Genomic DNA, 72,089 nt, shown 5'->3' on the forward strand with positions numbered 1-72,089 from the left:
ACTAGTGAAAAGGGATAGTTGATTTGACAAATACGTTGAATTTTCAAATTTGTAGAAATAAATAGATATTTCAGAATGTTGTGAAGATGGATGAATTAAACCTTTCAAGCATGTCCCGATTCTATGATGAAATTCTCTGAAGGGAACTGATAACACTGTATTCTATCAAAACACCTGCTCTCTGATTTTTGTACAATACACAACATCAGGCTCGAAAGATAGTCTGGAAATATCCCGAATAAGAAAGCAACTAAAAGCTCCATCATGGTTCAAACTCTCTAGAAATATGGAACACAAAATGAAAAGTCTTCAATTTTACATTTCTGTATACATGACAGCAATCAATAAGAGAGACAATAAACAGGTGGCCTCTTTTTAAAATCTTTTTTTAATAGTTAAGCCAGACAGAACACATAAACTCTGCATGCCTTATGTGTTCCCTACTGTGAACTGGTTTCTTAAAGAAACAGTAAGCAAAACCATAAATTGACTAATATATACTGAATGCAAATAATAAAATTGATACTGGATAAATTTTGAGCAAGCTTAAGTGTTCTTGCAGCTTGTATGTGGAGAAAGCGAGAAGTAAGGTTCTTGGAGCAGGTAAAGGAAGAGAGAGAGAGAGAGGGCTTTGGGTCATAGGGTCCTTGAAGTGTGCAGTGTGCTTACAGTCCCAGTAACCTGTCTGGAGTTTCTGCCTTAAGCTTTTGCCACTTTTCTATGTTCTGTTTCATTTTCCTCACTCATAAGGATGTACTTCTACCACAAGCAGCAATGGTTATCAATGAACTGTCCTTGGGCTTTCGACTTTGTTTGAATTTTCAAGGCCTTCACTATTATCCTGCATTTGAACACCATGTCACAGGAAGATGGACCTGGTACCAAGCTTCAGTTTGCACAAGTTCTCATAATAAGTTGGTAACAAGCTTAACAAGCTGTGAAAACACTGCACTCAGTTTCTGTAGAGCATGGCCTGGACACGTAATACTTCAATGTTGAAGTGAAAGTGGTTGAATGAAATTTCACAAAATAAGTTATTTAACATTTATCTCGGATATAGTTCAGGCTGCAGTGCTACCGTAAATGCTGAGACAGCTTATATTTGTATAAACTGTTAAAATACTTTTTATCTATTTACAGCAACTGTGAATATCTGTACAATAAATTATATTGGTAGATTAAATAACTTTCACCAAACATCAAGGGATCCTGACTTTTGAAGTGGCTAATACATTTCTTTACAACTTCTTCTTCTTTTAGTACTAACCAAATTACAACTAGGTGTGTACATGAATGTATATATTATGTATTCTGTTACAGAGATAGTCCAAAAAGATAAATCAATAATATTTATCATATTTTATTGCATTGTATTGCATTGCATTGAAATGTATTGTATTATTTAATTGGTTTGGTTTGATTAAGTTTTATTTTCTTTTGTTTTACTTTGCTTTATTTTATTTGTTGTTCCATTTTGTTTCACTTGTTATTGTTGAACCTTCTTGTTAAGTCATAATCAAAGTATCTTTTGTTCTGTATCATGGGGATGTAGGAACCATGATGTGAGTGTAGAAATCAGGTTAATCAGTGTTGTGAGACTAAATGAGCACAGTTGTCTCTGTTTCTAAGAAAATATGAAGCCTACTCATTTTAAGTTTTAGTTGTATCTTAGGACTTAAAAGTACTATGCGCAGCTTGCTTGGTGCTGTATTCTGCATATGAATAAAGCTAGGTATTTACTAACTGCAGTATTTAAGTGTGCAGCATTGTTCGCTGTGTATCCTGGCTACATGACTCTAAACTCTTCCCCTCCTTCCATGTCTCTGTCTTTCTTCTTTCTCTGCATCTCTGTTGCAGGTGAGTGATTTAGAGTCCTGCTTACCACAAAGTAATTTTAGATCACTTAAATAAAAGTGTGACTTAACTGAGTTTGATGGCAAGGTGCACTTCATTACTTATTGCAACAAGGAAATATGCCAAGGACAATTGGGTAAGACTTGTTTTAGAGTGATTCCTGTGGGTACAGGAGATGTAAAAGGGTAAAGGGTGGTGCTCCCATAGAGTCACCATGCTGAGAATGGACGCTTCCTTCTGAGAGAAGAGTCTAGGTGTATCTGCATCTAAAATTAGCCCCAGACTTGATGAACAGACATAGAGGGTAAGGTAAAACAGGCAAGGGATTATATGCATCTATGACCCAAGGATCTATGACCCAAGGATTACATATGAACACCTGATTCTTCATATTGCTTGGCCGGAACTTCAAGGTTTCATCATTCTGCATCTCAACCTGCTTACCTCCCCTCTGGAAGGCTTTGGTTTTTTTTGTTTGTTTGTTTTGTTTTTGGTTTTGTTTTTTTTTGTTTTGTTTTGTTTTGTTTTAGTTTTGGTTGTTGTTGTTGTTGTGTTTTTGTTTTTGTTTTTGTTTTTTCTTTCTTTTTTTTTCTTTGAAGCAGGAACATACATTCTTTTCTACTTTTACACCTTTCAGAAGATGATAGACAGCTTTTCTTGGCCAGTATAATTTCGCAAAATTCCCTCTTAATTTTGTGTGCAAAACTGCCAATAAAAGCACTAAAAGATCAATTGACAGCTCTTGCTCTTCCTGTTTCGCATTGTAACTCAAATAAATGCACTGGTATAAACATATTCTGAAAGAAACAAGAATGGCCTGATTTTTTCTCAGTTATTTTAAATTGACTACAAGGGAACAGAGTCTTAGGTCATAGTTTCTGTAGCAAAAATATGAGGTCAAATAGATCCAAAGTGTAAGGTATATTTAAATGTAGATGGTTAATATATTTATAGTGCTCTTAACTGTGTTCTTCTATCAGTGGAACTGCATACATGACCTTACTCTGTATTTGCATAATGCATGTTTCATCTCCATGCTTTAGGAGGTGGGCTGGAGTAGATGATCTCCAGAGGTCCCTTCCAACCCCAACCATTCTGTGATTCTCTGATATGTGTGTTCTTGAGATAACTAGTATTCCACTGTAGTCATCTAAAAGCATTTCTTCCCTTGTCTGCATTCCATTTCTTGAAATACAAGAATATCTTGATTTGTCCCTTAAAATAAATCAATGAACAGGGTTTTTTTTATCGTCTACTGTAATTGCTAGGGGAAAGTTTTTGTAGTCCTACTTCTTTGTGCTCCACCTAGTGATATTATTTCATGCTTGAATGTTAAAACAATACTGCTTTCAGGAATACACATTTGCGAATGCTTTCTGTCTTCATAAAGCAAATAATTGGCTTCTGATTCTCTGTGTTATCATTCACTGACTGAATTATTGATTAGGTCCTAATAGAAACAAAAATTACTATGGCAAGGTGACAGCAGTTCCCTGATGTTATTATCTCCTAAACCATTCTGTTGCTCTTTGATATGTAGAATTTTGATGGTCAACTTTTTCATCAACTGTTAAAAAGATGAACCTAGTAGGCTTAAAATAATTAATTCTCCAGAGAAAATTAACAACATCTCAAAGTACACATCTCTGGAAGGCTATAAAGTATCACGTTTGCTCATCTTTGTGTCTGTCAATGATGACAAGAAAAAAGAAATTGTATGAATAAGAGTTGAGAACTGAGTTTTATATGTTTTACATAATTTCTGTCTGCAAATTTAGGAGTACTTACTCAAATTCTGGAAAAAGCAGCTGCCAAGCTTGATCACATTTGGGATTATGATATTCTCTTACATCATTTCTTCTCATTGAGGGAGTAGGAAGTCACTTAGAAAGAATAATCCTGCTGACAACTTGACTGGTGGGAGACTACCTAGGAGAAAGTTTTGCCTCTGATTTCTGCTGTCAGTGGCTAAGATGCGTGCCTACCTTCTGTCAGTTTTGGCATCAGCTGAATGTAGGTGTTAAGTACTGTAGAGCTGCTCCTCATAAAGTGTTTCCTCCTTTCATTTAGCACACCTATCTAGAAATAGGATACAGTTCAGTGTTAAAAGTTCTCAGCTGAAATATGCCTGCATTGAGGCCGATTGGTGTCTCTGAGCAGCCCATCTACCAAAAGCTTATTGGTGATGTCACAGTGACAGAAAGGTTGCAGTGCTTCTGGTTTTATGTGGGCCTTGAAATGATTTATAGACATGGGTTTTATTAGTGACTTTTTATGTTCAGTTTCAATGCTAATCCATTCCAGCTGTTCCTTCCTCTTCCCTATGACTGTGTGTCTTATGCTCTGCTTTTATTTTCCCAGTAGTTGTCATGGCCCCAGATCATGCCTCAACACCGAATATTTGAAGTTGATGAAGAGGAATGTGCCTCTATAATTCTGAAAATTGTGGATGTTCAGATCTTGATTTTGCACCCTGTAAAATTAAAAAAAAAATAAAAATAAAAGAGCAACTTTATTGCTTATAGCATATTTTTCTCCTGTGTGTACCATATGACAAATGGAAATATTTGTTAAAAATGTTCATCTTGTCTTCTGAGAATCTGTAGATGAAACAGTGTTTCAAAAAGGTAGTGACATGATGACACTGCTATTTCAAAGCAATGTTTAATATGTTTGATTTATTTTATAGTCTTTTACCCTTTTATTTATTTCTCAATATGATTTTGTTACTACTTTGGGAGTAATTAATCAGTGAGTGGACAATTCCCCTTTCAGTCTTATAGCGAAGAAGAATTATTTCAATGTCTTCATGCTTCTGAAGCCTCAGGGCCATGCTCTTTTAAAACAAATCTCTCAATTGAAAGTGGCACTGGTACATTAATAGCAAAGTGCAAAGCTGTTATTGTATTTTCAGTGTTTCATTTTAACTTAAATATGGGATTTTGGAAAACAGTGCTATTTAATTTGCTGACACAGTCCAGTAATACACCTCGTTACCATGAAAGCTATGTTATATTAATTACTACTATTTTATTACATCAATCCTCATATCATTTTTATACCTACTATTACTGTTTGTTTATATAGCTTTTATGGCAGACAGTATTTCTTGTTCATAGATACTACACTGGAATTATCTTCTTTGACCCCACTTGTTGCTGTTATATTTGGTGATAGTCTGCACTGAGCAATGAATAATTTCATTATTTGAGAGCTGCAATAAGCCGTACATTAACAATTATCTTCTGTTTTGATCCATGCTTCTCAATTTGCTTTGTGGAGTGCAAAAACTGTAGATGGTGACTTAATGTCATGACTGGAAGCCTATGTAGTAAATTTCTGCTCTTTAGCTTTTCATGGTCAAGTTCTTAAATAATCAAGTTGTGGCCTTAGTGAAAGATCTATGACCATATTTAACTTCTGTTCTTCTCTTCAAATTTTCCTGTCTTCATTTTAATCTCAGAATTTTTGTGTGTATTTCTAGCTCCACTACATGCTTAGGAAATAGTCCTTCTGTAACATACACAGCAGTTCTGAATGTACCAGCACATCTCCGCTGTAAAGTTATCCTGGCACCGGAGACCCTCTCAGTCCATAGGTTTGTAAATACTAAGAATTAGTTGTAAATTTAAAGGCCATGTCAGAGTTTGCCATAGTTCCAAACTGTCCCTGCATATAATATAATACAAACATCTTAAATGTTCACTAATCTTAACATCTTAAATGTTCACTTATGCTCACGAATGAGGATAAATATTTGAAGTGTACACTCTCAAACTTTTATTTCAGGTGAAGAGGTGATTTACAACACAATATGAAAACATTTACCTTTCCTGAATTTGTAATTGGAACTCGCAGTTGACTTTACTTAATGCTGTATAAATATTAATTTGTCCTTCCCATTAGTTATGCAACTAGTGGATGAAATAAAGAATGGTTCTCAAAACAGGGATATCAGATAACTGTCTCACAGCTGCAGGAGTAGAGCTTTAGATTAGATACAAGAAAGAACTGCAAGCTAAACTCCAACAAGTAATCATATTAGTAGAAAACCAGAATTGCAAAAGGTTAGCCCTTAAAATATATATGAGCATAGCATATTTTAAAATAAATGTAAAATAAATGTCAAAAGACAGATGATTTAGTACACATCACAAGATCTTGCATTGTAACCATCACTGCTGGATATCAGTAGAAGGTTAATTGAGCTAAAGAGTGAGAAGCTTAACAAATGTAGGCTCATCCACAAAAAATGGACTGAATATTAGAGAAATTTCACAACTGTGCTGTATTAGATTAAATTGAGTTATTTTTCCATGTAGTTAGAATATTTTATTTTTTGTAGCTATTATGGTCTTTCATTTTGGATTTAGGATGAGAATAATGAGATAACAACCAAGCTTCCCATGGCCTTTCTTTTGGTAGCTAGGCTGTGTTTTTGAGTTGGTATGAAAAGAATATAAGAACTTGCTGATATTTTGTCTATTGCTAGGGGAACAAGGACTTTTTCAACTTTCCAGCTGCAGGTGCAAAACAGCAGCTGGTAGGGAGAATAGTGGGACAGCATCTAGATGGACATCCAGGTTGATCAATGAAATATTCCCCACCACTAGCATCATGCTCAGTATATAGCTGAACCTAGCTCTTTTGGCTAGCTAGTTTGGTTAGTTTCATTCGTGAGTTCTGTTCAGTTTCCTTCTATTTCAAGTTTGGTTTTACTTCAGTCTTTCACTGTTCTGCTGATTTGCAGTTAGCCTTTGGCCTTTCTGCATTTTGCCTTTTTGCTGTATTGTTCCTATCAGCTGTTTGGGACCGGAGTACTCTCTTTTCTGGGACTCGCTGTTTGGCATGACCAGAGTTCAGGAGAGATTGCACTGAGTATCACTTATTTAAATTATTATAATTATTAAAAATAATAACAACAACAGTAATTGTTATTGATATTGGTATTATTATTGATTGTTTCTAATTTCAATTTTATTTTTATTTAACTGTTCTTATCCTGACCTACAAGTTTCTCCTTTCTCTTTTAATTATTTTCCTTATCCCACTAGAGAGGGAGTACCTGTCATGCTCTTGGTTGCTGGCTGGGGTTAAACAACAACAACAACAACAATCAGTGACAAAATCAATACAGTAACACAGTAGGATTTTCCAGCTAAGAAGGGTACTTTTATAATTAAAAATGAAAAAAAAACAAAAGGTGTAGAGTTGTTATTTTGAAACAGGAGGCTTGTGGATAGCATTAGCTGTCCCATCATTTTTCATTGTATGTCTCCACTGTAGAGTGGGTTAAGAAAGGGTGATGGTGCTCTTTCCAGTGGTTTTGATTTCCATCATCAAATTGTGGGTTATTTTGACTCAATTTTTACTGTCACGGAAGCTGAATAAATTTTCACTGCTTTTCCTTCAGTGGGCTTAATAGGCTTTTCAACCTGTTATATTCTTTGCTCTTGATCATAATATGTAGTTCAAAAAACATCAAATCATGACAATGATTTTGCTTCATGACTGAATTTTGCAGTGTTTCAGCAAGTATTTTGCATTAAACAGAAGGATTTATAGAATGAAACAGAGGCCATACTGGCCTCCTCCTGCCAAATACACAATTTTCTGTCAGTGGTTTTCGAATTGGCACCTGACAACTTATTTCATATATCAGACATGAAAAAACCCCAGTCATGGAGTAGGCTAGGGAGAGGAACACTAATTAAGGACAAAAATTATAGAGAAATCAGGATTCTCTGTAGCTAAAAAGTGTGATTGAAAAAGTCACATTGAACAGCAGGGGAGATGGGCTGGAAGCTACCAAGGCAAACCATTTTCCCTGTCCGTACTGCATGGGCAAAGAAAGCACATGTTGCATCGAGGAAAGGGCTTAGTGGCAGTATCAAGAGAATTCCCTTTATAAGAACTGATATAATACAAATCTTTCCCCATTCTTAGAAAAGAAGCATCACTTAAGGAAAACAGGAATGGCATCTACTCTACACAGGAAATAGAACATTAAATAAAATCATGTAATATGAAAAATTAAAATTGTACAGTGAAGTTTGGGCTTTACCTGCTGACTTAGGAAAGAGCTGTTCTCCTTTCAAGATGCTTCCAGGTAGTTTCAGAAACAATAATGTACTCACAGCCTTCAGGAATATCCAGTTAGGCAGTGTGGGAGTCCTGAGGATCCCCACTAGTGGGTATTGCTGCCAAGTCTGCTTTGCCAGCAAAGTAGCAGATACCCAAAATTTTCACTTCTGTCACTCAAGCTTCAAGTGCTTCTCTGTGCTGGTGGTCAGACATGCCAAATGAATGAGTCATAAACACAAAGACCTTGTAGCCAATTTTTCTCACAATTTGTTAGGATTTATTATGTACCTAATATTAGCATTTGAATTCTGTTTTAGGCACATAAGAACAAGGGCTTATTTTCAGTCCTGCTGAGTTCTCATCTGTTCATCTTAAATTCTCTGTGTGTCATGCACCTAAAAGACCAGCCATAACTTATATGTTTAGAGAATAAAATAGAAGCTAATTTATGGAACTTTCTAACTAATATAATTGCATGAATTCTCTTATTTTGCCACTAATTTAAAAAATTGTTTTGCATAACCTGATTGCAGTTGTTTTCCCCTCTGTTTATTACTATACACATCATGGAGATGTCATGACATCAAGATAATCTGTCACTTCATTTATATAGTTCAAAAAGAATTTTGAAATTGCTTAGGATTAGAAAAAAAAAGTTGATAATTTCTAAAGTGCTCTGATCGCTATGAACATGACATCATAAAGCAGTATGAGAGATCTGCTATTAGTTGCCTCTTAAAAGAGCTGCTGCAGTTTGGTACTGTACCACTTTTTCTTCTTTTGTTCATCACCCATTCTTTGTGGGTGACAAAACTAAAATAAAATGAAAGTTCAAATAACTTTTCTTGCTTGTTATTTTACAAGAGCATTTTAAAAGGGTGACAAAACCAAAAGAAAACGAAAGTTCAAATGATTTTTCTTGCATGTTACTTCACAAAAGCTTTTAAAAAACTGACTGTAATGGATTCAGCCTTAAAGTTATGTCAGAAGAAATAAGAAATTTGGCCTCATGAATTACTCATACATAAATAAAGTGAAATCAGAGCTCATGAATTACTTATAAAAGCAAGCTTAAAAATCAATAAATGGCCTGTAATGCATACAGAAGCATTTTCTCCAAGTCTATAATATGCTGACATCATGGGGTTTTTTTGGTAAATGAGAGCTATGCAATACTATTAGCTTGAAATTACAAAAGTTCTTATCCTTGGGGTTTATTTAAAAATGTCATTTAAATCTCTATATTTGGTTGAGAATTAAAAAATGCATTGTGAAATGCAGGTGGTTGTCCATACCAAAAAACTAAGAAAACATCGCAGCGTGTGGTTCATAACACAACTATCTCTGGAGATTCTAATTATTACTAGTATAAAATAAATTATGCAAAATATTCAGTGCTAAGTAAAATTGCAAAATGAGAAAGAGGATAAATGCTAATTTGAATGTTTAGTGTGTTAAAATTGAATTCCAAATTGAGGACTAGACATCATCCATCTGCCAAAGGGATAAGTAATCTTCGTATACAAAAACATTTGCAAATAATGTTGGCTTGATGTACTGAGTCTATCTCCTTTAAGAAGAGAAAGAAGGCCAGTACTTAAAATTCAGTTTCTTTGTGGCTAGACAGCTGCTTTAGTGATATTGTGGGCCAAGGAAAGTTTACATTTTCTGAATTCATCAATATTTATGCACCTAAATAAGCACTTTTACACTGTTATATTTGTGGATAAGTATTAAATAGTGAAACAGATGAAGTTAAGTTAATTAGTGAGAACAACAGTATTCTGTTCGAGTGTAAACTTTGAGCAAGAACTGTCATACTGGCAGAACAGATGATCTTAGTGAGATTTGTAACTATTCCCTTCTGTTTGATTACAACAGGAGAATTTAAGAAAGCTATGTATCTTCAGAAGCATCTGACAGAAGCATTCTTGGATGTGCTTATAGAGAGAACAGAGGTGCAAAACAGGTAAATGTTGAATCATCACCACCCAGATTTTTGCCACAGTGTTCACTGCATTACTCTCCTTGACCATAGTTTGTCTACACTTGGCTTGAATAATGAATGATATTAACATACCCTATATTGTGTCCAGCAGCTTGGTGTGTCTTGGTAAATAAGCAATGAATCTTCCATGCAGTGGTTTGTGAAAATATCCCTTTACATGTGCTTTTGTAGCGTTCATTTTGGAAACTTTACTGCTGCCTTGCCTTAAACCTTGACAGAAGAGTTCTACTGAGTATTGCAAGCACTAACATAATCCAGTTAAATATTGAATTGGACATGAGTATGAGTAAGTAAAAATTAGTAAGAAGTGTATTCCAGCAAAGCCAGGCAAAAAAGTATACAACAGTAAGAGAAGGGCCTGTCTACATTAGAGAAGTTGCAGCAGGGCAGCTGAGAAATTATGTGGGTGCAATTTTCTCTCTTACTCCATTAGATATGCAGCATAATCTTCACAAAACCAAAATAGATAAAACTGGATCCAGTACATTGCAGTTGAACAGCAATCTTTTAGTGGTAAACACTTATTTGCATTTTTAGGAGTGTGGTTTTAGTTCCATTTACAGAAACATCTCAGTCACTAGTGGGCAAAATTATCGACTGTAGACAGGATCATAAATATATTGTGTTTATTTCACATATATTTCATCTAATAATTGGAACAATAGAATTCAGAGCAGCAATTTTTTATAGAGAAAAAGGCAACTTTGAGAAAAACTAAAAGCTCATTGATCAAATTGAATGAGTAATAAATCTACAAAATGACCAACTGTGTAGGTTCTATTATCTTATATACTGCAGCTGTCAAAGTCATCAGGAAACAATTAGCAATTCGTTGCGGCAATATTTTGCAGCATTATTCACTTCCCGCTTCAGAATGCTGCATTCAGCTGCCCACACTTCAACTCACAGCTGGCTTGCAGGCGATGTGTAAGTTTTTAATTTCAGTTAATAAACAGTTTGACCACACAATGAACAAAACAAAAAAGAAGCTATAAATAAATAGCACTAGCTGCCACAGATTGAACACATCATAAGAAAATAGAGTTATGTGATTGTGTTTTTAAACTGTTTCATACATTATATAAACAAGACACGGAGTTTTGATTTTCCAGTAAGCTTGATTAGTATCTTACTTTAAAAATATATATGCTTTTATTATTTGTTCTGTGTGGAAGTCCATTCTTTTGGGTTTCTAAAACAGCCAAGTTGAGCGATTTAAAATTCTAAGAAAAATACAGGCTCAAGAAAAGAAATAAAGAATTCAAAACTTGCAGCTTGAGCAAATGAATTACTTCTAAATTCACAGTACGAAGTAGACGGGCTTCAAGAGGATCATAACTGTGGACAGCAAGAGCTGTAAGATCTGATCCGAAACAGAGGAGACTGCAAGTTATGGCATCAAAGTGATTATATGAAGGCCTTTCAAGCAAGAAGAGAAAGCTGAGAGAATATGATAAATGTTAATATGTAAAAGTTATACAAAAGTGTACAAGAGAAGACATTTTTCAAAAATTAACACATTTCCATGAATTTCACCTTGTTCTCTGTGAGAAAAAAGAATATTAAAAATATTTTTAAAATTCTAGTTGTTGAACTTTAAAAAATATCTACTATACAGCCTGAGGAAAAAAAAAAAGAACACAGCTATATAGTACATTCAGATTTCTGCTACCCAGGTGAATGATACTGTATTTCTGATGTTGTGACAAGTTGGAAGCACTCCCCACATCCCAGTTAAAACAAAGAATGATGTTATGCCTTAAACTTCTAGTCTTGGATACTTTGGGAGGAAAAGATAGAGGGCTGTGGGGTTAGACACCTTGTAATGTAGAGGCAATTAACAGTGTTGTTGTGAAGGCCTCATGGCCTAATTGGGATGATAGAGATGAACCATATGTTGGACGACCAATTACCAGAAGAAACCATGAACCAAAAGCTACCCTGATGGGCAAAACAACTCACTTCTGGTCAGTACGGTGAACTTTTCCCTGGTTTGAAGACCCCAGACCCATTTCCAGAAGAGTCTTCCTAATTAGCATGAAGAATGAACAGAGGGAGGAGATGAACCACCCTCTCCTATCTCGCATGTAAATGAACTGGGCTATAAAATGACCTCACGTATGACGTGAGGTGGAGGTGTGTACCAAAATCTTCAACGGGTCCACCTCCCTCCAGCGGATGTTGTGGGACAGATGTACCTGTGGAGTGGTGATACCTCTCTCTCCCTCTCTGATATCTTAGTTTTTCTTCTCTCTCTTTCCTTTTTCTTGAACATAGAAATATAATATAATTTTGAGTTCTGCTGCTAAAGTCTTGTTAAGTTTTGTGTTATAGTTACTAACTCTTGCCAATCCAAAGTTTTTAGAAATGCTTTTGCTCTTAATATATTGATAAGTTTTGTTCAATATATTGATAAATTTTGTGATATTATAAAATACTTTTTCAAAGTCACTAATAGCTGTAGTGCGTATTCCATCAAGTGCATTTAGTATATTCATAGTTGAATTGGACCATTGGAGTGACGATCTGTCCATTGTTTTAGTCCTACTTATTGCCCTGCTTCCAGCACACAGGATCCTGAACTCCACCATGTCTCAGTTGCTGCAGCCAAGGCTTCACACCAGATTTCACATCCCAAACTAGTCCTTCTTTGTTTGTTAGGACAAGGTACAGCAGCACACCACTCCTCCTTGGCTCCTCCACCACCTGTGTCAAAAATTTGTCATCAATGGTCTGTAGGAACCTCCTGGACTGTGTGTGTTTAGCTATGTTGCCCACCTGGAAGATGTCAGGGTGATTGAAGTCTCCTATGAGAACCAGAGCATGTGATCATGAGGCTACTTCCACCTGTCTGTATAAAGCCTCATTAACTTCCTCTTTCTGATCAGGTAGCCTGTAATAAACACCCACAACAGTGTCCTCCTTTTTAACTTATCCCTTAATTTTTACCCATAAGGACTCAACTCATTCTACATCCCTCCCTAGGCAGAATTCGGTACATTTGAGTTGCTATCTCACATAAAGTGCAACTCCTCCACCTTGCCCTGCTGGCCTGCCTTTCCTAAAAAGTACATAGCCTTCCATGACAATATTCCAGTCATGTGAGCTGTCCTACCATGTCTCCATAATAGCAGTGAGATGATGGCCCTGTGAATGCATGTAGATACCTAATTCTTCCCATTTATTCCCCATGCTATTCGCATTGGTGTACAGACACTTCAGGGAAGTACTCAAGCATGTAGGTTTCTCATGAGGGTGGCAGAAAGACCCACTGCAGCCATGTGTACCCTTGAGATCGTTGGCCTTCTGGTTCTCATTCTGGGAGGCAGCTAAATATTTGTTGCTGCTCTAGTTGTTCTGGCGTGTTCCCCAATTGGACATGATAATGCGAGCATCACTACTTTGGACCCTGCCCCCCAAGCTCATCGAGAGCCTGCTCCACCTCTAACCTCTATGCCCGCTGCCTCCTCTCACAGCATGTCACAGATGAGCTCAATTTCATCTCCCTCCCTGATCATGTCTAGTTTAAATGATTAAAATGATTTAATGATTGTTAGAAGGTGAGACAGACGACAACATAAAATGTAATTTAATCTATGGAATCTGTTCTCTGTCGTGTCTTACCATATGTTCATTAAAATAAAAGGCTATGCTGAGCAATATCAGTTTCTTCCAGTCTAACCTTGGTGATGATTAAGAACCATTAAGTGGCGATTAGTGCACAACTAAAACTGAAATCCTTTTGTACATGGTTGGGAGAGATTTCATGAGCTAGTACTGTTAAAATAAAAAAAAAAACCAACCTTTGAAATATTACCTGATAACAGTGTTGCTAGAGTTTAAATCCATTCTGTGTCCTGATTCAACATGCATGTGCAGTACAAAGTTGGTTCTGTGGAGCATCTAATACACGAGTGTCTTAGCACTATATTCACACATATATAAGATCATCTGCAATGCTGTTATGTGATCGCCACCAGTTGCTGGAAGTTCGTGTACATAACTCATACCCTTAATAATTATAATCTAAATTTCTAAAATCCAAAAAAGTCAGAGGAAACACAGGTAAGAACATTACTGGAAAAATGAATTAATATACCCCTGTTTTAAACACGTAACTCTGCATTGCTACTGAATTGTAACACATGTGAATATAGCACTCTTTAGTGATATTGCACACTGCTGAATAGCAGAACAGAAATTAGAGATGCATTATATATTCTATTTGCATAAATACAAATCGACATTTAAGAAATGACTGTAGAAGGATGTGAAGTGAGCCAAATCATATCTAACTAAATCACATGAAGAAACTTTTAAGAAGCTGTGAACTAAGAAGAAAGTTAAAATACCTCATTTCCCTTAACTAAATACATGGACAATAAGAAACAACGGAACTGGGATATAAAGTGTCTGTTGTGGGATGATATATAAACATTGTGATTACTCTTCCTTAACCTAACAAATGCTGTAGAATTTGCTTCTCAGTGGCTCTTGGGGAATTTGCCCTTTACATGTAAACTGCACCATGTGGTAGCTTGTGGTAGCAAAACCCATCTCGCACTTCCACAAACCCCCTAGACCTACTGTCTACCGACTGAAATTTACTGAGGCTCAGAAAAGAGAATCTGGATTTTTAATCTCTTTTTGGTTGTGGTATTTTATAAATGCAGCTGCTGTGACAGCTCATAATACTATAATATGACCTGTAGTTACTCTGCCCGTAAATTAGACCTGTCAGATGCTTAGTATTAACTTCAGTGAGTAAACAACAGAGTTTATTAAGGAAACTACTCTATATTGTATTTATAAACGAGTGTTGCAGCTTAACTTGAGCTAGCAATATAACTATGATAGCTGCTTGCTCACTCCCCATCCCTACCCCCCAAATAGGGGAGAATCATGGGTTGAGATAAACACAGTTTGATAAAATAACAAAATACTAATATAATACTAGTAAATATATATATATATAATAGAAATAGAATATAAAATAAAAGATACTCAATGCAATTCCTCATGAACTCTGTCAGCACTGAACAGCCAGTCCCAGGAAGCAGCACCTGGTCCCAACAGCTGACCCCAGAGAGAGAAGAAAGGAGAAAAGCAGAAAGGCTCAGAGGCCTCTGCAAAATGGCATGTTGGCAAAAGCTTGAACTAACAAAAGTTCTCAAACAGAACTCCCCTGAATAGGTCTCCAAGAGCAAAGAGAAGAGCTAGAGAGCAACCAGAAGATCCCATCTCTCCTTAAATATGAAGCATGATGCTAATGGGATGGAATACTCTCATTGATCAGTCTGGATGTCAGCCAAGCTCTGCCCCACCCATGCCCCCTGTCCTCGATGCCTCACACCTGTGGGCAGAGCGCTCAGAATGTCCTTGGTTCTCAGACCAGCACAATTAAAACATTAACTCTGTACTGGGGTGTTATCTGCTTGTTCTCAAACTAGGTCCAAATAACTACTGTAACGGCTATGAAAAAGAAAGGTTTCTAACTGCATGAAGAAAATTAACTCATTTTCAGTCAAACCAGCATAGTACCCTTTTTCAAAATTTTTTTATCATATTGGAAAAATATCCTAAACCAAGGGTATTATGGGATACCAAGATCCAAGCATCATTACACAATTCTGAAAGGATTAACAAACTAAGACTTTTGGAGGGCACATGTTGATGATTGGACATTTCTGTAACTTCTTTTCTAACAACAAAATGTCATCTCTTCATCCAGTGTAAGGGTTAATTACATAGAGTACCAATTAGGTTACGTGGCAGGGGAACTTGGATAAGGAATATTTCAAGGAGACAAAACGTAATGGGCTGATATGTGAACTTCTGCTTAGGGTAAAAACATGAGAGTCAGGAGGCCTTGTCTCCCTGCAGACGTTAAAATAGCTTAGTCTTGTCTCTATATCTCCAGTAGATTATTTAAAAAGCAAAACAAAACTTACCGAAATATTGAGGTGAAAAAATTAACAGAATATTATGATCACAGTTTCTAAATTAATTGAAAAAACTACCACTTTTATTGTAATCTTATATACTAGAAATTGATTAAACTGAATTAAGAAATTATATAATTCTAGAGGCAAACTGATGACACTACTCCTACTTTCTGCTCTTTTCCAGAAACAGTACATGATAAGAACACCGACAAAGATCATATCAGATGTTTTGGTACAGCAGTGGAGTGAGCGTTGGTATGCTTGAATTGATTAATTACAGTTAGGAAATGTGTTTTCAGGAATTTTTACTACCATTGGTAGTACCAAGTGGGACAAAGAATAGGAAAAAACAAACAAAGACCACACCCCCCCCCCAACAGCAAAATAAAAAATGCTTTGTCTCAGCCATGTAATTCCTCCAAAATATAGAAGGACTTGTTTTATTAACTTTTTATAGTACAGGTTGTATGTTCCAGAATTAGCCCATTTTTTACCACACATTCTGTTAAAGTAATTCAGAACATTACTGAAATACATTTATAAAATATTTCTGTCTATTACTGATTTCTCTATTTTTAATTGAATAAATAAATTTCAGTGAAGCTCTTGGAAGAAAATTTTTGAAACACATACTTGCACATCTGATAATTTTTTCCCAATTTTTAATACCGGATTAAGTCCACTTTACATTGGACCAGCCTGAATTGATTCATAAGTAGTTCAACAGTCTGGTTTTTATGTGTTGCTTTAGAAAATAGGCACTTGTATCCAAAGAGAAGAAGAACTCCACTTTGTTTGGAAAACTTGTGTATACTTCCTCAATTGAGCAGGTTATTCAGAAAAGTAGTGAAAGAAATGTTCTTTGAGGTAAACTTAATGGCATACTAATTGCCTACTATAAACAATTTTCTATATTGTATCAATATACAATTTGGACTTTGATAGGACCTCTTCAATACTCAACCTTAGTGGCTTCAAAATCACCTGTTCAAGTTCTTATTTGGGGCATGTCTGGACAGAAGATGAATACAAGCAGAACTTCAGTTTTTGGCTAGTTTGAGCTGCCAGAATATGGTGGACCACTAAAAATCTCTTCCAGCTGAAGAAACAGATGTGATTCATTAAAATGATTTTTACTTAGTATCCAAGTACAGGTATATTTTCAGTGAGACCTAAGTTTATAAGTACAAAGTAACTTTCGAAAATGAGATTTGAGATCCAAAGTCACTTAGGAATTTGTAAAAAAAAAATTCTCTACTTCATATGCCCTAAAACTGTGAATATGAATGAAGATGTTAGGAGATGGATGAAAGAGTTACAGTGAAAAAACTTAGATATAATAACATTCACAGGGCTCTGAATCTTACTTATTATTTCCTGTGAAATTACCTAAAAATGTTAAAAAGTAGTTGAAATAGAAAGAAAAAAGAGAACATCTACAAGCTTTTCTTTTTCCTTTATGATCAATCTTAGTGGTATCCAACTACACGGTTCAACATTTTTTAACAGCAGGGTAATCTTTTTAGTTTTTTGTACACTGAGTATATCGGTTTTCAATTCATGCAAAATAATGTTGCAGGTAATAGAGCAGCCCACTGCAAGTGCTTCTGTTACACAGCTGTCAATGCAAAGTTTGATCTTGGAGAAGGCTAAGGGAATAGCCTTCTCCGTACATAGAATCACAGAATCACAGAATGTTAGGGGTTGGAAGGGACCTCGAAAGATCATCTAGTCCAATCCCCCTGCCAGAGCAGCAACACGTGGATCAGGTTGCACAGGAAGGTGTTCAGGTGTGTTTTTGATGTCTCCAGAGAAGGAGACTCCATAACCTTCCCTGGGCAGCCTGTTCCAGTGTTCTGTCACCCTCACTGAAAAGAAGTTTCTTCTCATATTTAAGGGGAACATCCTGTGTTCCAGTTTGCCCCTGTTGCCCCTTGTCCTATCGTTGGTTGCAACTGAGAAGAGCCTGGCTCCATCCTCATGATACTCACCGTTTCCGTAGTTATAAACATTCATGTGGTCACCCCTCAGTCTCCTCTTCTCCAAGCTAAAGAGACCCAGCTCCCTCAGCATTTCCTCATGAGGGAGATCTTCCACTCCCTTCATCATCTTTGTGGCCCTGCACTGGACTCTCTCCTGCAGTTCCCTGTCCTTCTGGAACTGAGGGGCCCAGAACTGGACACAATATTCCAGATGTGGTCTCACCACGGCAGAGTAGAGAGGGAGGAGAACCTCTCTCCACCTACCAACCACCTCCTTCTAATTCACCCCAGGATGCCATTGGCCTTCCTGGCCAAAAGGGCACCGTGCTGACTCATGGTCATCCTGCTGTCCACCAGGACCCCCAGATACTAGTCTCTTCTTTAGGGCTGAGGGCTGACGTGGTGCGACCGTTACCATGGTGACGCGGGAGATTTAAAAGCGGCTGTAACTCGAGACAAGCACTCAGTTCCTCGGATCAGCTGACTGAAGCCAGCTTGGCCGGAGCCGGGAGGGAAATCTCGAAGCTACAGAGGTAAGAGAGGGTAAAGAGAGGGGTTTCTGGTCGCGTTTTCGATTCCGCTACCCGGGAGTCCCCGGCAGCCCTTGCGGAACCGGCTGACGTGGCGCGGCCGTTACCACGGTGACGGGGGTCACACCCCTCCCCCTTGCTTTGAAAAAGCCTCCGGGAGCCCACCAGGCGCTGGAAGGTGAACGTGCTTGTGAGGCAGGTGAGCACCACCCACACGGTGCTGCAGCAGCGACTGGGGCTGCTGGTGCAGTAGGGCTCAGAGGTTCTGTCACTCCTCGCTGTTAGACCTCTCACTTGTTGCTGGTGACACAAACTGGGGTGTGGCAGGGCAAGTAGACTGGGCACAACTAGCTCTTGTAGGTGAGTTTGTCCGGGGTTTCATTTTGTTTTCTTGTCCCCAATTTAACTAAGGGTAGCAATGGTTTCTAGAAAAAGGAAAGCTGTTGCTGCCGTTAATACAAAGATTGTGTCTACACAGACACTACCTGCCAAGAAGGATGCAGCCACCCAGGCTTCTGGCTGCGCAGAGTGTCTGTGCCTGGCATTAGTATCAGAGAATGGTATGGGAGGCACCTGTGTACGATGTGACCAGGTCAATGACTTCCTGTGCCTAGTGGCGGAGCTTAAGGAAGAGGTGGAGAGACTAAGAAGCATTAGGGAGAGTGAAGAAGAAATTGACTGGTGGGGTCAGGCTCTTTTGACTCCTAAGGGTGTGCAACAGGAGGTGGCAAAGCCTTGTCCCTCCTGCCATAAGGCGGATACAGCAGATCTAATTGATGGGGGGGAATGGAAACAGGTCCCTGATCGGAGAGGTAAAAGAACTCTCTCTCGAACCCCATCACCACCCTTGGTGCCCCTAACAAATAGATATGAGTCCCTGGACCCTGAAAATCAGGCAGAGGACAGGCAAGAAGATCCACCTGGAGAGCCCTCTGAATGGACCTCATCAACAAAAAGAATCACAACTGCAGCTGTAAGAGGAAAAAAAAAAAAGAAGAGTGGTAGTAGTCGGCGACTCTCTTCTGAGGGGAACAGAGGGCCCTATATGTCGCCCAGACCCATCCCACAGGGAGGTCTGCTGCCTTCCTGGAGCCAGGGTGAGGGACATTAATAGAAGACTTCCAGAGCTAATTCAGCCCTCAGACTACTATCCCCTGTTAGCAGTCCAAGCTGGCAGCGAGGACATCAACAGAAGAAGTATCAAGATAATTAAAAAGGACTTTAAAGCACTGGGTCAGTCAGTTCATGGGACGGGAGCACAAGTGATATTTGCCTCAGTTCCTGTGCTAGCTGGGATGGATGAGGAAATAAATAAAGAGAGGAGCAGAAAAGCCCATCTCATCAACAGGTGGCTTAAGGACTGGTGTCACCGTCAAAATTTTGGGTTTTTTGACCATGGGCCAAGCTCCGTGGTACCCAGTCTCCTCAAATCAGATGGGCTTCATCCTTCTAGGGAGAGCAAGAGGACTATAGCCCGTAAGTTGGCAGGGCTGATCAGGAGGGCTTTAAACTAGGTTTGAAGGGGGAAGGGATTGAAACTGGGCTCTCCAAAGATCAGCCTACGGATGGAAAGCCCGAATTAAGAGGGAAATCAGCAGCCCACTTGAAGTGCATGTACACTAATGCACGCAGTATGGGCAACAAACAAGAGGAGCTGGAAGCCATCGTGCAGCAGGAAAGCTATGACATAGTTGCCATCACAGAAACATGGTGGGATGACTCATATGACTGGAGTGCTGCTATGTGTGGCTACAAGCTCTTCAGAAAAGATAGGCAGGGTAGGAGAGGTGGAGGGGTGGCTTTATATGCTAGAGAGTCACTCGACTCTGTTAAACCTGAGGTCAGCAGTGACAAGGTTGAGTGCCTGTGGACCAGAATCAGGGGGAAGTCCAACAAGGCTGACATCCTCGTGGGTGTTATAGACCGCCAAACCAGGACGATGAAGGAGATGAATTATTCTACAAGCAGCTGGCAGATGTCTCAAAATCGACAGCCCTTGTTCTTGTGGGTGACTTTAACCTGCCGGATATCTGCTGGGAGCTCAATACTGCACAGAAGAGGCAGTCTAGGAAGTTCCTAGAGTGTATAGAGGACAATTTCCTTCATCAGCTGGTAAATGAGCCCACCAGGGGCAAGACCCCGCTAGACCTACTGTTTACAAACAGAGAAGGGCTGGTGGGAGATGTAGTGGTTGGAGGCCGCCTGGGGCACAGCGACCATGAAATAATAGAATTTTCAATACTCAGAGATGCAGGGAGAACCATTAACAAAACCTCTACGCTGGATTTTTGCCTATTCAGAAGTCTAGTTCAGAACATACCCTGGGAAACAATGCTTAAAAACAAGGGGGCCCAGGAGGGTTGGACATGCTTCAAGCAGGCGGTTATGAGTGCACAGGAACAGGCTATACCAGTGTGCCGAAAGGCTAGCCGGCGGGGAAGACAACCGGCTTGGCTAAACAGGGAGATTTTGAATGAAATCAGAAATAAAAAGAGACTTTACCGACTGTGGAAAAAAGGGCTGGCTACTTATGAAGAATTTATGGAAATAGCTAGATCATGCAGAAAAAAGATCAGGGAAACAAAAGTGCAATTTGAAGTTAACTTGGCCAATTCTGTCAGGGATAATAAAAAGTCCTTCTTCAAATATGTTAATAACAAAAGGAGGGGCAAGGAAAACCTCCATTCTCTGTTGGACTCTGAAGGAAATATAGTTAACAAAGATGAGGAAAAAGCTGAGGTACTTAATACCTACTTTGCCTCAGTTTTTACCAGTAAGACAGGTGGCCCTCAGGACAACTCATCTCTGGAGATGGTTGACAGAGATAGGAAGCCAAATAGGCCCCTTGTATTCCAGGAGGAAATAGTTGGTGATTTACTGAGCCATCTGGATCCTCACAAGTCTATGGGGCCAGATGAGATCCATCCTAGGGTGATGAGGGAGCTAGCAGAAGAACTTGCCAAGCCGCTCTCCATCATCTTCCAACAGCCCTGGCTCACTGGGGAGGTCCCATATGATTGGAAATTGGCCAATGTTACCCCAGTCCACAAAAAGGGCTGCAGAGCTGACCCTGGCAACTACAGGCCTGTCAGCCTGACCTTGGTGCCTGGCAGGGTTATGGAGCAGATCATCCTGAATGGAATCACACAGCACCTTCAGGATGGACAAGGGATCAGACCCAGCCAGCATGGGTTTAGGAGGGGCAGGTCCTGTCTGACCAACCTGATCTCCTTTTATGATCAGGTGACCCAGCTGGTGGATGAGGGGAAAGCTGTGGATGTGGTCTATCTGGACTTCAGCAAGGCCTTTGACACTGTCTCCCATAATATACTCTTGCAAAAGCTGGTAGCCCATGGCTTGGACAAGTGTACTCTACGCTGGGTTAAGAACTGGCTGGAGGGCCGGGCCCAGAGAGTGCTGGTGAATGGGGCTGCATCCAGCTGGCGGCCAGTCACTAGTGGTGTTCCCCAGGGATCAGTGTTGGGTCCAGTCCTATTTAACATCTTTATTGACGATTTAGATGAGGGGATTGAGACCATCATCAGCAAATTTGCTGATGACACCAAGTTGGGAGGGAGTGTCGACCTGCTGGAAGGCAGGAGGGCGCTGCAGAGGGCTCTGGATAGACTGGAAAAATGGGCTGATTCCAATGGGATGAAGTTCAATAAGGCCAAATGCCGGGTGCTGCACTTTGGCCACAACAACCCCCTGCAGCGCTACAGGCTGGGCGCAGAGTGGCTGGAGAGCAGTCAGACAGAAAGGGACCTGGGGGTACTAATTGACAGGAAGCTCACCGTGAGCCAACAGTGTGCCCAGGTGGCCAAGAAGGCCAACGGTATCCTGTCCTGTATCAAAAACAGCGTGGTCAGCAGGACAAGGGAAGTGATCCTTCCCCTGTACTCTGCATTGGTGAGGCCACACCTGGAGTATTGTGTTCAGTTCTGGGCCCCTCAATTCAGGAAAGACATTGAAGTGCTGGAGCGGGTCCAGAGGAGAGCAACACAACTGGTGAAGGGACTTGAACATAAGACCTATGGGGAGAGGCTGAGGGAGCTGGGGTTGTTTAGTCTAGAGAAGAGGAGGCTTAGAGGTGACCTCATCACTCTCTATAACTACCTGAAGGGAAGTTATAGCCAGGTGGGGATTGGTCTCTTCTCCCAGGCAGTTAGCAATAGGACAAGGGGGCATGGGCTTAAACTCTACCAGGGGAAATTTAGGCTGGATATTAGAAAGAAATTCTTTACAGAGAGAGTGGTCAGGCATTGGAATGGCCTGCCCAGGGAGGTAGTGGACTCGCCGTCCCTAGAGGTTTTTAAACTGAGATTGGACATGGCCCTTAGTGCCATGATCTAGTAAACGGACTAGAGTTGGACCAAGGGTTGGACTCGATGATCTCTGAGGTCTTTTCCAACCCAGTCGATTCTGTGATTCTGTGATTTTGTGTTAAATGATATATTTAGTATTGCTGAAGATATCACTGGTGCTTGACAGAAATTTACAAAACTCGTTCCTTGACACAAAGACCTTAGCTTTTCAGAGAGGGAATTTATTGCTTGCTTCCTTCATTGATGACTACTTCAGGGACTTTAGAAGTTGAACTGTAGACATTTCTTTGATTTCCCTGTTTTACTACTTCCATAAACTGTTTAATTTTTTTTCTCTCTGATGTGTAGATGAGCATACTGAGTTATCTTCTACCCATAAACAGAATTTGCCTACAAATAAGCACTATATTAAATAATTTTAAAACATTATTTATGATTGTTGTTGTTTGATTTACTTTTTAAACTGTTTTCAAGCATAGGACTTTGCTTAAAAGAAATTTAGCAACTTTATTAGCCAGGATCAGCATACATTTATACTACTAGCATTGCATTTTTACAGTTTTGCAAAAAACCTTCTGATAAGTGTAGATTTACCTGAACACGGTAGTAACTCAGAGAAATGGGCCTAATATTACTACCTTCCCAGTTGGGTTTCCAGACATACAGGAAATCTAGAGAGTTGTATTTAGATCTTGAGGTGTTTACTCTTAAAAGATTGTCCATGTCGTGCTAGACTAAAGAGCCTTCTGGTCCAATACATTTTTCTAGATGTAGGGAGGAGCATACGTTTAAGGCCAGAAGACTAAGATGAGCTATCATTGTCCTTTTGTATGTCTTTCTGGTGTTCTGCAGTTTAAGAACAACTGATTCTGGATGTCATCTCCAAGCACATGAAGGGAAAGAAGGTTAATAAGGAGTAGTCACTATGGATTCACCAAGGGGAAATCATGTTTGACCAACCTGGCAGCCTTCTATCTGGTATGACTGGCTGGGTAGATGAGGGAAAGGCAGTGGATGTTGTCTACCTTGACTTCAGCAAGGCTTCTGACACCGTCTCTCACAACATCTTCATAGGCAACCTCAGGAAGTGTGGGCTGTATGAACACATGGTGAGATGGATCATGAACTGTCTGGATGACAGAGCTCACATGTTTGCAATCAATGTTACAGAGTCTAGCTGGAGGCCTGCAGTTAGTGGGCTTCCTCAGGGGTCAGTATTAGGTCCAGTCCTGTTCAACCTGTTCATCAGAGACCTGGATGAAGAGACTGAGTGCACCCTCAGCAAGTTTGCTGATGATACCAAACTGGGAGAAAGGGCTGACACACCAGAAGGCTGTGCTGCCATTCAGTGAGACCTCGACAGGCTGGAGGACTGAGCAGACAAGAACCTGATGAAATTCAACAAGGGCAAGTGTAGGGTCCTGCACCTGGGGAGGAGTAACAGAGAAGGACCTGCGAGTTCTGGTCTACAACAGGTTGAGCAAGAGTCAGCAATGTGCCCTTGTGGCCAAGAAGCCCAGTGGCATGCTGGGGTGCATTAGGAAAAGTGTGACCAGCAGGTCAAGGGAGGTTCTCCTCCCACTCGACTCTTCCCTGATGAGGCTGTATCTGGAGTACTGTGTCTGGTTCTAGGCTTCCCAGTTTAAGAAGAACAAGGAACTACTGGAGGGAGTCCAACAGACAGCTACAAAGATGATGAGGGGTCTGGAGCCTCTTTATTATAAGGAAAGACTGAGAAATCTGGGTCTCTTCAGTCTGTAGAAGAGAAGGCTGAGGGGGGATCTCATTGATGTTTATAAATATTTCAAGGGGTTGTCAAGAGGATGGGAACAGACTCTTTTCAGAGGTGCACAAAGATACGATGAGGGGCAACAGCAACAGGCACAGGAGTTTCCATCTGGATATGGGGAGAAACTTCTTCACTTTGAGGGTACCAGAGCACTGAAACAGGCTGCCCAGAGAGATCTTCTTCTCCAGAGACATTCAAAACCTGCCTGGACACATTGCTGTGCAATCTGCTCTAGGTGAACCTGCTTTAGCAGCTGGGTTGGACTAGAGGATCTTCAGAGGTCCCTTCCAACCCCAACCATTCTGTGTGATTCTGTGAACTTTTGCCCATGATCAGTTTCTAGTCTACAATGTCCCACTAGAATCAGTGGGTTGGCACTTTGCTGGAGTGGTCCAACTGTGTCTTTCCCCAGCCAAGGAACAGCACAAGCTGTAGGGGCAGACAGGGGCAGAACCTAGCTCAGGACATTGGGCACCTCAATTTTTTTGAGTTGCTCGGATAATGCATTTACTTGAATCAAGTTAATTAGGTTCCCACTCTCTCACTGCATAAATGAGAGAACGGCCATTATACACGAAGTTCATAGAATGATGATATTCTGTTGTGGCTATTGAATTACATACTTCCGCTAGAGGCTTTCAGTATTTGTGTAAATATAACTATCATGAAGTAGATGCATGTACCTGTGCATGTAGGGACAAATTTCTAGCTGTCTGAGGTGGTTGATACCTGGAAAAATTGCTTAGAATATATGTGCGGCTGTGTGGCTCACTGGCATAGCTGAAATCATATAGGTTTTTTGTTTGGGTTTGTTGTTGTTGTTTTGTTTTGTTTTGTTTTGTCTTTTTCCAAAAAGGAATAGTACATTTGACGGTATTATACACTGTATAAATATTCATTTTTTTATATAGCTTTGTTACGGTGTATTGCTCAGAATCTTTTCACAGCACAAATAACTTGGACTAGACTACTTTTATTTTAGTGTTTCATTACTTGGTGTTTGAATGCATTTCACTCCCTACAAAACAATTTTTCCCTTGTATCCACCTAGTCTAGATCACTAGCAAGTCACAAGAGTTCTTCGATAAATTTTATCTTTTTTTCAGACACCTATTTTCAATAATATCCGATTAACTCAGTCTCATGACAATCTGTTGTCATTCATCCTCTCAGTATGTTATCATGAAATGAAAAGCAAAACAACACCGAATTCCAGTGGTGCTCATGACTGTTATCCTGTTGCAAAAATGCTTCTGCTTGTCAAAACATGACATACTGACTGCTGCATTTTCCAAAAAGCAAACTCCACTGCAATGGCGTATGTTGGTTTGTGCCTCTTTATAGTGGAATATATCTAAGTGTGCCTCATTTGGACATTCATTATTACAATCTACAACTCCACAAAAGCAGAACTGGTGAAAGAATATGCTGAAGATTATTAAACTGAGGAAGCCCTGATACTGTGTCAAGTAGTAAGTGAAAGTTTATTTGGGTAGAGTTACCTAAACAGAAATGAAATCTTGGAGCTGCACCCACAGCTCATAAATCCTGTATACCCTTTTAATGTAAATAAACTGTATGCAGCAACAAAGAGTACTGTTGCAAAAGCACCAGAGATAAAATTAAAGCTGATATCTGAGTATTTTCTTTAGGCTTAAGTTCTGCCAGTTATTCTGTCCTTTTCAAATTCCCATCGCAGGACTGAAAACACTGGGGTCTTGTGGACTGAAAATGAGGTTAACTGACCAGGAATTCTGCTGCAGTTCTGATCTTCACTGAGCCCTCCTTTCTCAGGAATTTGCTGCACAGGAAAGGGGGAAACTGTCTTGATTTCATGTTTATAAGACTGTTCCAAGAAGTTGAGAAAATTTACTTCGTAACTTAAAACCACATTTTTCATGTTATGTACCTCTGATAAAGGACACGAAATATCTAATGAAAAATATTTTAATTATTGACATTTGTCCTAATTAGTTGTATTTTCAGTAAGCAATGAGCAACCATGACCATTTCAACTCTTTCTAGGCAAGTAGAGGTAGAAACATCGCCACACATACAGAACTTCATGTATGAGTTGCACTATCACCTAATATCAAACTCTTGATGTATTCAGAAGAGACATTATTTTTTCATGTGAGTTAGGAGACTGTGACAATGACTTAAAGACCTGAGTTTTTTTCCCATTTGAGTCTACTTTGGGAAATTCTTTCATAATCCACAAACTGGGGGCCTTTTGTCCCTCTGGGTGTGTCTTCAAGAAGGTAAATTTAGAGTTGTCCCCCTGTGTTAGAAGTTGAGCTAGTGGGGAAGAATGGCTGAATAGAGAGCTGTGACTGGAATTTAGGAATAAAAAGAGAATATATATAATCTTTGGAAGGAGAGGCAGGCTACTCAAGAAGAATACAAGAATTCTGTGAAATGAAACCAGGAGAAAATTAGAGAAACTAGAGCTGGGCCTGGCTATCGCTGCAAAAGGCAACAAGAAATATTTCTCCAAACATATCAGCAACAAAAGAAAGGCTAAGGAGAATATCCATCCCCTGATGGATGTGCGGGGGAAATATAGTGACAGAGATAAGGGAAAGGCAGAGGTGCTAAATGCCTTCTTTGCCTCAGTCTTAAACAGTTGTTATCCAGGTATCCAGCCCCCTGAGCCAGAAGACAGGGATGAGAAGCAGAATGAAGCCCCAATAATCCAAGAGGAAATGGTAGATGACCACTTGGACACCGACAAGTCTATAGGGCCAGACAGGACACATTCAAGGGTGTTGATAGAGCTGGCAGAGGTGATGATTAAGCCATTTTCCATTATCTATCAGAATCTTGGCTAACTGTGGAGGTCCCACTTGACCGGAAGTTGGCTAATGTGACGCCTATCTACAAGAAGGACCAGAAGGAGGATCCAGGGAACTACAGACTTGTCAGTCTAACCTCGGTGCCAGGGAAGGTCATGGAACAGATCATGCTGAGTGACATCACATAGTACTTACAAGAAAACCCTGTGATCAAGCCCAGTCAATATGGGTTTATGAAAGGCAGGTCCTGTTTGACCAACCTGATCTCCTCCTATGACAAGGTGACCCAGCTAGTAGATTAGAAAAAGGCTGTGAATGTTGTGTATTTAGGCTTCAGTAAAGCCTTTGACACCGTATCCCACATCATTCTCCTGGAAAAGCTGCCGCTCATGGCCTGAATGGTTGTACTCTGTGATGGATAAAGAACTGGCTGGAGAGCCGAGCTGAAAGAATAGTGGTGAATGGACCCAAATCCAGTTGGCAGCTGGTCACGAGTGGTGTTGTATGGGAATATAGAGGAAGATTTGGCGAGGAGTTTGGTTGAATGTAAATATGCTCAAATGATTTGCAGCTGTGGTGTAGAAAAAGCACACACATCACACTAATTGTTTTACTGACCTTGTGTGCTTGATGAGTGGAACCTCTGTGTTAGATAACATAGGCCTGTGAGAAACTCTGTGTCTGCGATTCCTGCTTTGTTGTGAGAAAGAGCAAGATACTGCACCTGCTTGAAGCCTTGAAATACACAGCAGTTCAGCAGGCCGTGAACTTTTACCAGGGCTGAACTTACCAGCGCCTGCATTCCTGCTTGTGGTACCTCTGTATGGGAGCTCAGGTTCTACTTCAGAGATCCCCCAGTAGAGAGGTAACTAGACTAAAACTTGCTCTTTGAAAATGCACTAGTGGCCTCTGGCTCTTCTTGCGACACACCTGTGCCTGTGCTCATAGTTGTTCCCAGTACTCAGTATTGGGACCGGTCCTGTTTAATCTCTTTATCAATAATATGGATGAGGGGATTAAGTGCACTCTTAGTAAGTTTGCAGATGACACAAAATCGAGTGGGAGTGTTGATCTGCTGGAGGGTAGGAGGGCCATATAGGGGGATCTGGACTGACGGGATTCTGGGGCTGAGACCAGTTGTATGAGGTTTAACAAGGTCAATTGCTGGGTACCGCTCTTGGCTCTCAACAACCCCAGGCAGCACTACAGGCTCCGGGAAGAGTGGCTGGAAACCTGCCTGGTGGAAAAGGATGTGGGAGTGTTGATCGACAGCCAGCTGAATATGAGCCAGCAGTGTGCCCAGGTTGCCAAAAACACTAACAGCATCCTGGCTTGTATCAGTAGTAGTGTGGCCAGCAGGACTAAGGAAGTGACTGTACCACTACTCGGCACTGGTGAGGCCCCACCTCGAATACTGTGTTCAGTTTTGGGCCCCTTGTCATAAGAAGGACATTTTGGTACTAGAGAGAGTGCAGAGGAGGGTGACAACATTGGTGAGGAGTCTGGAGCACAAGTCTGATGAGGAGCAGCTGAGGGAACTGGGTCTGTTTAGCCTGGAGAAAAGGAGGAATAGCATGGAGTGTGTTGGTCTCTTCTCCCAAGTAGCAAGTGATAGGACAAGAGGAAATGGCCTCAAGGTGCACCAGGGGAGGTTTACTTTGGATATTAGGAAAAAATTCTTCATGGAAAGTGTTGTCAAGCATTAGAACAGGCTGCCCAGGGAAGTGATGGAGTCACCAGCTCTGGAGGTGTTTAGATGAGGTTATAAGGGACATGGTTTAGTGCTAGAGCTATGTTGTGGTTGGACTCAATGATCCTGAGGGTGTGTTCCAACTGATATGATTCTATGATTCTATAAACCTGCTTTGGTCCCGGCTGTTGTCTGAAAAATGCAGCCCAGAGTACAACATAAAACTGACCTGTAAGTTTAAAAAAAATAAAACAAAACAAAACAAACAAACAAAACCTAAAACAAACAATCAAAAGCCCTCTAGAAACTCTGAACTATCTTCAGTGAAGATTTTTATTCGCAGAAAATTTACATCAGTGTGGAGGTCATATTTTTTAAATTGCATAGCTCATTTATGGTTCATTTAAGGGACATTTTAAATATCTGTTGTATTTTCCTACTGTTTTAAGAATTTTAAAATTTCATTTCATTTTTCTACTATGGCAATCACCTGCCATATTCTGACTACTCTGCGGGTGAATGTTTAGAGGTGCACCCTGTCTGTACTGATCCATTCGATGTATAAGCACCAAAGACACTTCAGTTAAATGATCTGTATTTTACAATATCATAAAGTTGCATCAGTAGTGTTCTTCTTCAGACACTGTTTTAGCTCCTGTTCTTGTAACACTTAGATAAATGATTTTCCTTTTCCTTTCCCTAATAGCTTTGAAGACTTTTTTTCTGCATTATCAGGGACATTTTCCTGGTAGAATTACTTTTATTCAAAAGAGAACTTTCCTACTAACAGTAAGAAAAGAATCTGAAAAAGGAAAACAGGGACAAAAGTTGTAATCATGGAAAAAAAAAAAAAAAAAGTGGAAATTAAAGATAGGATTATCCAAATTTATCAAAACACATTTAAAAACCACCAGAACAGGTGATATTTTTGACATTGTGAAGAGAGACTATTATAAAAAAAAACCACACAAAAGCTACATGCAGGCTACAAAATACATCTTCATTCTGTTTATTCCTATAGGAATGAAACTATGGAATCCCTTTGTCAATCTGCCAGTGTCCTGGAACTAACTTTTAAGCAGAACTAGCCCTTTACAACTGAATGTGCATCAAAGGAGATTAAATTCTCATTAATTTACTTCTAACTAGAAGACATCAAATAATACATACAAAAAGAATGGTGTTATAAACACAACAGGAAAAGCTGCAAATGGAGTTCTTGCCTTCTGAGGCATCAGAAAACAGCATTTTCTTCTGCTTAGATAATCTGGGGCTTAATGAATCATGAACTGTTCAGAATTAGTTCACACAAAACATCTCTTGTGATTTGTTGGGATGTAATAAGTTCACAGTACAGTCTTGTAATTCCAAAAAGAACATTATCCACAAAACAAGTCTGTTGGAAAGCAGATTTCTGGTGCTCATGGATTCTTCTTCCTGCCTTCTGTCCCATCCCACAGTAGGAGATTACACTCAAACTCCATTAAGCAGAAGGGACAAACCAATATTACAGTAGCATTTAGAAAATCAGAAATCTGCCAACTGTGAGGATTTAAATTTAAATTCAAATTCAGCTTTAAGAACCAGTTCTTTTGGTTGAGGACACATGCAACGATCTGTGGATACAACTACAAGGGAAAATGGAGTAGCATCTCAGTGGAGCTTTCTCTTAAGAAGTCATACAAAACCAAATCCTCCATCATCAGTATAGTCAGAGCGACCAAGAGATAGTGAGGGTGAAGATGGAATGAGTCCCTTTTCTCTCACCTAGTCTTTTAGTGACTTGAAACATTCAAAAATCGATAGCTAGCATGCAGTGTATACTACTCAAGTATGCTATCCTAACCACTGTTATTAATCTGAAAGAAAAACTGCTTAAAACTACTGGCCATTGTGGACTCCATAAATAAAGATACAATCATGGGCTGTATCTTTATGGATGAAAAAAAGGTTCCCAGCTGTATTTTTGGTAGTAGATCAGCAAACAATATCTAATGGGAAAGAGAAAATGTAGTATGTGTTCTTTTTTTTTTTTCCCCTTCCTTTATCATCATATGACATGTTAAGCCTATATAGTTGTTAAAATGTATTAGAAAAAAATATTCAAGACAAGCACAAAGATAAGAGCCTGATTCAGAGATGAACCTTTATTACGGAAATGTAAAGAAGTGCCTCACACAAGCCCAATACAGAAACTGCTTGTAAGTTTTAATTAGGTCTAGCCTTAGCTGTGTGCCCAAGACGTGGCACAGGCAGACTCGTCCCGACTGTGCCCTCTGCTCAGCTGCAGCCAGTCTTGCACCTCCTGCCCTGCCCTTCAGAGACAAGAGGGGTCAGAATCCCTGGGGCAATGATCCTGCCCTGTTGCTGCAGAGCTGGGATGTTGCAGCGTCAAACCAGGGCACAGCCCCAACAGTCTCATGCCGGGCTGGAATCCATCTTGCTGTGTCCCTGAAGGTGGGGTGTAGGTTGCAGCAACCCTGAATGGGAACAAAGAGCTGTCCTCCAGCTCTGGGACCAGGGCCACCCTGTAATGCTGTTCAGCTGCTGTGGAACAGATTCTGCACCACCTGCAGCTTTACAATGCCATGTCACTTGCAGCATAAGATAAATGAATTGGAATTCACTTCTGAAGACAGTGTGTTGATTTAGTTATTAGATGTTCAGATATTTAGGAATATATAATAATGGACATAAAACTAGAAAAATCATGACAGTGAACACCTTTTAACAACTTTTCAAAATTATTTGAAACCTGTGTGGTTAGGTTTCTGCTATTCTCTGTGCCTGTGTTTTCTCCAGTGGAGAGGAAAGTATTTGCTGCAACAATTAAGAATGTATTCCTGGTGATGAAAAAAATGGTTTATCTTCTCTCTAAGACTTTCTTGTATGTTGTGTACAGTGACATGGCCTGTCCATATATCTTTATTGTGGGTATGGCTCAGTTTCCCTCGTGCATGTCTGTTGGTCTCCTGCCTCCTCTTCCCGTTGTAGATAAACCCTTTTGCCTCAAAGATGGGAGTTGCCAGAGACTGATGTAGGCTCTGCATTTCATATTTTGAAATTTTCTTACTAGTATATGTCAGTTTTACTGTGTTTCTCTTGTGTTTTTTTGATTGATTCTGATTTTGTGTACTGGTCTATGTCACCAGTGTTGATGACCAGATGAAAGGAAAGCTTATGATGTAGCATGCTGCTTCTGTAGCTGGAAAGAGCTGAGTGCTTTGACACAACCACAGCCTTCAAAACACAGATCATGATTTTTCAGCAGAAATCCTAGATTGTTTCTTCTTTCCTGTCCCCCAGGTGTACTCCTGTGCATTTATATTTATAATTATAAATAATTTTTAATGCAAATATACAGTTGAAGGATGTGAGACTATGGATAAACAGACAGATCATTTCTACATGTGTGGGGCTGATGAACAGCATAGCTGGTCTAAAACCAGCCAAAGTTTCAGTCTCATTTCCTCATTGTCCAAAACCAAGAAGCAGACTTCTGGTTAAGTGGTCAGGAAGAAAATGCTTTATTTTTATCTTGTTATATCAATCAGTTAAACAAATCAAGAAAAAAAAAGGCAGCATTGAGAAATGCTTGGGCATTTTAACAAAAGAGTGGAAGTAAATTTTAACTTTTGTATGTTTCTGACTTCTTTTCACTCTCACAAATCATCATTGCAGATGACAAACAAATGCTTTTAAACTCCCTGCAAACTATAGTTTCTCCATTAAAGTTTTGTTAAATAAAATGTTATGTGATAGTTTTATATTATTTATATCAATAAAAGATATAGGAAAGGGAAGACAACATAGAGAAAACAAAATAAACTTGAACTATACCAGTTACAGCATCAGGTTTTATAGCTGTATAATTATTAATAATGAGGCTTACTCTGTTTTGTCAAAATACGTACAGTGAGTAACATGGCATCATTGTAATTTCAAGTCCGGAAGAACTTGTGTTAATTGAAAATTTTAAATTTACTAGAGTGGAACAGCTTTTACTTCATCTCACTCATTCCAGATCTACCAACAAATATACAAACAAGTTGCTGTCACTTTAAAAGAACTATAATTTTTCTTCAAAAGTGTTCTTGTGGAGAATCATCTTTTGTTTTATGGGAGTGCCATAAATACTCCTCACAGAAAGAAGAAGATCTGCAGCTGCTCATGCTGGTATACAGTTAATGTAGCTGCTTTCCCAGACAATGAAGATCTGCTTTGTGTTATGTGTATTTGTTGCCTTGTGGTCCCTGGCACACACAAATCTCTGGGTACAAATGCAACAAAAGTAACTTGCTGTTTCATGAAATAACTACTTGTGGCAGTAGTCATGCTTTCTTGAGTAAGAATGCAATTTGTACTTTCAGAGACGGTAGTAAACGAAACATATCTTAAACTGCTACCCAGAAATTAAAAAAAGCAAAACCAGAAAAATGGAAAGAAAAACAAACCAAACCAACCAACCAACCAAACAAACAAACAAACAAACCAGGTTAGCAGGAAAACACATCAAGAAGATGGATGATCTGGAATAGTTTAATTTAGACTGTATGCTAACAGGTTTAAAATAAAGCATCTGAGTCAAAAAAGTTAAGTGGAGAGAAAAAAATAATGTAAAGAATGTCAGCTCATCAAGAAAGACAATACTCTATCAGGCCTTTAGCCCATGTTATTCTAAGATTATGTCTTGCACTGTAACCTTTCTGCAGTTAAAGGCTGTATGATTTGATGTGTTTCATTTGGATGTTTTCACTTGTGAAGTTGCTCATTTTGCTGCTACAGAGAAGTTTGTATTTTGCTACATTATACTTTTGTAACATGCAGTGAATTGTGATTAGATGGACACAAGAAATTACCACTTTCAATGTATTTTTAAATAAAGACAACAAATGTGGCAGAAAATCTGAAGGAAAGATGATTAACATTTTCTTATTTACCTGACATTATGTTCTTTTTGTGTGTGCTTGTCATTAGTATGAAACCAGAGAAACAGAATGTATGTGTTTGTTTTGAACAGAGATCCTTCATTATTTGCTGTTTTGTTAGAAGTAGAACTAGCGTAGAGAAGGTAGTGGTCAGACACTGCATGCAGAAAAAAGTGCCAGAAAAAATATCTTCTTGCATTTTGCCCTGCTCTAAGCTTTCCAGATTTCTAAGGCAAGTCCTCAAAAACCAAATCATTCCTCTTCAAAAATGTACAGAAAAGCTTCAGTTTGACATATATGTTTCTAGATATTTGAATTAATTTACTATTTCTAAAACTCAGGCATTTGTCATTAAATTCATCTGCATATTTTATGTATTAGTCAAGTGAACGTATATTTCTTTTATTTTTTTTGCCAGTATACCAGATTTCTTTCTAACACTTTTTTACAGTCTTCAGCATGTTGTCTTTATCTCTCTGCTAACTTTAAAAACTTTAAACTCTTAGATCATGTTTTCCATTACATACTGGATTTTCCCCTCTCTCTGCCTCTCTGAGTCTTGTGAACAAACCATGTGTATTTACAGGCTATTTTTCTTTTTTCTTCAACTTTGAGATCTTAATGGAAACTGTTTTCAAATATTAGACTAAAATTAATGGGAATTAGTCATACTGTGAAATTTTATTTATTTTGACAGTTAATATAAAAAAAATCAGCCTTCAATTGAAAACTGCTTCAGGTCTTGATTACAGATTAGTTGGAAAAAAAAACTAACCAAACACAAAATTCAGAGGAATTTAGATTTTCAATATTCTTTACAGTCATGTGGCCTGTTGATTAACATACATCACTCAACAGTATGACCATACTCTATAGGGAAGATGAAATTATAAACTATGCTTACATGTCTGTAAAAGCTGTTATTCTATCTCTGAATTCATATTGACTACAGTATAGGTAGTTGCTTCACAAAGTGTTTTCAAGTTGGCCACTGGGACTGAAGGTCTAAAAGGACTTCAGTGCCTAAATACAAAATTTTTATCTTTCAAATCACTAACCATTTACCCTCTCTTTCCTGGCAGTACATAAATTAATGAAAATGCTATCCACAAAGTTTCCTGCTTTCTGTAGCCTGTTGTGCATGTGTGCAAGCTCCTTCCAACCTAACAGCAGCAAGATACTTCTGAGGCATGGGATATATTCTTACAGGGGACATGGTAACAGATGTCTTTTATGAAGGACCTTATCCTGTACACCTTTTCAAAGTAAGATTTAACAAATTATACATTAGAGCAAGTGCAGATAAGCAGTTAAGATGACTGTCCTGTCAGTTGTCTTTTTCTGGATGACTTGGGTAGGGTTTCAGTTACTGGTCATTAGGGGAGTAGTTAAAATAGTGGCCTCTGGGGCATTTAGACAGAATAGAAAAATGCTAGTTACTATGTGGCAATGATTTACTCTTCCCTTAAAGTGAAACACCTTTAAGAATGAGAAGTTGACTATGACTTGAAGGTGCTCTCCACAGCATTTCCTGCCAGCTAATTTGGATGTGCTGCTACAAACTGCCCAGGCTTCTGAAAACGTCATCCTCAGGACTCAGACACATGGGTAAGGAATCTTCCAAAGTCTATGTCACCATCTGTAAAATGACTATGTTTCAGGGCTCCCCGGGCACAATTTTATAAGGGCTTTTTAGAGTCAGGCTCCAAATGCTGATAGAGCTTTTGTGTTTTCTGGGGTCATTCTCTACACAGGAGAGGCACAAACTTCCTGTAGCTTAATGTCTTTAAGATGAAGACTTCATGCTCAAACATTATACATAGTTATAAGGCAAGAGTTGGAGTTGGGCACAGAATTCAGAATGCTTTAGTTGCTGTCCTGTGTGCCTAGGTAAAAACACAGACTCCAATACACCTCTGTTCCTAAGTATAAAGTTCTCAAATAACTGAACTGAGAGTTTAGGTACTTCAAAACAGTGAAGTATCTAAGTCCCTTTGTCAGTGTATCTTTAAATTTCTCCATTTAGATTAATATCTTTCTACCTTGTGCACAAGAAACATCTTTTGAACTTTATGTACTCTAATCTTCCATTATTATACAGCTACATTTGGCAAAAACATGCTTGCAAAAGAGGTTTTTTGGTTTTGTTTTAAATCTGAATATGCTTTCCTTTCTACTAAAGACTTACATGCAAGGTTTTTGTCATTCGCATTATCTAGGCAGTCTTCATTCTCATTATGTAGGCAGTCTATTTACCACTAAACTTCGTGAACACTAGGACAAGTGGTCAGCTACAATTTTCAGGGAGAATTCTAGAGGAATTACAGGAAAGTAACAATGTGTCTCCAAGTGAATAACAAAATGTTAGTGTTGTTTTTCAAATGAACAACTACAGAGAACTAGGTAGGCTAGCAAAGGAGAGTGTTGAATCACCAGCAAGATTACATGAAATAGTGCGCCTTGAAAATTTTTATTCTGGGGAAAACTAGGACTTGATGATTGATTTTTGACACAATATGCAAGTATATTAGAGCAGTTATATTTTGTCAGAATTGACTTTTTTGACTCCAGTAATATTCCAGTATTACCTCTCCTCTTTTGAAGAATCAAGATGTGGAGATGGTGAAATATTAGTATATATAGAAAATTACTTAAAATTGACTTGCATGCCTCTTTAGATACATAGAACAAATTTATTCTAGGTGCCACAGTTTTAGTATGGTAACCAGCCATCTAAAATTTAGAAAAACTTGGTAGTTCTGGTTTTGTGCTAATAGGGAGTGAAAGACTACATATCTAATTACAGGTTGAAAGATTAGGAGACACGTTCTTATCAATCATTTATCTTTATCTGTGTTTTTGGAACAGACCTTGTAAGCATTTATCCACTGTCACAAGTATGACTAGGTAGCCTGAAAACTGTACGGACAGAGAAAAGCAAGAGTATATTGCATTTTAGTAGAAGGGTTGCATACTAAGATGTGATCTGAGAACCAGTGAGAAGAAATATCTTTATACATGCAGTCACATCGAACTTCTGGCATCATGTACCAAACACTGAGTTAGGCTAATTGAAAAAAAAAAAAAAAAAGAAGGCTAAGGCAATTTAGTGTTGTTCCTCTTCACCAGTAAATTCTTAACTACTTCCGATCTACAAAATATTTTCTCCTTTCATCTGTGTGCTTGGAGCTAAGGGAAACACTTGCCCAGTCTGTCCTGCTTTTAAGACTGCAAAACTTAATAACAATCGTATTTGTTTGTAGCCCATACATTTGTCTCTACCTAGAGAGTTGATCAGATATCCTGAGTTAGGGAGAAGAGTGTTAAGACTGCCTCTTACAGCTATTCTTTGTGTAATTCAGGCACAATAACACTGAATTAAAAAAAGAAAAAAAAAAAAAACACACACAACAAAAAACCCACAAAAAACAAAAAACAAAACAAAAAAACCCCAAAACGACAACAACAAAAAAACAACAGTGAGTAAAAAACCCCACTGAATTAAAAAAAAAAAAAAATATCTTAACGGGCTTTCCATTGAGATCTTTACAATCCTGCTTCCACAGTTAAGAGAAGACCAGGCCTTATCAGCAGCTGATCAGAGATAGGCTGATAATGTTCTCACCTTTCTTTGGACAAGTATATGAGATGAAAGTGAATATTCGATACATGCTTTTTGGCATGCTCAGTGCCTCAGTATAAGAGTTTGTTTTGACTTTCATGCTAATCACAGTGGGACTAGAAATATATGTAATGATATAAATCAAAGTTAAATGTATGAGAAATAAAGAGTTTCACAAGTAAATACAATATATAAGCTGATGTTACTGTTTGAAAGGTTGGAAAGACAAATGGAAGAAGGGTCCTTTGAAGCACAGAATGCTGATAAGGTTTTCCAGCTCACTGTGGTTTATTGATGTCTTACTTGTACCGGTGTGCTCAAAATTATTCCACTATATATGGTCTACCGAGTGCCAAGTCGAGGGGGATAATCCTTCCGTATTAGTCACCTTTGTTGCAAAACCGTGCCATTGGCTTAACACAGCTCCAGGAAATTCTAGTTATGAGCACAGAAGAGGTTTAATTTCATGGACTAAAGTAACAAAATACATCTGTGTCTCAAAATCTTCAGTGTTTTCCTTACAGAGAAGACTAACAAACTGGTTAATCAGTGATCTCATGCTTGAGAAACTTGCTGTGGGTTATCTTTTCGTGGAGACAAGCATTTGATTCTTTACATTTGAACAAATAAAGTTAGCTCCATGAGTCAGTGTAGGATCATATATTTTAAAATGCATGTAACTGATCTTTTTTTTTTTTTTTTTCCTGTTTTCTGGCAATGTTGCTGCTCAAAATTAAAAATATTTGTCTATTCTTGTTGCCTAACTTCATCTACCATAAGTAACATTGGCTGGTCTAAAAGTCAGTGTACAGAATCTAAAAAAATATTGCCACATGTCCATGAAAAATGTAGTGCCTTAGCTACTTGGCAGTGCATATTACAACTTCTGTTGTATCCTGAGATTGAAAGACTTACTAATTTATGAGGTTGCTATGGGCAGGCTGGATCCCTTATTTTTCCAGCTTGGCACAGTCTGGCTCAAATACAAATAGGCTGGGAATGAATTATATTTTTATATAAAAATTACTGGCTTCCTAGGTATCCCTAACCTAGACATTTTATGTTTTCTATAAAGTAGGTATATTAGCAGTGAACTAATTAGACACTTCATTTTACTAAAATCTGCTCTGTAATGTATGTGCCATCTGTTCACTTCAGTCTAAGAAACATAAACTCTAATTCAGCTCTGTAATTGTGTCACTAATCATTTCAGTTAGTTCATAGTTGCCTTTGCTCTTTGCAAAAGTGCATCAAAATAAAAGGACATACTTTAGTTTATTTGAACAAAAATGGTGGTGTCACATGAAAAGTCCTGTTTTCATACATGTCCTTCCTATGTATTCTTCAAGCCACTATAAGCTATATTCTCTAAACCAGCCTGGAAGTATGACTGAATCACAGAATCACAGAATGTTAGGGATTAGAAGGAACCTCGAAAGATCATCTAGTCCAATCCCCCTGCCAGAGCAGGAACACGTGGATCAGATTACACAGGAATGTGTTCAGGTGGGTTTTGAATGTCTCCAGAGAAGGAGACTCCACAACCTCCCTAGGCAGCCTGTTACAGTGCTCTGTCACCCTCACTAAGAAGAAATTTCTTCTCATATTTAAGTGGAACCTCCTGTGTTCCAGTTTGTCCCTGTTGCCCCTTGTCCTATCATTGGTTGTCACCGAGAAGAGCCTGACTCCATCCTCCTGACACTCAGCCTTCATATATTTATAAACATTAATGAGGTCACCCCTCAGTCTCCTCTTCTCCAAGCTAAAGAGACCCAGCTCCCTCAGCTTCTCCTCATAAGGGAGATGCTCCACTCCCTTAATCATCTTCGTGGCTCTGCGCTGGACTCTCTCCAGCAGTTCCCTGTCCTTCTTGAACTGAGAGGCCCAGAACTGGACACAATAATCCAGATGTGGTCTCACCAGGGCAGAGTAGAGGGGAAGTAGAACTTCTCTCAACCTACTAACCACCCCCCTTCTAATACACCCCAGGATGCCATTGACTTTCCTGGCCACAAGGGCACAGTGCTGACTCATGGTCATCCTGCTGTCCACCAGTACCCCCAGGTCCCTTTCCACTACACTGCTTTCCAACAGGTCATTCCCCAACTTCTACTGGAACCTGGGGTTATTTCTGCCCAGAGGCAAGACTCTACACTTGCCCTCGCTACATTTAATTGAATTTTTCCCCGTCCAACTCTCCAGCCTGTCCAGGTCTCACTGAATGGCATCATAGCCTTCCGGCATGTCAGCCACTCCTCCCAGTTTCATGTCATCAGCAAACTTGCTGACAGTGCACTCCATTTCCTTATCCAAGTAGTTGATGAATATTTTGAAGAGTACCAGTCCCAGTACGACCCTTGAGGGACTCCTCTAACTACAGACCTCCAACTAGACTCTGCCCCACTGACCACAACTCTCTGGCTTCTTTCCTACAGCCAGTTCACAGTCCATCTCACTACCCAATCATCCAGTCCGCACTTCCTCAGTTTAGCAGCAAGGATGCTGTGGGAGACTGTGTCAAATGCTTTACTGAAATCAAAATAGACCACATCCACTGCTTCACCATCATCTATCCACCTTGTTATGTCCTCATAAAAGGCTATGAGGTTGGTTAGGCATGGCTTCCCCTTCGTGAAGCCATGTTGACTGCCCCTAATGACCCTCTTATCCTTGATATGCCTCAATGACTGTTTCATGCTGCCTCATTATCTAGGACAGTGATCTCATAGCAAGAGAATAGGTAACTTGTATATTGTACTAATCAGAGGTCCAGTCAAGGAGTCAAATCCAGATTCGTCACTACATTAAAGTACCACGGACACAATTTAAAAAAAAAAAAAAGGAAGCATGAGGGGAAGTAACTACTGAAAAAACAAATTCATATGTCTACCATGAGACCCCATCAGCGGTTACAGCAAATCAGTCAATTCACTTTATCAACATTCAAGCTTCTCAAAATTTTTTTTTCACTTCCTAAGTATTTCCATTCCATAGACATTCTGAAGTTTAGCAACTTGAAGTGCTTTTCCTACAGTTAATCTGATCTATTTGTAGTTAGGGTGGTACCTGCCTTTGTTCTTTTGACAAATTTGTTTAAACAGTTCTCTCACCTTCATGGTGTTTCTCTCTTTGCATTTACTGAAATTAATCAGTAAACTTGCCATAGCCATCCAGTGATTTTCTCTGGTAGACCATGGTCGTCTAGGTAGACTAGAAGATACAATGTCATATGCAGTCACATATTGTAGGACATATTCTTTCTTTTCTGTATCATCTTAACATTAATCATCTGGAATAATTACAGTTTACATTTTTCCATTATTAAAGAAAATATCCAGGAGTAAAATGAAGGCAAGTTAGCCTTCAAAGGGATATGACCTGAATTGTACACATTATCTAAATGACAGTTCACTGGTAAGTGATACAAAGGATGAAAAAGGTCTGTTTGTCTAGGGGCTTGGTCTGCTACTTATTTTGTATTTGTTTCAACATGAAACAGCACTAAAATACTTTCAGCTGTTCCTACTGAGTAACACACATAAAGAGAGACTTAACTGAACTCTTCTGAAATGTGGTTAGATTTTTTTATGCCAGGAAGCTTGTCTTTTCATTTATTTTATGACCTCTGGGAACTTCTTAGATTTATACTAAATACCATGAGTTTTATTACTCTTAAAAAAATATGGTCATGTGTTCTTTCAGAACTCTTAACACATCTCTGCCCTTACAGAAAAATTATTTGCATAGGATAGTTTTTCCATCCCTTGCTTTTCGTAGCAGCATTTAGAGAGTTAGCATTTTGTTCTTGAATCTCAGCTTTATGCAGTAGAATGTGGGTTAATAGACAAATAAAGCTATTTCGATGATTTAATTGGTGTCCTAACTAGCTATTGTTGCAGTTATTAATGCCAAGCAAACAATTTATTCAATTACTTCATTAATCTTTCAGCTGATGGAATATATCTGAGAAGACACTCACAAATTTTATAAAATATTCAGCTTTGTTTCAGTAATCTCTTATAAAATATATTACACTGCAGTTTTAATGAATCTTTAAAATTAAACTTCATTTCTTAGTAGAATAGATCAGACATGTTGGATAAGATTTTCTGTATATTTTGCATAATACAGGAATTCTTGCTGGAATTTGCCTGCATAAAATCTGACTGCTACTACTCTTCTCATATAATCAGCTTGCAAGTTTTGATTGCAGTGTATGTTTTGGCAGCAAAGTTATTTTAATTCAAACAGCAAAGTGGCAAAAGTACAGTTAAAGTAAATGACTTAGACCAGTCTGGTATTGATGGATGTCAGTGGTAGCTACACTGCCCAGTGATTTAGAAAGACTTTTAGTCAGATTCTTACAAACATAGGAGGATGTGGCTGAGAACCATTGTTGGCCATAGAACCGTTGCTACTATTTTTTCTTCATTTATTTGGATAATGGAAGAATACAGTAAAACAGCGTGTAGACATAGAATCACTAGTGACATCTTAATCCAGTTGAAGGTGTCCATGCTCATTGCAGGACGGTTAGACCAGATGAATTTTGAATGTCCCTTCCAACCCAAGCAGTTCTGTGATTCTAAGATTCTATGATCTTTCCCTCATGCTTACACATGAAATTCAAGCTGATACCAGCAAAGGACCCTCAAGATAGCGGTCTCTGCCTATGTGCTTAATCATAACTATATTACCTTTGATTTGTAACTGACTCATGGTTGAACAGTTAAAAATGTGGGTATTGAGTGCTTGGTCCAATCTATTTAGAAAATCTTGGTTAAATTGATCTATCAAGGTTTTTTTGTTTGTTTGTTTGGTGTTTCTTTGGTTGGTTGTTTTTGTTTGTTTTCATTTTTTGTTTGTTTGTTTTTGGTGAAAAGAAATTGCTTTTACTTTGTTTGGGTTCATGTAGCTGTTTGATGCACCCATATTTTCATGGAGCTGATTGTCATTTACATCAACTGCTCCCAACAGTGGCTCTCCATTACATTTTCCTTTGCTGTTTAATTTGGGATTAATATTCTGATTGAGGAAAAGTTATTTTCCTTTCACTAGGACACTTTTACCTTAAAATACACATGTGCGTAAGTATGTGCACTTGCATGTGCTTGTGCATGTGCACACAAGCATGTGCATGCACACACACACACACACAAACGTATTTGAAATATTTTTTCTTTATTTCTGTCCATTTAAAACATTTCAATCTGTATTTCTACCAGAGAAATAAATGTAAACAAGCATATTTTGCCTCTTTTTCACAGGTAACTCTTAAAGCACACTTTTGAATTGAATCTCTTCTGTAGAAAGATCTCAGGTAACATATACCTTCAAAAGTTTCCACTACAATGTTAATAACAGCTTTGGTATTGTGCAAAGGAAAATAAAATCTTCAAAGAGATTACCAAACAATAAAGAAATAAAAGTAATACATAAGACTTAAGGCTAACAAACTCCAAAAATTATAGAAGAAAAGGTAGCATCTAGTCTGCTTCAGGCAATTCAGGAGTTACACACAACTTAAAAATTGACACATTACTGTAGCAAGATGATTACTTCTAGTTGAAGAAATAACACTGTGCCCAGAAAGCATGCACAAAATCAAAGCAAAACATCTTACGGAATTTTCCATGAAGAAAAAGAGGTTGCTTTCTTTCTAAGTTTACTCAACTTTTTTCAGTATTTAAAAGAGGAGGTTAGAACCGTGTCCTTTGGCTATGTTATGGCACTAGGAAAAATTTTCTGATTTTTATTTGTTTTAATATTTGTCATTTTGTTGCTTTTTTTAAAAAAAAAAATAAAAATTACTCTAGGCAATACCTTGGTACTGGTCTCTAACATAATAATCAGGCATCTAACGAGTGTAAAATAATGAATAGCAAATGCATGTGCAGCCAGCATGTAGTTCTGTTCAATCCATTGCACAGAGATGTTCCTCATGAAATGAAGTAGAATGAAGATTATGTAAAGTCTAAGATGAAACCACAACTGACAGAGAAATAAAAGGAGAGATGCCAGCTAATTCACAGCCTTTTGTATTCACTGTGTTGGTCATACGTACTGCAGTCAAGAATATCATCAAAGACTGTTAAGGGGTACCCAGTGATTAAGAAAAGCAGAAGTTAGGCTTGTCTATCTTTCATTAAACTCCAAGACAGCAAGATATGGTACAGTCTTTTAATCACATGGTTACAAAAGTCATGTGCCGTGTAGCCCTGCTCCACTGAGTGATTATGTTCCTACAGTGTGTGTGTGTGTGTGTGTGTGTGTGTGTGTGTGTGTGTGTGTGTGTGTAAAATTCGGATGCATGTCAACTCCCAGTGCCTTGGTTTCCTTCCAATGGGGCACACTGTCAGAGGATGATTTGCAAAACAGTACAACAGCTGTGAATTATTATGAGATAAAGACTTTAGGTCACACGTTGAAGTGCACAGTACCAGAAAACAGATGCCTACATTTTTGGATCTTTTATGTGAGCTGCACTACAGATACACAATGCATACTACTATGTTAACATATGCTTTTTCTTTCCATTATGGTTCAAAGGGCAGATTAAAGAACAGTGTTCCGACCTTAACTGAAAATATAATTATTCATTCTATTATATACTTCTGTGACATGTCATGAATAGTGTTTGTGATGTGAAGGAATGATACAATCCCTGAACTGCAGATGAGGTTTTCAGTAGCCAAATGGAAAACTGAAGTACAACCATGAAAAGTGCAGAAGTTTTCTATCTGATTTGTTGCTGCATTTGAAACACAAACACCTGCTTTATTTTACTGTTTGTTTCTTTGTTTTTTAATCAGGGAACTCAACATCACGAAATGCTTTCAATCATGAAAGTACAAGCCCTGATGACTTCTGTAGCAAAGATGGACAAATCAATAATCCTCTAATTTATGCCACAAGAAGACAAATTAGATCACCAGAAGAAGAGAGACGTGCATTTAGTGATCACATATGCAAAGTGTGGTGCAACTAACTTGCTTGTTGTGAAGTAAAAAACTTGTGCTATTTGTGCAGAGTCACACATACTTGATGTGGATTTGCACCAAATCCATTCACTCAGCATCATTGGTCATTTCAGCTCTTAAGCTTCCTTTGCTCTTCTGTATTACATTGATTTACTATAAAGTTTCCAGCTTGTCTAAAACCTAAGAGATTTCATCATATTTTCTTTTAATATATTTTGGTGTTGGGGAACAAGAGGCTGGAGAGCAGACCCACAGAGTGGGATCTGGAGGTTTCTGGCTGATGGCAAGTTGAATATGAGCCATCAGGGTGCCCTGGCAGCCAGGAGGGCCAACTGTGTCCTGGAGTGCATCAAGCACAGCATTGCCAGCTGGGCAAGTGAGGTGATTGTCCCGCTCTGCTCTGCACTAGTGCAGCCTCACCTGGAGCACTGTGTGCAGTTCTGGGCACCATAGGATAAAAAGGATATAAAGCTACTGGAGAGTGTGCAGAGGGCCACAAAGCTGGTGAGGGGTTCAGAGAGGAAGCCATATGAGGAGCAGCTAAAGTCACTTGGTTTGCTCAGCCTGGAGAAGAGGAGGGGAGACCTCATCACGGTGTACAGCTTCCTCACAAGGGGAGGAGAGGGGCACGCACTGATCTCATCTCTGGTGACCAATGGCAGAACATGAGGGAATGGCAGGAGGATGTGACAGGGGAGGTTTAGACTGGGTATTACGAAAGGTGCTTTGCCCAGAGGGTTGTAGATCACTGGAACAGGCTCCCCGGGGAGGTAGTCGTGGCCCCAACCCTGGCAGTATTCAAGAATTATTTGGACAATGCCCTCAGGAACATGGTGTGAACTATGGGGCTGCCCTATGCAGGGACAGGAGTTGGACTTGATGATCCTTGTGGGACCCTTCCAACTTAGGACATTCTATGATTCCATGATTATTGTAATATAATAGTAATACTAAAAACTCCATGATATATTTCCAGATGTAATCAGTATGACTGCATCTGCCAGTGGGATCAGAGCTTTTAGTTGCCTGCCATTTGAACTAGGAGAGGAAATTACAAGCATAAAGGACAGCTATTCCTTTCTCTTTCTTTCTCTTTAACGGAAATTACTTTTTTTCCTTTACACATGGTGTGCATAACCAAGGTGGTAATGGTTCAAGTCATTGAGCATACACGAAAAATACATTCCCTGTTGTGAAGTTTAGTGCCATCTTCTAGTCTGAAGGAAATGGGAAACAAATGTTGTAGGAATTGCTCAGTTTAGTCAGCTGTTAGTAATGTGAGAAAATTTCCTAGGTGCTCTGCTGCAAAAACATTTTTATGTGTACAGACCAGGCAAATGGAGAAGCTATGAAAGACTGAAACATACTTGTTTTTCCTGTGTGCACTGGATTTATGCAAGGTGGTTAGCACTAGGTCTCCTAAGAGTCTTGAGCAAACCCACCAGAATAAGCTCAGCTATTTTAGGTGATCAGCTACTTCTCGGCAAGTGCAGACCGTGATATAATTTTATACAGTTGTTGCTAGGAAAATGTTGAGCAGATTTTTTGTGAGGGCAGCAAAAGCACATCACTGACATTAAAAGAAATGAAACAACCCAAGACCTACTCCTTTCAGATAGACAGAGCACTTTGTGCATGAAATGAGGTGTAGGATATTGCTTTTTTCTTGTCACTTTATCTAGTTTCATTTCTATTTCTATTAGATTTCTATTATACAAATGCACTCCCATTAGTTGTACTTCATTATAACTACATTATCCTTTCCACGCTTTGTTGTGTTTCTCTTAGGTAAGATGGAATGAGCTTGTCTAAAACCTCTACTAAATTTAGTGTTAAGGAGTCTTTGCAGCAGCTTCAAAGGCCACTTTGGATTAGCACCTTGCAAATTTAAATATATTATTTTATTATAATAAAAATGGAAATTTTAGGTATCAACCTGTCCTGATATTATTTGGATTTGGTTTTATTTTTCTCAGTATTTTCTGGTTTAGCTCACATTTGTTTTATTAATTACCAGTTAAAAGAGTGCTAGAGGAATAGCATAAAAGATGATCATATCTTGAAGTTCACTGTTTCCTTTGGAAATAGTGGTTAAACTGTGCCATACTCTGCAAGAAATTTCTGTGATTATTCTGGGATTTAACTTGGCCAGAGTATTTCTGTTTGTACTGGTGGAATTCAGATTCTGAATAGTTGCTTCCTTCAGGCTGAGCTATACTGTCTTGCAGTATTCATTGATTGAAAACATAATAAAAACTAAATGTGTAATGGTTTGCCGCCCTGCAGCCAAGTTGAAAGACAAATCTATTTTTAAAAAGTATTAATCAGATCATTATTTTTATTGCTCAGGGTATCCTTACCACTCTTTCAAAAAATGAGGTTTATTCTTGCTTTATTATCCATTCCAATCTGTCTGAGCACCAATTTTGTTGAAGCTACAATGGATAAGACAAAAACATTTTTAAAGGTGGCAATACAAGACAAAAAGTTTCCAACGCTGAAGCGATGCCATTTTTTGATTCCTTAGCCCAGATGATGCAAAGAGAGAGAATCTTTTGTTGGAAAACTTAGACTAACCTCCTAATTTACTGGGTTACCTTAGTCGTTTCACACTTGCAATGCTATATAAAAAATATTTTGAAAGATGAGGTGGTCTACCAAAGGCCTTATCTACTGAATCTGGGCAACACGGTTGAGAATGGTTGGAAGCCATTCACTTCTCTCTTTGTAAAAGGACATATTTTTTAACTGTCAGGGGGCCTCTAGATTATGAAATACCTGCTTTGAACATGTCAGTGACATACAAAAACAGTTTGATTTGTGTTGAGATGTTTCTAATTACAGCTCAGAATAGCATGACTGAAAAGACTGCATTGCTATGCTGGTCATTTGCATAGATAGTCTGTGTCCTTATAGCAGATCATTAACCCAGAGAAACCTTTGAAAGGACAATACTTAAACAGTCATTGCAGGTTCCTTATCAATGATAACAATACCACTTCTACGTTAATTAGTTAGCTGTAGGAAAATACCACAAATAAATAAACTAATAGAAATAAATAAATTTTAGAAAATTTCTTCTGTGCTTTTAACTGACTCTTTAAAGGTTGTGCAGACTGTTACTACTTTTTGGATTAATTTAGTCAAATTCATTCATTTCAGTTATTGTATTGACAACACATGTCAGCTCAGTGAAGGCTGCTCTTGCACTTGACTGTTCTTATCAAAACAATTCATATTCACATGAGACAACTTTCATAAGAACGATTTCCAACCACACCTTAATAAGAATCAAGCTTTTTATTTCGCTTCTACCATGTGCTGAAGGAAGAATATACATGCTGTCCTGCCATATGAAAAGCCCAGCACTTAAAACTGTATATTTATTTTTGAGAAAGGAATAAGAGGTTCATATTGGAGAGATATGTATGTATTACTGAAGAATTATAAAGTAATCTTCAGGTGTATTTATTCTAAGGTTCTGCTACAATTTCCATTGTTTTGAAGCTCACCACACCCATTGTGTAGTTAAGGTAGGCTGATGCTACTCTTTTTTCAAATGCATTGCTATGGATCAAGTCCTTTGTGTATTATCTGGATTGTCTTTATGAGCAATTAATGCTGTAGCAAATAGGAAATAAGTGTTTCAATAAATACTGATTATTGAGCTCCATATGGAAGTAATGTGGTAAAATGAAATTGTGTATGATCTACAGGAGATCAGGCTTAAAAAATGTGTCAATCTGTTTAATGTGTTTTGACTGAATTATTAACTTATGCCTAATAAATCTCATAGAGGTGAACAGAACAGAATATCCATGCAAGCTACTATATTAAAGACTGATTTCTCCTCTGTTTCCTTGTGTTGTGTTTCAGTTCACATTCAAGTGTGGATATCCTGTTTACTTACAAATACCATTTTTATTTACAACAGCAAGAGGTTTTTGATGTTACATGCTGCTAACAGTGTTGCTGACTGGAAACACTACCTTGCTGAAAACTCACCTTCATTACAAACTTCATGAGATGTATTGTGAGTTTCCTTTGTGTTTATTGCAGTTATAACTGATGGAAACCATTTTCAAACATGGAAAGGACAAGAAGGTGACCAGGGAAGTCAGGATGGGGATCTGAAATGGGGAGATCATGTTTAACCAACAACAACTTTTTACAATTAGGTGACTAGTTGGATGGGTGAGGGGAGAGTAGGGGATATTGTTTACCTTGAGTAAGGCATTTGACACAGTATCCCATAGCATCCTCATAAACAAGCTGACAAAGTACAGGTAAGATAAGTAACACTAAGACGGCTTGAAAACTGACTGACCCTGTCTCGACCCAAGTGGATTATAATCAGCAGCACAAAGTCCAATTAGACGTAAGTCACTAATTATTTACCCCAGGGTTGATATAGAGCCAGTATGTTTAACCTCATCATTAATGACCTGGACAATGAGCTCTGCAATTTTGCAGATGACACAAAACTGGAAGGAGTAAAGAGTATACCAAATAATTGTGTTGCCATTTAGAGAGATCTGGACAGGCTGGAGAACTGGACTGAGGGGAATCATGCAAAGTTTAACAAAAGAATAATGCAAAGTCCTGTATCTGTGGAGAAACAAGCCCAATCACCAGCACACACTGGGAGCCAAATGGCTGGAAAGTGGCTTTGCAGAGAGTATTGTGGAGGTCCCAATGAATGCCAAGCTATGAGGCATTAATGTGCCATTGTGGCCAACAAGACCAGCAGCTGTCTGGGCTAGACTAGTAAGAACATTACCAGCATGTTGAGGAAGGTGATCCTTCCCTCTTCTCAGCCCTTGTGAGGCCAAACCTGCAGTCCTGACTTCATTTCTGGGCTCCCCAGTACAAGACAGTTATAGACTTACCCAAGCAAGTGCACCTCAGAGACATAAAGATTATAAAAGGACTGAAACGTCTTTCATACAAGTAGAGGCTTCTATTCAGCCTGCAAAAGAGAAGGCTCAGGAGAATTTGACCTTATGCATGTGTATAAACACATGATGAGGGGAATGAGATGTAGGAGCCAAACTCTTCTCAGTGGAAAAGAAAAACTTCATTTTTGACTTAAATAAAGCCAACAAGTCATCTATAGAAGAGAAAGACATGCAAATTTTGAAAACATCAAAAGAAAGCAGAAGAAATATATGCATCTTTTGGAAAATATTGCCCTGTGTTTTGTCCATGTATTAAATTTCATTAATGTACACATTTCATTAATCTTCTAGTATTAATTATATATCTATATCTTCTGTAAACTGCAGATCATAGCCATTTGAAGGATGTCAGTGACACCACACCTTCTCTATTTCTTTTTAAAGATATTTTTAACAAATATAATCAGTACAAATGTTATTGTATGTTTGTTTAGTACCAAAAACTGAGTGCAAAATGTAAAGTAAGACATAAGTTGAAACTAAAAGTAAGTGTTACGTTCTGACACCACAGTTCACACTTGCAGTGATTCTGAATCACACAGTTTATTTCACGGATCTGAACTTTATGAAGGCTGAGAACTATTTCAGTGCTTTAAAATCTGTGGGTGTCTGAGATGATTCAATCAGCTATGACTTGACTCATAAAAATTACAGCAATTCAGTCAAGATCAAGCAACTTCTTGGAGCTCATCCAGGAAGGTTACTAGGTGTGTTACATGGAGAATTTCCATTTTCAGAAAAGTGAAAAAGTTAATCGAGTAAAACCATAAAATAAACATTTTTTTTCACACACACAAAAGAAAATGCACTGCATTTGGATAAAATGGAGATGAAAATAATTTTCATTTCACAAGCAGACAATGTATATAAAACCAATTCTTTCACCTTCTTGAACTTGCTCTTCTAAGGAGAAAGGACTCATGGCTTGAAAAAGCTGCTGTATATATAAGTAATAGATGTTGATTCATCAACAATAAACTGAGCTGTTTCCTAAACAAGTAATAGTGTATTCAGTTTATGATAAATAAAAAAATCCAAGAGAATCATATGACATCCCACAGGTGACTGAATATCTGACCTCATTCTGAATTCAGAAATGAAGCTGTGGTGTCAAATATTATCTGCAGTTGCCCGTCATTGCATGACAGCAGTTCAGAAAGAACTGCAGATAGGCTTACTAATTTATTAAAACTGACTGAAAAAGCACCTTATCCCATTTCAAGGTTTATATGAGAATATACTTGGAACAATAGTTTCTCTGTTTGCCAGTTTAGGCAAAACAAAGAGGAATGAGTGGCTTTCAAGCTTTTGTAGGCATTTACAGTTTGACAGCTCACACCAACGTGGAATTCCTAGAAATGTCAGTTTCAATAGACCAATGCCTGAAATAGCAGGATTGGTTATCCTTCAGTATAGTGCTGAGACATCATAAATTCTAGGCACAAGCCTAGAATCACCACAGACTCTAGAAACAGGCTCTAGTTCCCTAATGTTGGGGTAACAGTGTAGAAATAGTAAATTTAATGCACAGTGACTGATTTAGTGTATTTTTTATTGAATCAGTTAGCATGACACAGATAGCTATCAATTTACAAATGGTGTAATTTACCTGTGTTTCTTGAATAACACAACATTTTAGCCACCAGGTCAATTCCTGAGTAATCAAAAAGTTCAGATTACATCTTAATGACAATGTTAGGCCTTGTAGAGAAGAATATGGGTGAAATGAAACTCAGGATACAACAAAAAATGCAAGCTTGGTTGTTACCTTTTCATAGCTCATGTAGACTAAAAGGAAATAAACTATATTATTTTCATACTCTAAGTTCCTTGCTACTATCATAATTACTCAAATTTAGAGTTCTACATAAAGTACTGGTTCCCAAGCCATGGCCCAATAGCTCGTTAAAACACCTCTCTGCATAACAATATCAATAACATTAGCAGATAGGGTTTGTTTAGGGATTGTAAAGTCATGGCAGCCCACAGTTCATTTTATGAAATTGTATATGAGTCAGTGATCTGAAATGCTTGATTTAACTTAAACATTATTGAATATACACTGTGGAGTATATGTCTCATCTGACTTTTGTGGAGTTAACTGAGTACCTAAAGTATGAACTTCTTGTTCTCCATGTGTTAGGAATATTACTCTCTGTATATTGTACAATGACACTTAGAATTGCCTTGTGACCCTCCTAGGTTAATGCTTTAATCTGATTAACTGTATAACAAAACACAGCCTGTACATTGGTGCACTCTTTCCTTCCAAATAAAAGTGATCACAGATCCTACCAAAAAAAATCCCCAAAAAGTAAACAGCTGCCAAGAAAACCCACAAACCTGTGTTTGACTTTATTAATATTCAGACTTCCATTTGGACTTCAGGTTGGGATGTATGGAAAATCTTCTGAGAAAGTGGGATTTGCTGCCTCATTCCCACAAATTAATTCTGGAAAGAGTTTTCAGGTCTAACAAAAGTAGACATATTACAAAGGAAGTTAGAAAAAAAAAGAGTATGGAATTGAAAAAAAAAAAACACAAATTGTCTAATTGTTCTTAGAATAATCATACAAGATCATTCTGAAGTTTGGCAATAGGAAATTAATGAAGTCACACTAGAAAAATATAACCCATAAGATAACAAGGTTTTCTAACACTGATAAAAATACATTATCTGAAAGTCTGCTAGAACTGATCCTTTTAGAGAAGTGTAAAATCACAATATCGGTTATGCTTGATTTTTGAGGACTATATCCTAAGGTGTGTAAAAGATTAATCAAGGAAATCATACTGGGCTTATGCCCCACAGTTGGTATCTTTTTCACTTTTTAAAAAAGAAAAAAAGTGTTCTGAGTAGTCTGAACATTTTTCTTTTCATAAATGAACCATAACAGAAAGCAATTAAAAATCCTGAGTGTTAGAAAAATTATAATCTTTAAATGTGCATTATATTACTGCTAAAAACATGGGCCATGCAACTTGTTATTTTAGATATGTAATACTGTTGTTTTGCAGAGGCAGCCTTCGTCTTTATTTAGATATATTTTGTTGTATTTGCTATCAGCATGCACATTTCCTATAACCAAGATTTTTGCTTTCAATCCCTATGAAAAAATTATTTACATCCTTTTATTTTCTTGTGTCTGTCATTCTGCTTCTTCAGAGGTGTCTCTGAACTTAACATTTACATTGCTATGGTCTCTAAGGAGTTAAACTTTCTCAATAACATGTATGATGACAAATTACAGTTGCTAAAGTACTCCTCCCGGTAGAAAATGCAGATGTTAGTTTAGAACTGCCAAGAAGACTTTACATCTAAATAACGCCACATATAATAATCCTGTTTTACCCAGACATTGGTAAAAACAGGGGATGAAATTAATTGGTGGGATGCAAATACAGTTTTTATGGAATGTGTATACATTCTTACGCCTCGTGTACAGTACCAGTTCTAACTTGTACCTCTGGTGGAAGACACTGTAGTCTCTACTGAAGAATGAAGAGCTCTCAGTCCTTCAGACCAATTTCCTTTTCCTGTGGCTTTTGACTGTACAAATTCAGTGTTCAAACACAACAGATTTGAGTATAAAAATAAGATTCTAAATTAATAAAGGTTTTGAAACAGTGCCCCTGAGTCATGAAAAGTCAATTATTTGTGATAGCGTGAATAAGATAAGGAATGTGAGCTTTAATGCTCACATATCTTGTAGACTACACTGGGTCACATCCCTGCTCCCCAAACTGGGCTGAGAACACACAGCTGGGATCATAGTTCTACCCTTCTTTAGTCTCAACAAACTAATGCCCACAACATGCTGTTAAGTTTGAACTTAACTTGTGTTTGGGCAAAAAGCCAGTCAAGTACCACATTACAAATTTAACTCTGTAGGTCAGATCACTCTGAAAAAATCTGGGAGTGACTTCAGCTAATCCCATACAGGCACTACACCCCTTCTGACTCTAGGCGAAAACACCATCCTCATTCTCCTCTTTCATCTGCCAGCATCTTTATCTGCAGCTTCTCCAGCCTGCTTCTGATCTCCTAACTCCAGCTTCATGCATGTTGTGGAACATTACTCCAATGGCATTCATCTGGAGACCTCAAATCTGTCACTCTGGATTTCAGTGGACATGTCAGTATACCTAGTGGAGGTAGTTGAAGATCCTCTGTTACATCCTTACAAAAACACCCCAATAATGCATCTCTATTGTGAACAAGCCTCCTTTTCAGTTTCCTCAGAACAAGTAAAAAGATGACGTTGGAAGCCAGTAGAGGCAAATTCAAACATGTATTATTTGGTCTGGATGGGTTAACTTTGCTTGTCACCAGGAGTAGATGTATGATCCTGACAATCCTAGACATCTATGCTGAGCAGAGGCAGGAAGTAATTTCCTCATGCATCTCATTTACTGATTACTCATCCCTGTAACAGATCCTGGCTAGTGCCCAGGCAAAGTACAACCAGTCCTGCAGTACAGGCTAATTAGGAACGTTAGGCAGAACAGATGATGTATAAGTGTCTGGTGCCTGTGACAGTGGAAAGCAGGTCCTGAAATGTTCTCAGAGTACAATGAATCAGATCATTTTACACAGGACCAAACTGGTATCCTGTCCCCATGTCACTCAGCAGATTACTGGCACTGTTGAGTGCTAGTTAGTGTCAGCCTGCTGCTGTGCAGGGCCCCATGCTGCAGTTTCTCATCAGCAGGTGCTCAGAACCAGGAGCCACTGTGGTTTTGTGCAGTTAAAACAATTACCCATGCATTGGTTGTTGTAGGAAAATAGGAAATTAGGATTTTAGGCCTATATCAGTGTTATAAGCTGTGCTGCTAAGGCTGAAAGTCTCAGCTTGTCCCCTGTATAGTCCTTACCCAGAACCACGAGCGTGGTTACCTTATGCTTGCTTTGTACCCTTAGTTAAGACATTGATAAATGCTATTCTTAGGGTTGCTGATTTCTGTGCTAGACTGGTGAACTATGGATAACAAATGAGATAGGTGGAACTTCAAAAGAAGCTAGCCCTGCGACCCGATGACCTGTCGTTCGGTACTTGCCAAGAAAGAAGAAGTGGAACCCGCAGACCACTGGAACGGAAGGAACCTGAGGATATTGACAGTGATAGATATCGACAGTGATAGACAGTGGTAGATTTTGCTTAGTTGCATAATACCTGTTAGAACCCTATATAATGACTAGTTATACTGCTGTATGATTGTCACTCTCTGAGGAGGTGACCCAACGCTGCTGTTCCTGTGAATCTTCTACAATAAATACTGCTCAGAGTAACCCACAAGAGTTCGAGTCTCTACCCAGCGCCTACCTACGAACCTTTTTTCATTGGTAATGCATGTAGTTTTTTTTTCCACTCATTCATGGTAGTGAAAAACTTAAGCTGGTTTGGGCTTTAACTATTCTGATGTTAAAAACCAAATTATTTCTACTATACAGTTAAATACCGTCTTTTTAAGTAGAACGGCTACAGATTACAGATAATAGTTTGTAGGATTTACAAACATTTGGATAGCCCATTAAAAATTCCGTTGTATTAAAAGACAAGCAGACACAAATTGCTTCTGACTACAAACTAAATTAGCATCTGTCTTCTTTAATAGGTTCATGATTTTTTTTTTAAAGTATCACATTTGCTTTGCTTATTCTTATAAGATTGGATATCAGACATTTCTAATGTTGTTTTATCTCCACCCTTGAAAAACTGATGTTTGAACTTCTAGTGACTGGCCTGGAATCCAAGCCATACCTTTCTGCTTTGAAAAAGAAGAAATTAACAAAAATTATAAAAGGAACATAAACAAGAAAATGTTTTAAAGTCCACTTTTATGTTCTTCTTCTTTCTATTGATGTACCACAACTTTAATATAATGAAGTCTTTTAAATGGAACATAAAAAGCATGAAATCATGTCTGAGATTCTGGGCATGGAATTATGTATTAAGAGACTTCACAAGACATAAACTATGCTGTGAAAAATTTAAGAATTTCTAATGTAGGGAGGTGGTAAGCTCATATTTAATGTGATGTCTAGGGTTTATAGTGTTTGAAGCAGTTTTCCAAAATACCTCAAGTTGTAGTGAAGCGTAGTTTACAATAACAATTATGTTTGATGCTGTAATCACTCTGCTCTTGCTTCTTACATTTGAAAGGGTTACGGAAGAGGGATTGTGGCGATTTACTTAGTCTATTTTATTGAGAACAATACAGAATTTTACTCAGGGAAATCAATTAATTCCACGTTGGATAAGAAGATAAAATTGCATAAACATTTCTTATGTATCTGGTTTATTTCTGAAGTAGTTAAACATTTGTGGTAATCTTCTGTTAGTTTTCTCACATCAATAATGGAAATCCAAACTAAAACATCCAAAATCTTACCTAATATTTTGTCATTATAAAGCCAATAATGAAGATGTGCTCTCACAGACTGGGAATTCTTGCATTTATTTGATTTTCTTCTTAAGTGAAGCTGTCTCCAGAATTTTCCTCATGTAAAGGCATAGAAAAACATATAAAGAAAATACAACTTGTGCATTTTCTCAATTATTTGGAAAGATTATGGTTTATGTAAAACTTAATAGTTGAGAGCTACTTCATTATACAGATGAGATGCACCTATGCTCTTTGATCAACATGCATTTCCTGTACTTGTGTTGGCCCATCAAAATTGCATATAGGTAGATAATCCTATGATACTAACTCATACAATAGATAATTCTTTATTGTATGCCACAGCAGTGTAGAATACAAAGTAAGTTTTCAATTTGGACTATGGACATGCATTAGGTAGGAGAGGGAAGAGGGCAGGAAGAAGATGTGATGAACTTCATTTTCAGGTATAATAAGGACCTTCAAAGTGCAGTGCAAACACACATACTATTGTTTATGTAAGTAAAGCTGATGTTTTTGTGGGGAATCAAGCTTTTATACACAACGATTATTTAGAAATCTCTATTTCTAATTCTGAAAAACAGTACTCACAGAAAATGTTTGTATTTCCTATTTAAACTGCAGGCTAGACCTTTCCATAGTGTGCAAACAGGACAACAAAATCAACATTTGCTCTATGGAAAGTGTAAGTCTGTGATGAGTTCAAAATGAAACAGATTAAAATATCAGTCAGTCATTTTACTTTACATTTTACTTTAGCTACTAAAGGCATGTTCAGTTACATTCTGTAAGTTATTAAAACTAACAGAAGACAATAAAGCAGGATGTTTTCTAATCAAACTGAAATAATAAATCTGCGTGGCTATGATTTGCTGCTTTTATTTTTGTGGACCTGAATGTTTATAAGGCACGTCCTTAAGGTAAAAATGTTGCATCCTAATCTGAGATTTTTTTTTTTTTTCTTGGAAAACAATAGACTTTTACAAAGAAACCTTGTTTAAAAGCATGTAGTGGAATTTTTGTACATAAAAGGTATGTTGCTGATAGCAACAGCACCAAAATTTCACCCTAAAATATTTTAACAGTAGATATATACTCTTCTGTAACAGCTAACTATTCACATACTATACTGAAATACAAATGCAGATGGTTCTCCCCTCTATCTTCAAAAACAATACAGCAATTTGGCTCACATATGCAGGAAATATTAACAACGGAACATCCTGGAATAGTTAACGGGTGAAAATTTGTTTTTCCATTCATACTTTGGACTCTATACATCACTACTAATTTTTTTTTTCTAACTTCAAAAAGGAAAAAAAACCACCACTTCCTTTCTGTCCTTTTACTAGACCAATTAAAAGTACTTTTTTTATGAAAAATTTTGCTTCTACCCACGTGTTTCTGCTGTGGTGTGTTCTGCCCTTTGGCTTTTACCTGTTCTTTTATTTCAATCTCGGCACTGCTAAGTATCTGCAAATTTAATCTGTGAGAATCAGTTATACCTTCACATGAAAATTACACCAAAATTCAGATTATATTGCTCTCTGCTTACATGAGAGGGTAGTTGTATAGGGCTCTGAAAATTACATTTCAAAATCTGAATACAATTCTTACAGTAATAATGCCCTTTAGTTATTCTGCATGAGCTATCTGTAACTGAACATCGTACAGTTTCAATCTTAATTCTACTTCCCTCAGTTACAAAATTTCATATGGCTAATGAGAATGTAATTTACATAATAAATGCGCAAAGGGAATGTAAGTAACAAAAATGTGTATACCTGAATGCTTATAATTCCCTAATGCTTAACAAAACGAAAATGAATACTGAATAGCTTCCAGCCATCACATGCTGACTAATGCCGATGATATTCAGGGAGTTAAAACTTTTTTTTTTATGTCCTTTGAAAGAGAGAAAGAATAATAAAGTTCCTTTAAAAATATTATAATGTAACAAGACTGCCTGCTGGAGTTTTGGATGTGGATTTCTTTTTCTTTAATGGAATAACTTTGTTAATAGTGGAAAGCCAAGTAAAGTAGTGTGTAACAGTTGAGTATTCAGGCCTATGCAGTTTCAGCCACGTTTTAATACAAAAATGAAAAAAAAAACACTTATTGTATTTTTTATTTTAAAGTGATTTGCCTTGCTGTAGCCTTCATTTGACCATTTCAGTAACAACTTTCGATTCCTCTCTTTCTAAATTATCATTGCTTGCTTATTCTACAGTAGGTGGCTTTACTTGGAACCTCTCTGAGAGGAGCAGTGAATTAGTCTAATACAAACTGCAAGACCACATAGAAAAGATGCAGCTGGGAGTTCAGTGGCAATGTGGAAAGGAGTGATGTTATAAGACATCTCATCTTTCCTTTATCTCTACAAATAGAAGGATGATCTAGTAATTTAGGGCATGAGTTAAAAATGGAAGGAAGTAACTGCTGAGAATAAACCAAAACATTTTTTTGGGTGGACATACAAATACTCCATGCACAGAAAAAAGCTGAACATGTTCAGCTGTGCATGTCCAACCAAACATTTAATGTGTTTTTGAACCACAGAGTCAATTTGCATAATATGTCAACCTAACTGCATTTGATCATAGATCTACATGTGACAATAAAAGAGCAGAATCACACAGAAAGACAGAAAGCTAATGGCTTCCACTACTATGTATGTGATGCAATTACCCAATAAGAGGAGTGATTCTGTGCAGAGAAACAGTATGTCCATTGACAAGAGTCTTTCTGAAGAGATTGTGAAAATAACTCTGCATTTTTCACAGTAATTCATTGTTAGAATTCTTCTTTTCTGCTTTTGGAGAAGAAAAACAGTTGTGGGGCTTTTTTCTGTTTGTTTTTGGTTTGTTGTTTTGTTTTATGTTTGTTTGTTGTTGTTGTTGTTGTTGTTTTTAGTTTGGAGAGAAGTAAGATGTTTGGTTTACTCTTAATTACACTTCAAGTGTTCTAGCTGCTTAAGTTATAAAATATTTATTCTTATACACACTCAGATTGTCCCATGATATAGAAAAGCCAAGTTTGTATCTTGGTTGACTCCTGGAGGCAGGCATTAAGGTTAGTACCTGGTAACAAGATAGTATAATAGTATCTCTACTCCCATATCCTGAAACAAAGTGGTCTACATTGGTGTGATATCCTTGCTTTTAAAGATTTCTTAAGAAAAGTTAAGAAACAACAGTTACCATTTAATTATATCTTATTAGGATCTGTAAACTCAGATACTGTCAGGTTGCAAAACTGGCTAGGCTGAGTCATGCATTACTGTCCTACTCCATGGCAGCGTGGTCCTTCATGGTGAGTCATGTTCTGAGGAGAACGTGGGTGGGACCACAACATCAGACTCCCTGATGAAAAATAGCTCTTCTGTTTGCCAATTTACAAATGTGTAAAGGTCACAGATCCACTTGGTCTTTCAATGGAGCAAGTATTGTGCTAAGTCTAGGGAGAGTTTAAAGAAGTCGAAAGGTGCAGAAATTTGCTCTCCAATCCCACTACTCTATCAGACACATAGTAGAGCACAGCAGAGAAAGAACAAGTGATATCCTACCTTTGTTAGCTAAACTAACACAGTGAGGGCAATGACTAGAGTTTAGTATAAGAAATGTCCCAGAGTAAGGAAAAAGCAGAGAATGAAAGTGACTTCACACTTGTGAGACTGTGTGTCAGATACTGGTACTCTTGGAGCACTCCTGTGCAAGAAGGTCACTGACGGACTAGAGCCCAGCAGAGCACCACCAAACTGGTCAGCGAGCTGGAGCACATGATGTACAGGGAGGTTCTGAAAGGTGCATCTAATTACTGTGAGGCTGGGAAAGATAAGGACAGGGGTGCATATCTTCCTACTGTCTACAACTTCCTAATGATCAGTTAATAGAGAAGACAAGAACCAGACTCTTCCAGGAGGTGCATAGCTGAAGGACAAGAGGCAATTGACATAAATTGTAGTAAAGGAAAATCTAACTAAACATTTTGGGGGGAGACTTGAGGAGAGGGTGGTTAAGCACAGGAACATATTGCCGGCAGAGATGGTGGAATTTCCTTTTCCAGAGATGTTAATGTCTCAACCGGGCAAGGCAGTGAGCGACCTGCTCTAATGTGGCAGCTAGTCCTGTTCCGACGTGAGGGTTGGACCAGAGATTTCAAAGATCACTTTCAACCTGAGCAATTCTCTGACTATACTGTAGATAAAATTTTGACAGCATTAAAATAATGAAATCCTCCAGATGGTCATTTTAAGTAGTATCTGCAGTTTGTTCCTTGAGATCTGATGCATAATTCTTTTTACTTGGTACAGAAAACCACACTGGTATTTTTTACAGGAAGTGGTTTTAGATGCTTTGCCTTAGGTGGAAATTATCTCTTCAAAGAAAGCAGCAACTACTAACCACATTCCGTTCCCCCTCATTGTTTTTACATCAGCCTCCTGATGCTGGCATTTTCTGATGCTGTGCATCAATAATTCTTATTTCATTTTAAAATTATAATTAGAAAAAAACAAGCTTTCCTGTCATGTATTTTGCAGGTAAATGTATTTTAATTATATGGAAAGAAAATGGTAATTGCTAGGAATAAATGTACTGTGCTAGTTCTGAGGCAGTCTGGCCTTTCAGGCAGGTGAATGAAGCATACAGAAATACACTGGCTTTCAGAAATTTAAATAAGAAGCTTTTGCCTGTATTCATGTTACCTCATAACTGAAAGTAAAAATTTATATATACACACATTTTAGCTGTGATTTAGATATGAAAACAATCGATACATAAAGTTTTGGTGTTCGGTGCACAATATCCCACAGAAGTATCTGGTTACATGAATTTTTCACCATTTTCACTTCAAATCAATGAAATGATTGAGAGAATCATATGATTTGGATACTACAAAAAAAAAAAAAAAAGAAAAAGAATGCTTCGAAGGCCTACTGCAACAGTACAGACAAAGGCTAGAAAGCTGATTTAAACTTAATTTGGTTTTGGTTATAAATTGTCATTGTATCGCAATAATTGTGTATTCAGACAAGGACAGTAGTAACTACTTTTACCCATTAGTACATAATCAGTAATACAAGATTTCTTTTAAATAATTATATGTGGATGCATAAATCTGTCTGTGACTTTCACAAAATTTACTTGTGCATATAGCATAGAATATTTCAGCCGGAAGGGACCAACAAATATCTCCTGGTCAACTGCCTGACCACTTCGAAGCTGACCAACAGTTACAGCATGTTGTTAAGGGCCTTGTCCACATGCTTCTTAAAACACTGACAGGCAGGGTGCATCAACCGCCTCTCCAGGAAGCCTGTTCCAGTGCTTGCCCACTCTTTTGGTCAACATTTCCTAATGTCCAGTCTAAACCTCCCCCAGTGCAACTTTTTGAACCATTCCCACGTGACCTGTCACTGGGTACCAGGGAGAAGAGCTCAGCACCTTCCTCCCCACACTCTTTCTTGGGGAAGCTGTAGAGAGCAGTGAGCACTCCCCTCAGACTCCTTTTCTCCAAACTAGACAAACCCAGAGCCCTCAGCCACTCCTCAGAGGACATTCCTTACAGCCCTTCCAGCAGCTTTGTTGCCCTTCTATGGATACATTCAAGGAGATTCACATCCTTTTTAAATTGTGTGGCCTAGAACTGCAGATGACACTCAAGGTATGGCCACATCAATGCTAATAGGATTTTTTTTATGCTGAGAACCCGTACTACAGCCAAAGAAAATGTGTAAGAAATGTGACTCAACATTCATAGATTCCACCATAGCAGCTAACATTATTACACAATGAAAACAAACAAAGCAAACAAAAAAATACTTTGAAAATGCCTGTTTTCCATATGATTTTTTTGTGCTTAAGAGAATCTCTCTTAATCATTCAGTTTTTTACAAATTGATGGTTTTTTCTCTGGGGGGGGGGCGGGGGGAAGTGCATGCATTTGCCATTCCCAAAAGACTGTAGTTATTCTAGTTTTTTCTGGTTTGTTTTGTTTTGGCTTTTTTAAAATTTCTGTTTGCGTTTTTTCCTTTTTTTTTTTCTTTTTTGCATTTTTGAATAGAGGTATTACTGCCACCAGTAACTCGAATGCAAACTCTTTTTGAATTACATTAACATAATATGGTAACCAAAAGAAGTATTTGGTGTCAAGTCTCCAAATAGTAAGTGCATCCTATGACTCTGTTTCTGTCTGTTCACCGAGTGACATAAAATAGTCATAAAATAGTGTATCCTATGACTCATCTATTTTCAGTATGTTTTTCTTTTAGGATTCTTTACAGAATGCCGAGAGAAAAATTCCATCAGAGTTCCAAACCCGAGCGGACGGAGGAAGGAATGCGGTCGACCCAATATGAGTGATAAGCATACCTCGCTTTATTGAGACACTAAGCTGGTTTATATAAGACTTACAGTAATTATGCCTACTTGTCATCTATTAATTGGATAGCATACAATAATTATGCCTACTCGTCTTCTATTAATTGGATAGTATACAATAATTATGCCTACTCGTCTTCTATTAATTGGATAGTATACATAATGAGCTCAACCTTCTTGTGGTTTCTCTGGAATGCAACCTTCTCACCCTGCTAGAGATAATTCCCCAGCTTGTTTATCTTAGACGCTCAGCTAACCAGAGAGCGACCGCTCAGTACTTTTCCACTTATACTGCACCAGACTCATGCTGAGGCCTACTCATGCTAACTTAGAACAAAATTCTCCTGATACAACGGATCAATAGAGCCATGCCCCTTCTCTATTAGCCATGTCCCAACAACAGAACACTTTTATTAAAGGTAGGTTGACCATGAATTATAAAAACAATTGAGACTTGTCTACTGAATACAGGAGTGTAATTAGACATGAGCTGAGTGAGAGGACAATCTCCAGATTCACAGAACAATGAAGAACAGAAACATTGACCACTACAGTGAATTCTCTGGAAAGAAAAGTCCATCTGCCTGTTTTGTTGGGGGTTTGTTTTGCTTTGTGCTTTTTTCTGTTTGTTTTGTTTCGTTTTTAACAAAAATCAGAAGACAATAGCAAATGCCAAAACATCCTGTAGCAATGGATGTTTTATAATTACCCAGATGATGTTCAGGTGAATGCCAATGAGAGAGTGCAGGAGGAAAGAGAAAAAGAGAAACAGGAGAAGACTGTGATAACTCGGTGAGTCACTAAGTTAAATGGTGCTTAGGGATTCTGAGTATTTTTTGAATGAATGGTCTCTGTCTTTTAAATTACGCCAAGTAGGAAGATGAGGTGTAGCAAAACCACGTGACTACACAAGGTGGTTTCTGCAAATACAGAAAAGGTTTCACTTCTGCTTTTTCCAGTTATTCAGGCTCACAGTAGATGTTCCTTGTAAATACTGACAGCAGGTATTGTATTAAGAATAATGAATGTCTTCATGTAAAATCTCATCTTACCTGGAAGTTTCATTGGAAATTTAATGCATTTAGAAGAATTTTCAGGCATCAAGTAAGTATTTTTATTATGTGCTTGAACAGGAAATAGTTATGGTAGCAACATTACTTTGTTGACAAGATTAAAAAAGTTTTTTAATAATAGCCATCTCATCAATGATCTAAAGTTTGCTTTGTATGTACAAATTCAAATTTTACATTGTATCTCTTTAATAGTCTCTTTTTTAGCTTCCTCTGCTCTTTTTATTGTACATGCTATGGAAGCATCCCCAAAAAAATCAATTCAGGCAGGTGATAAGCTCAGAACAGGTTTTATTCTAACCAGAATTGTTTAGTATATAACCAACTAGAAACACAGTTTATCCAAAATCATTCAGCACTGTGACAACATTATAAAACACAGATTCAGATGCTGGTTGGGAGTTCAAATACTACACAGCTGATTCAGACTCAGGGCATCCCAAAACTTTAGAATGATTATTCAAAATGCGCATCTTCCCACTCATAAAAAAATGAGGACTCTCACTGGTACCCAGAAGATATACTCACTCTCCAATAAGGCAAGCTGTCTCAGTCTTTGAGGAAATTTTTTTATGTCAGAACCTGCCCTCCTCCAAAAAACAGCAACTCAATGGGAGTTGAGTCTTCAGTAGGCTCATTTATACCCTAGTTGAATCTGAGTTGTGGTCATTTATGGTAACCAGAAACTTCCCTCAGTTGAGGTGTTTCATTGGTCAAGGGCCCTCTCTGTCAACCAAGGGGCAAGTTGTCCATTCAGTCTACAGTTTCTGGTGCTTTGGCAGGGCAAGGGGGAAGTGTGCTTGCCATAGTGAGAAACAGGTACAAAAACCTGCTTTAGTTACACCTCAGCATAGCTGATGACATTTCAAATTGCAAAAATAACTAAACTAAAAAGAAAGTGAAGTTATATGAGTAGACAAAAAGAAAGATCTGTAACAGACTAGAGGATGAAAGTATCAGATTTTTAATATAATTCTCATATTAATATTCTGTTTAAAGAAAGAATGAAAAAAATCACTGAATATATTAAAGGAATACTTCACAGGCATTTTTTTCAAAGCCAACACCCTTTTGCTTTTATCATTTTTGCCATGTCCCTTCCTTTAGAGATTTCATAGTAATGAAACTGCTGTGCACTTCAAATTTTTTTCTCTTCTTCTCCTAATAGTGGCATGAAAAAGCATCAAGAATAATGGATTGCCAGAGCATTAGTAGCACTACATTTGCCTTATGTTTGGGTGGATGACAAATGGTTACATCACATTAATTTAACATTTTATTTAATTTTTCTTGATCTCCTCATAATTGGTGTACTACATTAGAAGTCAGTCATAATAGACTAATTGGTCAGTTTCCCCCCTTACCAGAACTATACAGTGTTCAAATGGTTTGTTGCTGGAATATGTTCAGAATTACTAACCCAAAAAAGAAAAAAGAAAGGGTGTAGATGTTGTTTCTTTAACGACAGTGTTTAATTTTACTGGAAAATTCTGGTACTGGCAAATAAGAGGCTTAGTTCCCATGACCAAGACAGGATAAAAAAAAAACCAACACAACAACAACAAAAAAAAACAAACCAAACCAAACAAACAAAAAACAACAACAACAACAACAACAACAAAAGTCACTTGTCTGTGTCTGCAAAATACAGTGGGAATCTTTCCTAGAACAAGCTATATATTCTTGGGGCATGAAAGAGAAGAGATGCTCATAGTTTCTTCACTTAGGACCTGATTATTTAATGCATAGCGTAGTCCTGTTGTAGTTGTCTGTTTCACCAGCTGTTCTTCTGAGGAGTTTGTCTTACCAAGGAGCTGTTAGTAAGGGTATTCCTCTCACGCTAACTGAAATATCTTACCTCTAAAGTATAAGGCTGTAAAACAGATACCACTAAGAAGTTAAGTAATATTCTAACTCAGAGACTTTATCTTATAAAACTTGGTGAAATTTCTTACATAACTTAAATAATAAGTAGCATAATAATGAAGCATATGTTTTAATACTAAGTACAGAAATATGGGCAATAGAGAAATAGGGAAATTGAGGAAGATTCTTACTATGAATTTACTTAGCCTCATAAACATGACATGTACCTTTAAGAACAGAGTTGAAGCTGCTGTTGCTGAAGACTGGGGACTTCTGTGGTGGAAGTTTTCTGAGAGACTTAAACAACAGGTAGCTCCCAAAACTTCAAACATACGCTTTCTTTTCCTCAGCTACTAGACAATTTATCTGCTAACACTTAAAATTCAATTATTAAGCAAACACACCAGTCAAGTCTTAGATTATGATACTTTCAGTCTTACACCATGCAGTTGCTTCTGACAGCCATGGTGTGGGATGGCTCTTAGTTTCCAGGTCAAGATGTAGGCTTGAGAGCTCTTTAACAGGGAGCCCAAGACCAAACTGAAAATCTTTCTTCACTGTATTGCACTGTGTTGGAGATGGTGCCTATATACAGTGTCTCTGTGGAGGAAGAGTAGTATGATCCAAAGGTGCTGATCTTTTCACAGGTTAGACCACCTTATCAGTTCTGGGCTGTTCTTGTCCCTCCATGTGGTTATTACCACTTTGTAGATCAGGTACCTGACTGCACATCGGGTCATCTGATTCCTCCAAGTACTTTTAGACTGTTATCTTAGTTTTATTGTTCTTATACAATTATGCCAAAGAGGCATATAATAAAAAATATTTCACTTCTTACCTGAAATTGGGTAGCCTTGTGGTATGTATTGCTTTGTGTGCGAAGCAAATTGTATGATTTGTGTTTCTCCTTCAAATCAAGCAGGATTGTAGTAACTTGGATGCAAGGCAAGCAGGATATATTTCTGAAATATGTTTTTCGTGAAGGCCTACCATTTTTTATTTTGAGACAAACTTGCGACCTCCCCATTTCCATTATCAACAGAAGCTCTTTGTGGGTAAAGCATTCACTTTAAATGAACAAAGAATTTGCTTCAGGTAGTGAACTTCAAAAACACTAAATGTATCATGATGAGAAGGACTAGAGGATTTTGAGAATAGACTGTTTTATTTAACAGACTTGTTACCCAAACAAATAATTATTTATGTCCAGAACTAAACCAGCTCCTTCTGTTTAAAAATAATTCAGTACGTGATCATTAGCAAACTTCTCCATGTATTGGTGAGTACACCATTTCAAATATTTTATAGTTTATATTTCTTCTCAGACTCTGTCTTACATCACGTACACATCACCATAAAGGAACTTACACTGGCAGGAAGATGGCAGTTCTTTGACCTTATGTCCTATGACCTATCTTTATGCAGTTCTGCTGCTTACTATACTCTTTAGTAGATGATTTAAAAACTATTCAACCTAACTATCATAAATACGAAACTGGAGACACCAATTTCTCCAATTCCTCTCAAAGGAAATCATCTTGCTTCAACTTCATTTTACAGCACAGCACCTGGCATTTAAGGTAAACCATTCTACACAAGGCTAGCCATTTAGTTCTGTGCTGGCAAGATAACTACACGCAGACAGATGGCAAGTGTCATGTGTATTTATTTCATGTAAGCACACAGATCTGAGGATAAAACCTGTCCCAGGTTTTTTTGGTCTCTTCCTTTTGTAGGATTTCTGTGAGGGGTAGGGTAGGCAGGAGATACGTTTACCCATTTTGGGGAGGCATTTTGGAAGCTTGATTAGAACAGTGACTCTGATCAGGCTGACCAGTATCTTGCTGGCTTCACAAGAAGAACTACTGTGCAGACAGTCTGCCATGCCCAGCAATGTTCTGCAGAGGGGCACCAAGGCTCAATGCAGCTGTATCACATGAAGACCATCAAGCATGTATTGTACAAGTCCATTCTGCCTTTCTTAAAAGACAGTGGGGGATCCTTGTGTGAGTCTCAGGACGGTTAGGATTTTAAGTCAGAATCTAATACAGTTGGCTAACAATTTGAACCAGAAAATAAAAAGGGACAGAAAAGAGAAGGACAGCAATTTTGAAGGGCACCTGAGTACAACCGTCAGTGCGATGCAATTGTGTGACATTTGTGGAACTATTTAACAGATGGGTTACATACGGATTGTTGCAATCACTTTAAAAAGAACCAACATAATAAGACAAATTCAATGTGTAACTATAATAATAAACATTTGCATAATGATTCATTTATTAGGCACTTTTTGAAAAGTATGCAAAGCATGAAGAATATTTTATGCACTAAAATAGCATGATACAAATAAATGTTTTGGAAAGCGTTTAGTACTCAAAATAAATGTGCATATTTTTCATCTTTTTAATTCTTATTTTTCTGTTCAAAGTTAATTACTCACAATAATGAGAGCTGATCAAATCATTAAAGTTTAGTTTTAGTCAAAAATATCTTGGACTTAGAAATTGAGGAAATAGGTTGATTGCAGATTCACTTGTGGAAGTCCAGTTTTCAGTTAAAACAGCCCAAGAACTTATTGAAATTTAGTTGAACTAGCAATAAAATAGAAGAAAACCTTAAAAGCATTTGAGATAGTAGCATTACATGTATTTGCTGACTACCACAAACCGACAAAATAGCTAAACCTTCTATTTTCTCAATATTCAAGTTGTTTAAAACTTAGCATCTTCACTACACTTTGGAACCTGGATATGTTTCATTCGAGCAAAAAAAAAAAAAAAATCTAAAGTTTCAACATCTCCCAGAGATCAATATGGTCAGATAAAAATTCTAACTAATCTTTCCTGATTTTAGATATTTATGAGGTAATATATTTTGCAAATTAATTAATATATGTTCTTTCCTGCAATACTTTCTGCTTTGCTTAGCTGAGTGTTTTCCTCAATTTTAATGAAGAAACTCACTTTTGCATGAAGTTAAAGCAAATGTATAGTGAAAAATGCTATTTTTCATACTGTTGAGGTTAGGCAGTAAAATTGTCAGTGGATTATATTGGGGGGTTAAAGTAAACCAGAAAGCATTGTCAAAACTCTTGGTTGCTCCCTAATATATATGGATTCAATTTAAAAAAATGTTACTGACATAAAAGCCTTTTAAAAAAGTGAAGAAAATAAAAATAATCAATACTCATAAGAAGTGTTTTATCAGTATTGTTTCTTTTTAGTTTCTTCCCTTTTTTAAACAACCACAAAACAAACAAACAAACAAACAAACAAACCTGAATTATTTTTATTTTATTTTGTTTGTCTAAACAAAGTAAATGAGCATGAAAGAAACTTTGCTTTTAGGGAAAGTTTTGTCCCCATTTCTATAGAAATACTATACAGAAACACCTATGCATGCATCATAAAGACTGTCCATTTACTATTTGTACATATCGAAAGACAACAAGAAATGTTTCTATAAATACATTAGCAACAAGAGGAGGGCTAAGGAGAATCCCAATCTGCTGATGGATGCAGTGGGAAACACAGTGACAGAGGATGAGGGAAAGGGTGAGGAACTAAATGCCTTATTTGCCTCGGTCTTTAATAGCCAGAACAGTTGTGCTCCAGGTACCCAGCCCCTTAGCCAGAAGACAGGGATGGGGAGCAGAATGGAGCCCCAATAATCCAAGGGGAAATGGTTAGAGACCTGCTACACCACTTGGACTATGGGGCCAACTGGGATACATCCAAGGGTGCTGAGGAGCTGGCAGAGGTGATCACTGAGCCGCTATCCATTATACATCAGCAGTCTTGGCTAACTGGGGAGGTTCCTGTTGACTGGAAGTGGGCTAACGTGATGCCTATCAACAAGAAGAGCTGGAAGGATGGTCCAGGAAAATACAGACCAGTCAGTCTAATCTCAGTGCTGGGCAATGTCGTGGAGAAGATGATCTTGAGTAACATTACACAGCACTTACAAGAGAACCATGTGATCAGGTCCAGTCAACATGAGTTTATGAAAGTCAGGTCCTGTTTGACCAACCTGATCTCCTTCTATGACAAGGTGACACAACTCGTAGACGAGGGAAAGGCTGTGGATGTTGTGTATTTAGGTTCTGGTACAGCCTTTGACACTGTTTCCCACAGCATTCTCCTGGAGAAGTGGGCAGCTCATGGCATGGATGGGTGTACTCTGTGAGGGATAAAGAACTGGCTGGGTGGCTGGCCCCAAAGAGTTGTGGTGAATGGAGCCAAATTCAGTTGGTGGCCAGTAACAAGTGGTTTTCACCAGGGCTCAGTATTGGGGTTAGTTCTCTTTAATCTCTTTATCAATGATCTGGATGAAGAGACTGAGTGTACCCTTGGTAAGTTTGCAGATGACAGCAAACTGGGTGGATGTGTTGATCTGCTGGAGGGTAGAAGGGCCATATAGGGGGATCTGGACCAGCTGGATCATTGGGCTGAGGCCAGTTGTATGCAACAAGGCCAAGTGCCGGGTCCTGCACTGCAGGCAACACTACATGCTTGGGGAAGAGTGGCTAGAAAGCTGCCTGGCAGTGAGGAATCTGGGGGTGTTGATTGACAGCCGTCTGAATATGAGCCAGCAGTGTGCCCAGGTGGCCAAAAAGGCCCATAGCATTGTGGCTTGTATCAGGAATAGTGTGGCCAGCAGGAGTAGGGAAATGATTGAACCACTGTACTCAGCACTGGTGAGACTCCACCTTGAAAACTGTGTTCAGTTTTGGGCCCCTCATCATCAGAAGGACTTTGAGAGGCTAGAGAGTGCAGAGTACATGCAGAAGTCTGATGAGGAGCAATTGAAGGAACTGGGACTGTTTAGCCTGGAGAAACGGAGGCTGAGGGGAGACCTTATAGCTGTCTACAACGACCTGAAAGGGGGTTGTAGCATGGAGGGTGTCGGTCTCTTCTCCCAAGTAGCAAATGATAGGACAAGAGGAAATGGCCTCAAGTTGTGCCAGGGGAGGTTCAGATTGGATATTAGGAAAAAATTTTTCACGGAAAGGGTTGTCAGGTGTTGGAACAGGCTGTCCAAGGAAGTGGTGGAGTCACCATTCCTGGAGGTGTTTAAAATATGTTTAGATGAGGTTCTGAGGGCATGGTTTGGTGATAGAGTTAGGTTAGGTTATGGTTGGACTCAGTGATCCTGAGGATCTCTTCCAACTGAAATGATTCTGTGATTCTGTGATTCTATATTACATGTTTTTTTTAGCTGCAGATCATATTGATGTGTCATTCTTACCTAACTGCAGACTGCTGACCTGTGTTTTCAGTATTCTTTCATGTCTGCTTGGCTGGGGGGCAGCAGGATGGGAGTTGTGCAGACTTTCTCTCTCAGTACCCAGTACAGACTTGGATGTGGCTGGCTGTGTACATCGCCTTTGATGGGACAGGAAACTGTGTGAGCAGCAATGGCAGGTTCTGTCATTCAGCCCTAGGGACACACACGCCAATAAAGCTGGTAGGGTTGGGGAAAACAAACCAACAAAAATGGAATGCTTGTTCTTGGACTGGATTAAAGAATAACAAGAAAACCCAGCATCTCCAAATAGCAAGCATATGAAAAGGTGTGTATTTTAGAATGACAGCTGGTCAGGGGAGAGACCACAGTGCCTATTCACAGTACACAATGTGTCACAACACACACTGTGAGTAGGAGCCTGTGCAAGTAGCAATGTCCGGATGTGGGACAGGCGGGTAAGTGTTGGCATTGGCATCCAGATCAGCCATGGGGATGCCCTTGGCTAGCAGGAGAAGTGTGGGCTGGTAGAAAAGCCAGTGTCATCCTAGAGACCCATACAGAGACAGCTTGAGTGATTAGTCAGAGAGTGCGGTATGTTGCTAATTACTGTGTTAAAAAGAGACAGTGGTTCATTGTTTAAAAATGTGAAGCCAGCTTTCTTCCTGCTGACAACTTTGGCACTATCTTTTTTGGCAGGTTAATTAGTGTAACAGATAGCTGAACCAAATGTTCACAAATCCTAAATGCTTTAAAAGTTTCACCAAGAATTATTTTCACTCTCCTGGCAGCTATATTGTTCTTTTTTTCAAACTCTGTAAATCCAGAAGAAGCCCTAACTAGCTTTTAGCTTCTTAGTATCTCTAAAAAGGAGTTAGCCATCTGTGGTAAAGAACTTGTTTTTGTCACTCTACATCTAGAGGTGTTTTTGCATTTACCTGATGCCAAGCATTTAAGTTTCTAAATATCAATGCCTTTTCTTCATATTCTGATGTTTTACACTCTCCTTACCAAAATGATAGTTGAGAAGCTGCTGTTTTTCTTCTGCTCAGGTAAACACCTTAAGGTTTGGCTTTGTTTGTTGTTCTGTTGTTTGGTTGTTTTGGTTTTTTTTTTGTTTTAATTTGTCAGCAAAAGCAAATAGTAATAAATTGAAAATTCTCTTATTGTAATTTGAGTTATATCCTACATTCTTTATCTGAGTGCTAGCTGCTCAGCTACTGATGCCTAAATGCAGAAGATCATACATAATTCTTTTATTTGAACTAGGACAATAGCTTTATTTTTCATCTTATCATCAAAGTATTACCACTGAGTGGAGGAAAACATGCTAATAGTAAAATTTGATAGTGAAGAGGAAATTAATGTTTGTTCAAGTCATTTACAATAGTTAGCTTTTAAGTATTAAACCTTATGTAAAGGACTGAAGAAGCATTTGTTGAACATTAGAGACAAGATACATATGTGACGTAAACTGGTGAGATCAGTTTACTGAAATGCCAAGAAATGCCAAGTGATGAGCAGACAGAGAAAGATTTCATGCTGAGTGCTAAAAAAGGAAAATAAATCTACCTTTGATTAAGGAAGATTGATAGAATAGGAAGAAAATTCCTCATTTAGAATAGAAATGT

General features: G+C 38.2%; 1 long non-coding RNA gene across 1 annotated transcript; it reads left to right on the forward strand.

Moving 5' to 3' along the window:
- Positions 1-18,149: 18,149 nt before the first annotated feature.
- LOC110361453 (uncharacterized) lies at positions 18,150-48,387 on the forward strand. Its single transcript, XR_002418086.2, has 4 exons — positions 18,150-18,406; positions 35,402-35,538; positions 42,820-42,872; positions 44,365-48,387. It is a non-coding gene; the product is annotated as an uncharacterized LOC110361453 (long non-coding RNA).
- Positions 48,388-72,089: the final 23,702 nt, after the last annotated feature.

This window comes from Columba livia, chromosome Z, assembly GCF_036013475.1.
Source record: "Columba livia isolate bColLiv1 breed racing homer chromosome Z, bColLiv1.pat.W.v2, whole genome shotgun sequence".
In the NCBI taxonomy this organism is placed as follows: Eukaryota; Metazoa; Chordata; class Aves; order Columbiformes; family Columbidae; genus Columba; species Columba livia.